The sequence below is a fragment of the Euleptes europaea genome, chromosome 7 (genome assembly GCF_029931775.1).
Source record: "Euleptes europaea isolate rEulEur1 chromosome 7, rEulEur1.hap1, whole genome shotgun sequence".
Classification (NCBI taxonomy): domain Eukaryota; kingdom Metazoa; phylum Chordata; class Lepidosauria; order Squamata; family Sphaerodactylidae; genus Euleptes; species Euleptes europaea.
Window position 1 is genome coordinate 94,455,030 of NC_079318.1, and position 72,089 is coordinate 94,527,118.

Sequence of the window (72,089 nt, forward strand, 5' to 3'; positions counted from 1 at the left end):
CCCCCTGCAGCCATGGAAAGAAAAAAGGGGGGAGCCCATATCTCGGGACCCCCTGACCCAATGTTTACAAAACTTGGGGGGTACCATAAGAAGCTTCATCTGAAGTTCCAGTGAAAGTTTTGTGTGTGCACCCCAAAAAATGCGCCCCCTGCAGCCACAGAAAGGAGCGAATGTGCACAAGCACCCCCCCCACACACACACGAGGATTTCGCTCACTCTTTCTCTCTCCCTGGCCGGGCCGCACATCCGCTGATTCCTCCAGTACTCAATCCTGACTGATTGGCCAGAAGAAGACCCAGCTTGCCCACCGATTGGCCGGGGGAGGAGAATGCTGCTTACTGACGGTTATGCTGCTTACTGACGGCCGAATTGGCCGAATTTATTCGTGAACTCCCGAACTCGCTGAATTCGGCCCCACTGGTTGCCCGCCAGTTTTGAGTTCGGATCTGTCCGAACAGAAAAGCAACGAATCAGGGGAAATGCAGTTGATTTTCAGTTCGGACGGAACCGAATTGACAGCCCTACTGCCCAGGTCACATGAAGTGATGGTGTCACTTTACTCTGCTCTGAATAGAACTCGGTTAGCTATTGTGTTCAGATTGGGGGACCACAATTTAAGAAGGATATAGACCAGATGGAACATGTCTAGAGGAAGGCAACAAAGATGGTGAAGGGACTGGAGACCAAATCCTATGAGGAAAGGTTGAAGGAGCCTGGTATGTTTAGCCTGCAGAGGAGATGATTGAGAGGGGCTATATTAACCAACCGTCTTCAAGTACTTGAAGGGCTGTCATATCGAGGATGGTGCCAAGTTGTTTTCTGTTGCCTCAGAAGGTCGGACCAGAACCAACATGTTGAAATTAAATCCAAAGAGTTTCCAGCTAAACATTAGGAAGAACTTTCTGACAGTTTGAGAAGATTCTCAGTGGAACAGGCTTCCTCAGGAGAAGGTGGGCTCTCTTTCTTTTGAGGTTTTTAAGCAGAGGCTAGATGGCCATCTGTCAGCAATGTTGATTCTGTGAACTTAGGCAGATCATGAGAGGGAGGGCAGGAAGGGTTGCATCAGCGTTTGGCTCTCGTAGCCCTTTCTTACATGCCCAGGGTTATGCCAATGACCACTTTGGGGTCAGGAGGCAATTTCACTCCAGGCCAAATTATTATTATTATTATTATCCATCATCATCATCATCATCATCATTATTGTTATTATTATTATTATTATTATCATCTTCATCATCATCTTCATCAGGTAAAGGAAAAGGTCCCTTGTGCAAGCACCGGGTCATTCCTGACCCATGAGGTGATGTCACATCCTGACGTTTCCAAGGCAGACTTTGTTTGCGTGGTGGTTTGCCAGTGCCTTCCCCAGTCATCTTCCCTTACCCCCAGCAAGCTGGTTTTTCATTATCATTATCATTATTAATAATAAACTAAAATCACAAGAGGACTGCAAGAGCAAAGGGCATATTTATGTTAATTATGGCAAGAACAAAATTAATAAGAAGGCAGTAAACCAGAAGTGTATTGGATGTTGTGGATATGAATCATATGTCTCCCCACCCCTTCAAAGCCTGTATAAAAGCACCTTCAGAAGGAGCCTGTTCATTCCGTTTCATTCATCGTCTCTTGATCGAGAACATCAAAGACTTTGGTAAGTACTGGGGAGAAATCTTCCAATGCTAGATGGAAGGAACTGACAATATTTCGGGTGGACAAGTGATGAATAAGGAGGGGACAGAAGATCACTCTTCACACATTTGGAGGAGGGATGTCTCTTGAAGTGGGTAACAGAGTGCTGGGCTTTCCAGGCAGAAGAAGGACACGAGGGCTGATGCATCAACAGCTCCCAAAGGATCCTCGGTCCCCAGTGAGGGATTCTTCTTTGCGCATCTCTGCGGTTTTCTTCGGCAAATATATGCTTATTTCAATAATGTTTCCCACTGCTTATGGTGGCAACAACCCCAGCCTGAAAAGGGCCCTAACCAACCCAGTAAAAAAAAAAAAAAAAGATAGAAAAATGGGAGAAAGCACACAGCCATGCATCTGAGCAAAGGAGAATAGCCAAACCCAAAAAAAGCTGAATAATTTGCAATTTGGATGTTATGCCTCTGTTGATGCACCCCAAGATCGCATTAGTTTTTTTTTTGGTCACTGTAGCACACTGGCTGCTCATATTTAACTTTGGTTCCACCCGTACCCCAAGATGATTCACAGAGATGTTAAAAGTGCAAAGGTCTTACTGACCGAGTTGCTGATACTGGTACCCAAACGTTCTGACTTTGTTAAGGTTCAAACATACAATCATAACAGACAGAAGCATAGAGACAGCGGCATATATGGCACCAGACATTTTGCATGGAGAAATGAGCCCTAAATCAGACATTTCCAGCTTTGGCGTTACTTGAAATAATAACAGGGCGTAAACCCATGGATGAAAACAGGCTCCTCCTCCTCCCCCTCCTCCTTTTCCACCTCTTTTTCTTCTTTCCACCTCTTTTTCTTTGACGTGCCAAACGAATACAAACAAAAAGGTTGTGAATACAAGAGCTGAAGTCAGCTTAATAGTCCAGTGCTTTCTGGGGTACAAAGGGTTAGTGGTTTTCACAAGAGGCAAAGCAAAAAGTGAGGTTGGGGAAGAAGGCCCCTGTACAGAATTAACAATGATTTGGAAGGGATTGGGATGCCCCTTTTATGTGTACTGGTGTTGCTGGACTTCAGTGAAAACTTCTATCAATGGCCCAGTTGTCTGTAGAGTCCAGGATCCATAGTAGGATTGGAAAGAAGGTTTGGAAATCAAATTTCTATAGATTAATTAGAAATGTAAGTGTCAAAAGTGTCCCACGAGGGAACTGAAGAGGCTGCAGTTGGGTGGGTTTTTGAAAAACAGGGCTGGAGGCTCTGCCAGGGTACTTGACTTAGGGGGAGTTGTGGTGCTGATTTTGTTCAGCAAGCTGGAGTTGTTAGTTATAGCCAGAAGATAGAGAGGCTTTTGAATTTAGAGTAAGGCATTCAATAATTTGCTCTGTAGAGCATGGAGACGTGGGGGTTCTCCCAGCTGGGAGTGTCCTGGGAACCTTTTTTAACGTTAGCACTGGATATTTTGTCCAAGGTCTGGACAGTTTAAAGCCAGATGTTTCTTGAGCTCCTATGTAAACCTGCCATGTCTTTAACCACTGAACTCTATATTATCTTCGTAGGGTAGAAGACCATTCAAGACGTCTGAAAAAGAACTGAGAGGAGCAGTTGAAATCCCAATAGATTCCTGAGGACGGGATCTAAAGAGGAAGTTATGGATCGTCAGGTCTGTTCCTTTTAAAAATGTATTTCAATTCCTTTATTAAGTTGTTAATTTGGAGAGCCAGCATGGTATAGTGGTTAAGAGCAGTGGTTTGGAGCTGTGGACTGTGATCTGGAGAACCAGGTTTGATTCCCCACTCCTCCATGTGAGCAGCGGACGCTACTCTCGTGAACTGGATTTGTCTCCCCACTCCTGCACATGAAGCCAGCAGAGTGACCTTGGGCTAGTCACACTCTCTCAGCCCCACCTACATCACAGGGTGTCTGTTGTGGGGAGGGGAAGGGAAGGTGATTGTAAGCCAGTTTTCCTTAAATGGTAGAGAAAGCTGGCATATACTTTTTTTCTTCTTCCTCCTTGGAGTTATGCATGAGTTTTCCTTCCGTTAGAGATGACCTCGCTCCCAGCCCTTGCCAATCTAGGTCTTCCCATTGCAGTTTTAACCCAATTCTTCGATCTCTCGTAAGATCAGCCTGGTTGAAATCTCCATGCACAATCCAAAGCACAGGACACGGAAGCTTGTGGGGGATGTTTTTCTCCCAGTAAGCACCACAAGCAGTTACAAAGCAGTGTTTTAAGGGGTGGGGACTCAAATGCTTTTTGCTTTCTCAGAGTTCTTTCTGAGCAGACTCACACAAAAAGGGATTTTAAAATGATGCTTGGGTTTTTTCCCCATTTCTTTTTAGAGAGCTCCAATTTTCTTTTTTTCAGAAATGCTTTTTAACATGGCACTTGGCTTTCCATGGAGGAGGGAGGGAAACTGACGTTTCTATCACTGTTACCACTACAGCCAATTACAAAGCAGTGTTTCAAGCGGCGGCGACTCAAATGTTTCTTGATTTGAGCTTGGTTATTGCTGGTGCATCACAATTTTTGGATTCGCAACTGACAAGTGTGGGTTGAGCGAGCATGGAACCCCAAGTAAAACTCTCATGCATAAACAATGTCTCTGTCCGGTTCATAACTTTGTAATTCTTTGTCATGTAATCCATTAGTCATCTCTTTAAAAAAAAAAAAAAAAAAAGTTCTCCCCAACTCTTCACCTTTCATACACTCGTAGAATTATAGAGTTGGAAGAGACAACCATGGTCATGTAGCCCAACCCCCTGCACAATGCAGGAAATTCACAACTGCCATCCCCTACCCCCCAGTGACCCCTACTCCATGCCCAGAAAATGGTCAAGATACCCTCCCTCTCATCATCTACCGAAGGTCATAGAATCAGCATTGCTGACAGATGGCCATCTAGCCTCTGCTTAAAAACCTCCAGGGAAGGAGAGCTCACCACCTCCCGAGGAAGTCTTTTCCACTGAGGAAGTGCTCTAACTGTTAGAAATTTCTTCCTAAAATTCGTCCTAGAAGGAAACTCCTCTGATTTAATTTCAACCCATTGGTTTTGGTCCAAACTTCTGGGGCAACAGAAAACAACTCGGCACCCTCCTCTATACGATATTAGTTGTCAATAGCATTTCTTCTGAATGGAGAGGCGTCTAGTGGGATCCCACAGGGTTTGGTTCTGAGCTGGTACTTTTCAATATATTTATGATCTCTTTTTTCCCTTTCCCTAGATTTAACAGCCACTGGCAATCCATCAACCACTTCACACTTTTCAAAGGAGAGAGGAAATTTATTTTTTCCTTGACTCTATATAGAGAAACGTTGCCACATGTCTTATGCAATTGACCTATCTATTTGACAGTAGATAATGCAGTATCCACTTCACATAACGTGTCTTTAGCTGTTTTATATATTTATTTATTTTGTGCAATATATTTATTTTGTGCAATATTTCTTTGTGGATGTGCTAAAACAATGTTGTCTAGGGAGTCTATTTGATCCAGGCAAAATGGGCCTTTTCAAATGTTGCTACCCTCCTGGTAGTAGGGTTGGCAACCTCCAGGTGGCAGGTGGAGATCTTCCGCTATTACAATTGATCTCCAGGCAACAAAAATTAGTTCCCCTGGAGAAAACTGCAACTTTGGCAATTGGACTCTGTAACACTAAGTCCCCTCCCCTCTCCAAACCCTGCCCTCCTCAGGCTCCATCCCCAAAATCTCCAGGCATTTTCCAACCTGGAGCTGGCAACCCTACCTGGTAAAGATCTTGTAATATGTAAGATTTAAAAACAACAACAACAACAAAACCCTGCAAAGGCTAAAGTAACAAAAGGGTCCTTAGAGGTCGGACCAGAGCCAACGGGTTGAAATTAAATCAAAAGTGTTTCCATCTAGACATTAGGAAGATTTTTCTAACAGAGCGGTTCCTCAGTGGAACAGGCTTCCTCGGGAGATGGTGAGCTCTCCTTCCCTGGAGGTTTTTAAGCAGAGGCTAGATGGCCATCTGTCAGCAATGCTGATTCTGTGACCTTAGGCAGTTCATGAGAGGGAGGGCATCTTGGCCACCTTCTGGGCATGGAGTGGGGGTCATTGGGGGTGTGGGGGGGCAGGTGGTTGTGAATTTCCTGCATTGTGAGCTAGATGACCCTGGTGGTCCCAACTCTATGATCCTGTGAGGTGTTATAAAAAGTATGAAGCGAAACAGTTCTGAAAGAGAATAAGAAGAATCGATGTCTGTGTCTAAAGAAGTGAATTTTGGAAAAAAAGAAATTCTCCTTCCCATAATAATGCCAGGAGAAGCTTCAGCCTTTAAGGCTGTGGATGACTGAGGTGAAGGAAACCTGGAAACCTGCAATCCTGCCATGCAGGCACAGAGGACAGGTGTTGCTTGCAGATGCCTGCATTGCCTGCTGCTGACCAATATGCTGGAAGAAGGGAATAATGCTGGTTTCTATGATTTTTACCAGAGAGATTTGGGAAATTCCTAGAGCTTCATGGAGGGAGATGGGTTGTGACGTCCCTTCTGGGTTTTGACCAAGGAGTAACATCAACAGTGCCATTTTGCAGACATCACAGGACATCTGAGCCAGGCTTGGAAGGATCCTCTGCATCAGAATAACTAGTGCTGCTGGCTGCAGGGTTTTTTTTCTGTGTGGAAAATTGGCAGGGGATCTAATAAACTTGGGGCTACCATCAGTATAACCATCCTTTAATGTTCACTTTTCAACCACAGGTGAAATATAATGCCGTCTCTTTGGACATCTTATTAGGATACGACCCGGAGGGAGAAAACACAGTCGACCAAGTTGTACTTAATATCCTACGTATACTTGAACAAAACTGAAAACCCATGCATATATCTGTATATATATGATTGTAAACAGAAAAGTGTATGCATTAGAATGAATTCAAGGTCTTCATGTATATTAGAAAGCTAAGCAATCAGGCAAATCCAGGGTTGGTAAAGCTAAGCAATTAGAGAGGAAGGAGGGAAAATAGAGCTGTTGTATTGGTCCTTAGCCTAGTAAGAGAATCAGACAGCTAGGAGAACATAGTAATCTTATTGGCCCCTTTAGTAATCGGTGATAGCAACCCATCAAAAGTTAGATAAGAACATAAGAAAGGCCATCAGACCAAGGTCAATCAAGTCCAGCAGTCTGTTCACACACTGGCCAACCAGGGGCCTCTAGGAAGCCCCCAAACAAGACGACTGCAGCAGCATTTATCCTGCCTGTGTTCCAAAGCACCAAAGATAACAGGCATGCTCCTCTGATGCTGGAGAGAAGAGTAATGCATCATGACTAGTATACATTTTGACTAGTAGCCATGAATACCCCTTTCTTCCATGAACATGTCCACTCCCCTCTTAAAGCCTTCCAAATTGGCAGCCATCACCACATCCTGGGGCAGTGAGTTCCACAATTTTCAATCAGGGTTGAATGGCTGTGGATAGAGCTAGGCGACAGCAGCCTGACTACAGCCAGTCTCAAGGCAATCCATGAGAGGAGATTTCCCTTCCCTTGAGGAAGCTGGTGGAAAAGGCGTCAGGAGATGGTACGGGGGAATTAATATAGAATAAGAACAAAGACAATTCTCCTGTATCCAGTTCTGCATGTTTCTATTGTTGCTGTTAAGTATTAAAGAATATAGTTTGCTCGGATCTGAAAAGAGAAATGAGTCGTTCTTTTACTTAGGAAGCAAGCACCTAAGGCCTAACTATGTTAACCAACCATACGTATCCTGACACTATTTGAATAGCTAGGGTTGCCAACCTCCAGGTAGTACCTGGAAATCTCCTGCTATTATGACTGATCTCAAGCCGATAGAGATCAGATCACCAGGAGAAAATGGACACTTTGGCCATTGGACTTTGTGGCATTGAAGTCCCTCCCCTCCCCAAACCTCGAGTTGCCAAGTATGGGTTGAGAAATGCCTGGCGATTTTGGGGGTGGAGTCTGAGGAGGGTGGGGTTTGGGGTGGGTGGCAGGGACTTCAATGCCATGGAGTCCAATGGCCAAATTGGTCATTTTCTCCAGGAGAACTGATCTCTATCGGCTGGAGATCAGTTGGAATAGCGGGAGATCTCCAGCTACGACCTGGAGGTTACAATCTAAATTACAGCACTGTGGCCATCAAGCAATAATACCTACAGTCCTGAATGCCAAATCTTTAATATTAAAATACAATTTGCTATTGAGGTATCCACCTAATCAACATCTACAAAAATTCGAACAATTAATGTGAGACATAATACAAAAGACTGGAAGGTAACAGCATAGGCAATCCCAAGATAATGTGCATATAAACAGTATCTATACAAGTCCTGAGAAAAGCTGCAAGTAGCGACTCCCTTGGCACCGGCGCTGCTGAGAGTGATTTAAAGGGGCCGTGCCTTCCGTTAAGAAAAGTTATCTGCGGACAGAAGAGAGTGAAGGGGAAGTCAATTATATTTTGTTATCTTTTTTAGATTAGAATTTATAGAGTTGAATTTATATTGTTAAGTATTTAAGGAAAATGTTTTATGATGTATAAAATGAGAAAACAATAAAAACTTTATTTTAAAAAAAGTTAGATAAGAACGTAAGAAAGGCCATGCTGGATCAGACCAAGGTCCATCAAGTCCAGCAGTCTGTTCACACACTGGCCAACCTGGGGCCTCTAGGAAGCCCACAAGCAAGACGACTGCAGCAGCACCATCCTGCCTGTTGTTCCACGGCACCCAAAATAATAGGCATGCTCCTCTGATACTAGAGAGAATAGGGATGCATCATGACTAGTATCCATTTTGACTAGTAGCCATGAATTGCCCTCTCCTCCATGAACATGTCCACTCCCCTCTTAAAGCCTTCCAAATTGGCAGCCATCACCACATCCTGGGGCAGGGAGTTCCACAATTTTCAATCAGAAACCTATAAGCAGAACAAGCTGAATCAGCCAGGGAGACAGAGGAAGAGCTCTGACAGACTTCAGAAAACAGGGGAAGAGCTGAAATCTGGAAACCTGCAGCAGAGAATTCCCACAGGAGGCCAGAAGGTGCCTGAGAGCCAAGAGAGCTGTTACCAGGGAGGGTTGAATGGCTGTGGATAGAGCTAGGCGACAGCAGCCTGACTACAGCCAGTCTCAAGGCAATCCATGAATGGAAATTTCCCTTCCCTTGAGAAAGGTGGTGGAAAAGGCATCAGAAAATCGTACGGTGGAATTAATATAGAATAAGAACAAAGACAATTCTCCTGTATCCAGTTCTGCATGTTTCTATTGTTGCTGTTAAGTATTAAAGAATATAGTTTGCTCGGATCTGAAAAGAGAAATGAGTCGTTCTTTTACTTAGGAAGCAAGCACCTAAGGCCTAACTATGGGCAAAAACGCACGGTCACTTACTGCAGTTTCTGCGCAGTTTCCTCCCTGTTTATTCCCAGTTTCACCCAGGATCAAATCCTCGCAAACAAACGGCGCTTGATTTGCTGCTGGCTGAGCGATATGTCGACTCAAAACGAACCCGGTTTTGCAATCAAGGAGCCAAACCTTTATCCCTGGCTCATCTTAATTGCTTAATTTCCTTGAGGTAGAGGATCTGGAGATAGAATGGCTCTCATTGGCTGAGCTGCCCAGATCTTGAAAAGGCAGGGCAGATAGACCTATCCAGTGATGGCAGTAGAGTCTGAATCGACCAATCACCAGGGGGAGGGGGCGTTGCTGATCTTGAAAAGGCAGGGCAGATAGACCTATCCAGTGATGGCAGTAGAGTCTGAATCGACCAATCACCAGGGGGAGGGGGCGTTGCTGATCTTGAAAAGGCAGGGCAGATAGACCTATCCAGTGATGGCAGTAGAGTCTGAATCGACCAATCACCAGGGGGAGGGGGCGTTGCTGATCTTGAAAAGGCAGGGCATATAGACCTATCCAGTGACGGCAGTAGAGTCTGAATCAACCAATCACCAGGGGGAGGGGGCGTTGCTGATCTTGAAAAGGCAGGGCATATAGACCTATCCAGTGACGGCAGTAGAGTCTGAATCAACCAATCACCAGGGGGAGGGGGCGTTGCTGATCTTGAAAAGGCAGGGCAGATAGACCTATCCAGTGATGGCAGTAGAGTCTGAATCGACCAATCACCAGGGGGAGGGGGCGTTGCTGATCTTGAAAAGGCAGGGCATATAGACCTATCCAGTGACGGCAGTAGAGTCTGAATCAACCAATCACCAGGGGGAGGGGGCGTTGCTGAACGACCAGGAAGCATGTCTCTCTCACATTTTCTGTTTTCACGGAGGGATCAGCACATAGTTTAAGCACAGATCAACAAAGGTAATGTGTACAGATTCTCCCCCAGCCCGGGTTCATTTAATCCTGGCTGGAACGGGGAGGAAACTGGGCAGAAACTGGAGTACATGGCCGTGCGTTTTTGACCTATGTTAACCAACCATGCAAACCCTGACACTACTTGAATAGCTGATCTCAAGCCGATAGAGATCAGATCACCAGGAGAAAATGGACACTTTGGCCATTGGACTTTGTGGCATTGAAGTCCTTCCCCTCCCCAAACCTCGAGTTGCCAAGTATGGGTTGAGAAATGCCTGGAGATTTTGGGGGTGGAGTCTGAGGAGGGTGGGGTTTGGGGTGGGTGGCAGGGACTTCAACGCCATGGAGTCCAATGGCTTAATTGGCCATTTTCTCCAGGAGAACTGATCTCTATCGGCTGGAGATCAGTTGGAATAGCAGGAGATCTAGTACCTGGAGGTTGGCAACCCTAGTTGTAATAGCAGATCTCCAGCTACGACCTGGAGGTTATAATCTAAATTACAGCACTGTGGCCATCAAGGAATAATAACTACAGTCCTGAATGCCAAATCTTTAATATTAAAATACAATAACTATAGCTACTAAGGTATCCACCTAATCAACATCTACAAAAATTCGAAAAATTAATGTGAGACATAATACAAAAGATAGGAATGTAACAGCATAGGCAATATCAAGGTTGCTATCTCGGTTGTCAGGTTGCTATCTCGGTTTCGTTATTGCCTCTGTCTCTGTGCTGTACTGTCTGGCCGTCAAGGTCACATACCTAGGCCTGGGAACTCAGCTCCTGGGAAACTGCTTTGTAATCTCCCGCCTTTCCTTGCTTTATATTATCTCCCAGCTAGTGAGGCTCTCATAGCTGTCATTCTATTCGTTTGCACTGTATGCCTATTTTGACCAGTAAAAGCCATCTGTTTGGACTCTATATGACTTTGTGGTGATTTCTGGTTCTGTGGGCCAAGGGCTGACATTATGACAGCTATCTCTTCACCATTCTACTAGCCAGGCTGGAGCCCAGGAGGGTTCGCCTGCCACTTGGATGGGAGCTGTGCAGCTCTCCAGGTGATCTACTACCCTGGAGCCCTTCTCTGAGGAACCCACTCTGTCACAGGACATAATCGCTGAACTTTTTCGGACTACCCTAGAGGTTTGCCGCTTGCGGGGACTGGTGCAGACCCAGTGGCAGTCTCTAAAGGGGGTTCTCTGGATGTTAACTTCGGAGGGTACTAATACTCGTTTAGACCTTCAGGATTTTGATCAATTACTGGATGATGCCCGGTTGGCAACCGAGGATTTACAAGTACTGACCGAACTTTTGGACAATCTCATCTCTCGGGAGTCTCTCCCATCCAGGAGAGCTACGATGGCAGGAGCCGCGCCGGCAGGTTTTTCCCTGGTACCTAATGCAGCCGATTGTCAGGCTGAAGCCAAGCGACTTGCCGTTCACACAGCTCTCCTCCTTGTGGACTGTACAAAGGACACCCCGGTGGCCACCTTGGCCCAACTTTTGACCTCAACATTCGAGGCAGACGCGCCCGCAATTGCAGTTCGGCTACAGCCACTACTGGGCGGGGGACCCGATCCCATACTTGCACTCCTGGAAACGGAGTTGTTACCACGTGCTACTACAGCTATAGCCCAGAGACTTGAGGACGCCAAGGCCCTTGCGGATAAGGAAGCTGCTGAAGCAGCTAAGGCGGCCGAGGCTCAGGCTGCCAGGGCTAAGGAGCGGGCACCAATGGACACCCGTCCCAAAGACAGAACAGGGGGCCCGTTAGGTCTCTCTTTTCCCCCAATTTTTGCTCCGTCGCGCACAACCCAACGCGCACGCCGCCTTGCTGACCGACGTCAGGATCCAGAGGAGTCTGAGGAAGAGAACCTTTATGAAGACACCTCTCAATGGGCCGCGAGTTTTCGGACAAGTAAACCTCAGCGCACTGGCGGCCCAGGTGAGGACGTTTACCTCTTACATGCCCAGAATCGGGAGCTCTCTGACCGTGTCGATCAGCTCCAAGAACTAATGAAGCGTATTCTTCAGGACAATAGACAGTTACAACAAGCTCTCTTAGCCCAGGCGCAGCCCGTTCCACTCCCGGGGCCAGGAGTTCCCGGCCAGCCACCCGCTAATGTGCCTGTTCTGCCTCCACCTCCCGGAGCTCCCGTTGTACCGCCACCTGGACCACCTGTTCAACCGGTTCAGCCTGCACCCGGACCTTGGAAGCAACTCAAATTGAGAACTACTTACGACGGGTCCCTCGAGACTCTACCTTGTTTTTTGCATCAAGTGGACAGCTATATGCGGGAACAAGGACAATTATTCCCCACAGAGGATAGCAGGGTGCGCTACGTGGCTTCCCTTCTAACGGGTAAAGCAGCAGAATGGATGGTCCTCCAATTCGACACCCGTTCCCGCTCTATCCGCACCCTCAACAACTTTATGACTGCTTTGCGAAGGAGGTTTGAGGACCCCTTCCTGGGGGAACGAGCCAAAGCGGAACTGTTACAACTCAGGCAAGGCTCCACTCCGGTTCGAGAGTTTGCCGATGAGTTTCAGAGACTGGCGAGTAAAATTGTGGGTTGGCCCGAGGCCACCCTAATTCACCATTTCAGGGAATCCCTACACCCTGACATTCTGAACTGGTCATACATGCGAGGGGATCCTGATACTCTTGAGGGATGGATCCTGTTAGCCGAGGAAGTAGAAAGCCGCCGACGCTTTATTTCCCTTGTCCGCCAAAAGCACAGGGAAAAAGGCACTCAGAAGCCTCAGCCCAAGGCGCCACCGCCCACTCCACGGAATCCCGCACGCCCGCCCCAGGAACGGGAAGACCGATTTCAGAGGGGAGCCTGTCTTACTTGCGGAGGAATGGGTCACTTTGCAGCGGTCTGCCCGTACCGCCCGGAAGCATCTCGCCCCAGCACGACAACCCGAGCCAGAGGTCGTCCACCACGCAGAGGCACCGCGGTCACCCGCAGCGCAGCGCCGGGAAGACCCACACCCTCTGCACTTCACGTTGGAGACCCGACCTCCCTGCCTGCTACTGATGACCCTGCCGGGTCTCGGATTACAAATGCCCCATTGGGGGACAACCCTTCCTCGGATGAAGGAGACCCATGGAATTCTCCAGCCTTGAACCTAGAATCCCCCCTCGACTTGTCAAAAAACGGCTTCGGTCTGTGGTGAATGGAGCGTCTCCACAGACCTCTGCAGATTCCCCTGCTAAACCGAATGCTCCCACTAAAATCAAGGAAGTGGACACCACTGTCTACGTGGATGCAGTTCTACAACACCATAAAGGTGGCCCCCAATTGCCAGTCAAAGCACTCATTGACTCCGGTTGCTGTCGCACTCTCATAAGCGAGGCCACTTTTGCTGCTCTCAAAGCAGAATCTGAGGCTTTGCCAAACCCTGTCCAATTTGCCCAAATGGACGGGAGCGATTTCCAGGGGGGTCCAGTTGATCACCGGACCGTAGGGGTAGCGATGGGAATTGGTTCCCACTGGGAACAAATAGACTTCACCATAGCCCCTATCCGATTCGAAGTGGTCTTGGGAATTAACTGGATTAAAGGACATAGTCCCAGTATTGATTGGGAAACGAACACTATCTCCTTCGCTAGTCCCACCTGCAACCAGCATCGGCAAAACTTTGCTCTGTTATATCCGCCCGTTCCGGCATTAACCTCCACTGCCCCAGCACCACCGGTCCTACCTGCCGTTTACCGGGACTTTACAGATGTCTTCGACCTTAAAGAATGTGATGCCTTACCCCCCCACCGGGCCTCAGACTGTGCAATTGAAGTGGTGAAGGACTGCACATTAACCAAGAGTAAGATTTACCCTATGAGCGCTTCCGAGCGCACTGTCCTCCGGGACTTTTTGGACAAAAACCTCGCCAGAGGGTTCATTCGCCCATCGAATGCCCCAAACTCGGCCCCCGCGTTTTTTGTCCGGAAAAAAGAGGGCGACCTTCGCCTGTGCATTGACTTTAGAAAGCTCAATGCAGTCACCCAGACCAACGCCTATCCTATCCCATTAATATCGGATATTTTGGGACAATTACAGGAAGGTCGTGTGTTCTCTAAGTTAGACTTGGTGGAAGCCTACTACCGGGTCCGTATCCGCGAAGGGGATGAGCACCTCACTGCCTTCTCTAGCTGTTTCGGAATGTATGAATTCCTCGTGATGCCGTTCGGATTAAAAGGGGCCCCGGGGGTCTTCATGCAACTCATCAACGAAATTCTATGTGACCTACTATATCGTGGGGTGGTGGTCTATTTAGATGACATTCTCATTTATTCGAAAACTATGAACGAGCATGTGGCTCTGGTCCGGGAAGTCCTGCAACGCCTACGTGACCACCAACTTTTCGCAAAACTAGCTAAATGCGAATTTCATCAAAGCAAACTCACGTTTTTGGGATACATCATCTCCCACCAAGGTCTTCGCATGGACCCCGCCAAGGTTCAGGCTGTCCTCGATTGGACTCCCCCCACCAACCGTAAACAAGTGCAGCAATTTCTGGGATTTGCAAACTTCTATCGGGGATTCATCCCTAACTTCGCCCAGGTGGCTCTACCCATTACGGACCTGCTTAAAACTAAGGGAAAAGTGAGCTCGGCTGCCTTGCCCTCCGCGAAAATCCTGTGGACTGAGCAATGCCAAGCCGCTTTTCTGGCCCTCAAACGCCTCTTCACTTCGGAGCCGGTGCTACGGCACCCAGACCCAAATCAAATGTTCATTGTGCAAGTCGATGCTTCCGATGTAGCTATGGGAGGGGCTCTCCTCCAGCAAGGACCGGATGGTCTTCTTCACCCTTGCGCCTACTTTTCAAAAAAATTTGCGCACGCTCAATTAAACTGGCCCATCTGGGAGAAAGAGGCCTCAGCAGTTCATCATGCACTAACTCTATGGCGACAATTCTTGGAAGGGTCTAAAGTCCCCTTTGAGGTTTGGACCGATCACAAAAATCTAGCTGCCCTCACGGGGTCCCATAAACTGTCGGCGAAACAACAACGGTGGGCGGAGTTCTTTGCTCAGTTCCGTTTCACCCTGAAACACGTCCCTGGGAAACAGAACGTTCTCGCGGATGCCCTCTCCCGTTTGCCACAATACCCGGTAAAACTCGAGAGACCAACCAACTCTCTGTTCACCCCTACGCAACGCGGGGCCCTACCTGTGTTGGCTGTGGAAACTCGATCCCAACGTCAGCACGCCGTACCCAACTTACAAGCTCCGCCAGCCCAACCGGCTGCCCAGCCACCACCGCAACGGACCGGCGTTCCCGCCCCTCCTACCCCTCCGGCCGCCCAGCCGCCTGCAATCTGCGCGCCGCCGCACGTAAGCACTAGCCCCATACCTTGTTCTAAGACTGCCACGACCGAAGGGGGGGCCCCCTCCAAAATCCCCATCTCCGAGTCCTTTTTAAATGTCCTTCGGGATCAGTGCCTTTTAGAACGCTCCACTCATATCCTACCTCCTGGTGTTTTGGAACAGGGGGGGTCCTGGTACAAGGATTCGAAATTGTATGTGCCCAAAGCTCTCCGGAAGGACGTTTTGCATTTAGCTCATGGAGCCAAAACAGCTGGGCACTTCGGGTTTCTGAAAACCCTTCACTTATTGCGCAGACAGTTCTGGTGGGGGGGAATGCGTTCCGACATTGACTCTTTCATCCGCAGCTGTCCTGTTTGTGCCGCTGTGAAACGATCACAGGGCAAACCCTCAGGACTGCTACAACCTCTTGAAACGCCCAGCAAACCTTGGGAAGTGATTGCTATGGACTTTATGACTGATCTCCCTCTCAGTGGGGGAAAAACTGTGTTGTGGGTTGTTACTGATTTGTTTTCTAAACAAATACATTTGATTCCATGCGCAGGGATCCCCTCTGCTCAGAAGCTAGCCCGCCTCTTCGTGACGCATATCTTTCGTTTACATTCGTTTCCGCGTAAGATAATTTGTGACCGCGGAAGTGGTTTCGTTTCTAAGTTTTGGAAAGCTTTCCTCAAGTTGGTGGGAGTGGAACAAGGGTTGTCTAGTGCATACCATCCCCAAACTGATGGTCAAACTGAACGTGTCAATGCTGTACTTGAATGTTATTTGCGCTGTTATGTCAACTACCACCAGGATGACTGGGTGGAACTGTTGCCTTTGGCAGAATATGCTTACAATAATGCCATGCATCAATCCACAGGTTTTAGCCCATTTTTTGCTGTGTATGGACAAGATTTCGCTCCTATTGCTCCTGCAGATGATGTGGAGGGGGAGGGGAATCCCGACATTGCCTCCTGGGCACATGCCCTCCGTACCACTTGGCCCTGGCTCGTTAGCAACCTCGACCGGGCCAAGCGTAAATACAAAGCGCAAGCTGACAAACATCGCTCCCCCGGGGGTGATCTGCAAGTGGGTGCTTTGGTTTACCTTTCCACCAAAAATCTCCGTTCCACCCGTCCGTGCCCTAAGCTCAGTGCTAAATTCATTGGCCCTTTCCCCATCACCCGGGTCATAAACCCTGTCACGGTGGAACTGGCTCTCCCTAAATCCCTAAGACGTGTGCATCCCGTTTTCCACATTAGCCTCCTCAAACCCCATGTTGCTTCTCCGCAGTGGCATCCGGATCCGCCTCCTGCGCAGCCCATCATGGTGGGGGGGGAGGAACACTTCGAAGTCTCCAAAATCCTTGACTCTCGTATTCACCATGGCAACCTACAATATTTAGTCCGCTGGAGACATTTCCCCCCTGCCTATGACGAATGGGTACGCGCTCGGGATGTCTCCGCCCCCGACCTCGTCAACGCCTTCCACATTGCTTACCCAGATAAGCCAGCCCCCTTGCGAGCTGGGAGGGGGCCTTGAGGGGAGCAGAATGTCAGGTTGCTATCTCGGTTTCGTTATTGCCTCTGTCTCTGTGCTGTACTGTCTGGCCGTCAAGGTCACATACCTAGGCCTGGGAACTCAGCTCCTGGGAAACTGCTTTGTAATCTCCCGCCTTTCCTTGCTTTATATTATCTCCCAGCTAGTGAGGCTCTCATAGCTGTCATTCTATTCGTTTGCACTGTATGCCTATTTTGACCAGTAAAAGCCATCTGTTTGGACTCTATATGACTTTGTGGTGATTTCTGGTTCTGTGGGCCAAGGGCTGACAGTAATGTGCATATACACAGTATCTATACAAGTCCCGAGAAAAGCTGCAAGTAGCGACTCCCTTGGCACCAGGATAAAGGATAAAGCGACCATGCGTTTTTGCTCTAAGTTGGTTATTTTGGCCATAATTGCTTCTTCAGGCAGCTTCTCCTTCCACTCTTCTAAATCCGGAAGTGATAGCACCTTACGCCTTGCATTTCCTTGTTAATCCTGTGTGTGTATTGGTGGTGGTGGTGGTGGTGGTGGTGGGGAGTGAGTGCCATGAAGCAACCTGCCTTGGTTGCTTGTCTGCTGCTGCCTCCTCACCAGAAACAAGGAGGAAAGGGTGTGGCTGAGAGCCCCCCCCCCAACCACCTTCTGTAGGTGCTTTAGAACTCTGAGTGCTTTAGCACTTAGCCCCCCAAAAAACTAGTGTTTTCTTTTTTTGGGGGGTGTTCAGTCCTAAAGCATCCCATTGCGCTGCGAAGCTTCCTAGGGTAGACTTGGATGTGATGCAATCATGTCACACACAGCCACGCATGCATGATCTCTGCTCTGAGCCGGCTGATCAATTTGTGGGCAATAACCCGCCAGTCTAAGCGACCTGGCAACCCTAACCCTCTCCCTCCCAATAAAACACTCAGGCACACACAATTGAGAATTGGGGAAAAGAAATGGGGGGGGGGGGGAGAAAGGCAAGGATAGGGAAGGAAAGTGGGTAATGCTACCTGATCCAAGAAGGGTGAGAAGCTGAGAATTACAGGGAGTCCATAAGACAGAAGTCCACTAGAGACGAGCCTGCAAAGCAGTTCCAGGGGTGTTCAGATAATGGAAGAAACCTGGCACACTTTTCATTGACCTAGGATGATTGTTTTTATGGGGAAAGGTCCAACAAATAAAGTTTGACGTTGATTGGGCAGTTTGCCGCTCACTGCCCCCAAATTCAGTGGGAAGAGAGGGAAATGATGCCTGACTTTCCAAGGTGAAGTCATTGAAGTCGGCCTTATTCATGTATTGATAAAGAATTGGAGGATTGAAATGAGGGTCGATTGTCCTCTTGATGGGCCATCCTGGGTGGACTGGATTGAACGGTAGCTGGATTGGAGGTGATACTTTCCCCATCAACTGGATACTTTCCCCATTTTGATGACACATCCCTTGAAGCAGGGTATAGGATCTTAATATGCCTGCTATGGAGCTGGGGGGCATGCAAATCCCTCATCCTGCCTCTGTACGGGAATGTGCTCTGGACACAGCAGGCAAGATGCGCTCTCTGAAAACTGATGCCAAGAAATCCCCATTGCACTATAGCTTTTGAAGGGGGTGCCCTTCGAAACAACGAAGAGGAGACTGAGGATCAAATAGGGGTGCCTCAACTGAGAGAGGACAGGGGTCTTACAAACTCCCCACTGCTGCTGCTGCTGTTAAGACACAATAGGATCCCTACCCCATGTACTACTCCATGTATTTAACACTACTTCTACAAATTATAGCAACATAATATATACCTGTTTTAAGACGACATAATAAAGATAATGATAGCGATAATGATAATAATAACAATAATAGTAATAATAATAATTACTGCTGGATGGAAAAAGCCACACACACACACACACACCCCTTCCCCAGCACAAAATGATTGACATAAATCCGGTCTGGTTGTTTGTGACATTATTTTATCATCAAAGGACACAAAGAAATCCTCATTGCACTTTACGTTTTCAAGGGGTGCCTTTCGAAATAACTAAGAGGAGATTGGGGATCAAACAGGGGTGCTTTGACTGACGTAAGGGTCTCTTAGTTTGGCATGGGCTGGCCTTTCCCAGACTCAGGATTAGTCCAAGAAATAAAGTTTGAATTTGGTTGGGCAGTTTGCAGGTCATTGCCCCCCAAATTCAGCAGGAAGAGTAGGACATGACACCTGACTTTCCCAGGTGAGGTCCCTGATTGGTATTTTTTGCATATTGACAAAGAACGGGAGGATTGAAATGAAGGTAGATTGTCCTCTTGATGGTCCATCCTGGGTGGATCAAATTGAATGATAGCTGGATTGGAGGTGATACGTTCCCCATGTTGATGAAACATCCGTGGAAACAGGGTATATGATCGTGTTATGCCTGCCATGGACCTGGGGGATTTGTAAATCCCTCATCCTGCCTCCATACTGGAATGTGCTGTGGACATGGCAGGCAAGATGCGCTCTCTGAAAACAGATGCCAAGAAATCCCCATTGCACTTAAGGTTTTCAAAAGGATGCCCTTCATTTCAACTAAGAGGAGACTGGGGATCAAATAGAGGTGCCTCAATTGAGGAGAAGACAGGGCTCTTACAAACTTATCACTGCTTTAGCTGCAAGCAAGACACAATAGGATTCCTCCTCCTCCATGTACTGACTTATTTTACAGCATTTACATCAACATAATGTATACCTGCTGTAAGTGTTTCAAAGCAATGTACAAAATGAAGATGACATAATAAAGATAATGATAGTGATAACAATATTAATAACAATAATAATAATACTGCTGGATGGAAAAAGCCAGACACCCCCCGCTTCCCCAGCACAAAATGATTGACATAAATCAGGTGTGGATACTGGTCCTTCATGACATTATTTTATCATGAAAGGACACAAAGAAATCCTCATTGCACTTTAGGTTCTCAAGGAGGTGCCCTTCATAGCAATTAAGATAAGATTGGGGATCAAACAGGGGTGCCTCAACTGAGGAGAGGAAAGGGGCCTTACAAACTCCCCACTGCTTTAGCTGCAGACAAGACACAGTGGGATTCCTCCTCCTCCATGTACTGACCTATTTTACAGCACTTTTATGAATTACATACAACATAATGTATACCAGCTTTAAGTGTTTTGAAGCGAAGATGACAATGACAATGACAATGATGTTAGTAATAATAATAATAATAATAATAATAATAATATAGCAATTAAATAATAGGAGCCTTGTGGCGCAGAGTGGTAAAGCTGCAGTACTGTAGTCAAAAGCTCTGCTCACGACCTGAGTTCGATGCCAACGGAAGTCGGTTTCAGGTAGCCGGCTCAAGGTTGACTCAGCCTTCCATCCTTCCGAGGTCGGTCAAATGAGTACCCAGCTTGCTGGGGGTAAAGGGAAGATGACTGGGGAAGGCACTGGCAAACCACCCCGTAAACAAAGTCTGCCTAGAAATGTTGGGATGTGATGTCGCCCCATGGGTTAGGAATGACCCGGTGCTTGCACAGGGGACCTTTACCTAACAACAACAACAACAACAACAACAACAACAATAATAATAATAATATAGCAATTACTGCTGGATGGAAAAAACCAGACCACACCCCACAGCTCAAAATGATTGGCTTAATTCAGGATACTGGTTGTTCATGACATTATTTTATCATCACAGAAAGGAACATTTTGGCCATCTCACATAGATGTATGTAATGTTGGGCATGTTTGTAATGTTCTATTGTGACAAAGCTATGAAGGGAATTCCTCCTTATGCTTTTATGAGGTATTGCAAATAATTAATGTTTGTTAATTTGGAGTTGACAAACAGGAATCCACAGGAACTTGTGGGGGGAACCTTTTTCCCCTTCCCCCCACTATTTCCTGGAAGTCCTCATACTCTCTACCCTTTTCCTGCCTTTTTTTCTCCTTTCTGTCCACCAGCCAACCTGTATTTATGTGTCCCTCATCTTCATTTTTCCCTCCTATCCTACCCCTGGCAGGGTCCACATTTTCTTGGACAGGAGTGACAGGTAGAGTGCCTCAGGGATCTGTTCTGGGCCCTGTGTTGTGCAACATTGTTATAAACGATTTGGATGAAGGAATAGAGGGGATGCTTATTAAATTTGCAAATGATATTAAATTGGGAGGGGTAGCAAATGCAGTAGAAGACAGAGCCAAGATACAGGATGACAGGCTGGAAAACTGGAATAAAACAAATAAAATGAATTTCAATGGTGGTAAATGTAAAATTCTGCATTTTGGTCGGAAAGGTCAAAGGCATAATTATAGGTTGGGGGAGACTTGTCTTGGCAGTAGTACATATGAATAATATCTAGGGGTCTTAGTAGACCGTACACTGAACTTGAGTCAGCAGTGTGATGTGGTAGCTATAAAGGCAAATGCAATTTTGGGCTGTATAAGCAGAAGTATACTGCCCAGGTCACATGAAGTGATGGTGTCACTTTACTCTGCTCTGAATAGAACTCGGATAGACTATTGGGTTCAGATTGGGGGACCACAATTTAAGAAGGATACAGACAAGATGGAACATGTCTAGAGGAAGGCAACAAAGATGCTGAAGGGTCTGGAGACCAAGTCCTATGAGGAAAGGTTGAAGCCTGAAGGAGCCTAGTATGTTTAGCCTGCAGAGGAGATGATTGAGAGGGGCTATATTAACCAACCGTCTTCAAGTACTTGAAGGGCTGTCATATCGAGGATGGTGCCAAGGTGTTTTGTGTTGCCTCAGGAGGTCGGACCAGAACCAACATGTTGAAATTAAATCCAAAGAGTTTCCAGCTAAACATTAGGAAGAACTTTCTGACAGTTTGAGAAGATTCTCAGTGGAACAGGCTTCCTCAGGAGAAGGTGGGCTCTCTTTCTTTTGAGGTTTTTAAGCAGAGGCTAGATGGCCATCTGTAAGCAATGTTTATTCTGTGAACTTAGGCAGATCATGAGAGGGAGGGCAGGAAGGGTTGCGTCAGCGTTTGGCTCTCGTAGCCCTTTCTTACATGCCCAGGGTTATGCCAATGACCACTTTGGGGTCAGGAGGCAATTTCACTCCAGGCCAAATTATTATTATTATTATTATTATTATTATTATTATTATTATTATTATTATTATTATCATCATCATCATCATTGTTATTGTTATTATTATTATTATTATCATCTTCATCATCATCTTCATCAGGTAAAGGAAAAGGTCCCTTGTACAAGCACCGGGTCATTCCTGACCCATGAGGTGATGTCACATCCTGACGTTTCCAAGGCAGACTTTGTTTGCGGGGTGGTTTGCCAGTGCCTTCCCCAGTCATCTTCCCTTACCCCCAGCAAGCTGGGTTTTCATTATCATTATCATTATTAATAATAATATAAAATCACAAGAGGACTTCAAGAGCAAAGGGCATATTTATGTTAATTATGGCAAGAACAAAATTAATAAGAAGGCAGTAAACCAGAAGTCTATTGGATGTTGTGGATATGAATCATATGTCTCCCCACCCCTTCAAAGCCTGTATAAAAGCACCTTCAGAAAGAGCCTGTTCATTCCGTTTCATTCATCGTCTCTTGATCGAGAACATCAAAGACTTTGGTAAGTACTGGGGAGAAATCTTCCAATGCTAGATGGAAGGAAGTGACAATATTTCGGGTGGACAAGTGATGAATAAGGAGTGGACAGAAGATCACTCTTCACACATGTGGAGGAGGGATGTCTCTTGAAGTGGGTAACAGAGTGCTGGGTTGTCCAGGCAGAAGAAGGACACGAGGGCTGATGCATGAGCAGCTCCCAAAGGATCCTCGGTCCCCAGTGAGGGATTCTTCTTTGCGCATCTCTGCGGTTTTCTTCGGCAAATATATACTTATTTCAATAATGTTTCCCACTGCTTATGGTGGCAACAATCCTGGCCTGAAAAGGGCCGTAATCAACCCAGTCAAAAAAAAAAAAAAGATAGAAAAATGAGAGAAAGCACACAGCTGTGCATCTGAGCAAAGGAGAATAGCCAAACCCCAAAAAAGCTGAATAATTTGCAATTTGGATGTTATCCCTCTGTTGATGCACCCCAAGATCGCAATAGTTTTTTTTTGGTCACTGTAGCACACTGGCTCCTCATATTTAACTTTGGTTCCACCCGTACCCCAAGATGAATCAGAGAGATGTTAAAAGTGCAAAGGTCTTACTGACCGAGGAGCTGATACTGGTACCCAAACGTTCTGACTTTGTTAAGGTTCACACACACAATCATAACAGACAGAACCATAGAGACAGCGGCATATATGGCACCAGACGTTTTGCATGGAGAAATGAGCCCTAAATCAGACATTTCCAGCTTTGGCGTTACTTGAAATAATAACAGGGCGTAAACCCATGGATGAAAACAGGCTCCTCCTCCTCCCCCTCCTCCTTTTCCACCTCTTTTTCTTCTTTCCACCTCTTTTTCTTTGACGTGCCAAACCAAAACAAACATAAAGGTTGTGAATACAAGAGCTGAAGTCAGCTTAATAGTCCAGTGCTTTCTGGGGTACAAAGGGTTAGTGGTTTTCACAAGAGGCAAAGCAAAAAGTGAGGTTGGGGAAGAAGGCCCCTGTACAGAATTAACAATGATTTGGAAGGGATTGGGATGCCCCTTTTATGTGTACTGGTGTTGCTGGACTTCAGTGAAAACTTCTATCAATGGCCCAGTTGTCTGTAGAGTCCAGGATCCATAGTAGGATTGGAAAGAAGGTTTGGAAATCAAATTTCTATAGATTAATTAGAAATGTAAGTGTCAAAAGTGTCCCACGAGGGAACTGAAGAGGCTGCAGTTGGGTGGGTTTTGGAAAAACAGGGCTGGAGGCTCTGCCAGGGTACTTGACTTAGGGAGAGTTGTGATCCTGATTTTGTTCAGCAAGCTGGAGTTGTTAGTTATAGCCAGAAGATAGAGAGGCTTTTGAATTTAGAGTAAGGCATTCAATAATTTGCTCTGTAGAGCATGGAGACGTGGGGGTTCTCCCAGCTGGGAGTGTCCTGGGAACCTTTTTTAACGTTAGCACTGGATATTTTGTCCAAGGTCTGGACAGTTTAAAGCCAGATGTTTCTTGAGCTCCTATGTAAACCTGCCATGTCTTTAACCACTGAACTCTATATTATCTTCGTAGGGTAGAAGACCATTCAAGACGTCTGAAAAAGAACTGAGAGGAGCAGTTGAAATCCCAATAGATTCCTGAGGACGGGATCTAAAGAGGAAGTTATGGATCGTCAGGTCTGTTCCTTTTAAAAATGTATTTCAATTCCTTTATTAAGTTGTTAATTTGGAGAGCCAGCATGGTATAGTGGTTAAGAGCAGTGGTTTGGAGCTGTGGACTGTGATCTGGAGAACCAGGTTTGATTCCCCACTCCTCCATGTGAGCAGCGGACGCTACTCTCGTGAACTGGATTTGTCTCCCCACTCCTGCACATGAAGCCAGCAGAGTGACCTTGGGCTAGTCACACTCTCTCAGCCCCACCTACATCACAGGGTGTCTGTTGTGGGGAGGGGAAGGGAAGGTGATTGTAAGCCAGTTTTCCTTAAATGGTAGAGAAAGCTGGCATATACTTTTTTTCTTCTTCCTCCTTGGAGTTATGCATGAGTTTTCCTTCCGTTAGAGATGACCTCGCTCCCAGCCCTTGCCAATCTAGGTCTTCCCATTGCAGTTTTAACCCAATTCTTCGATCTCTCGTAAGATCAGCCTGGTTGAAATCTCCATGCACAATCCAAAGCACAGGACACGGAAGCTTGTGGGGGATGTTTTTCTCCCAGTAAGCACCACAAGCAGTTACAAAGCAGTGTTTTAAGGGGTGGGGACTCAAATGCTTTTTGCTTTCTCAGAGTTCTTTTTGAGCAGACTCACACAAAAAGGGATTTTAAAATGATGCTTGGGTTTTTTCCCCATTTCTTTTTAGAGAGCTCCAATTTTCTTTTTTTCAGAAATGCTTTTTAACATGGCACTTGGGTTTCCATGGAGGAGGGAGGGAAACTGACGTTTCTATCACTGTTACCACTACAGCCAATTACAAAGCAGTGTTTCAAGCGGCGGCGACTCAAATGTTTCTTGATTTGAGCTTGGTTATTGCTGGTGCATAACAATTTTTGGATTCGCAACTGACAAGTGTGGGTTGAGCGAGCATGGAACCCCAAGTAAAACTCTCATGCATAAACAATGTCTCTGTCCGGTTCATAACTTTGTAATTCTTTGTCATGTAATCCATTAGTCATCTCTTTAAAAAAAAAAAAAAAAAAGTTCTCCCCAACTCTTCAGCCTTTCATACACTCGTAGAATTATAGAGTTGGAAGAGACAACCATGGTCATGTAGCCCAACCCCCTGCACAATGCAGGAAATTCACAACTGCCATCCCCTACCCCCCAGTGACCCCTACTCCATGCCCAGAAAATGGTCAAGATACCCTCCCTCTCATCATCTACCGAAGGTCATAGAATCAGCATTGCTGACAGATGGCCATCTAGCCTCTGCTTAAAAACCTCCAGGGAAGGAGAGCTCACCACCTCCCGAGGAAGTCTTTTCCACTGAGGAAGTGCTCTAACTGTTAGAAATTTCTTCCTAAAATTCGTCCTAGAAGGAAACTCCTCTGATTTAATTTCAACCCATTGGTTTTGGTCCAAACTTCTGGGGCAACAGAAAACAACTCGGCACCCTCCTCTATACGATATTAGTTGTCAATAGCATTTCTTCTGAATGGAGAGGCGTCTAGTGGGATCCCACAGGGTTTGGTTCTGAGCTGGTACTTTTCAATATATTTATGATCTCTTTTTTCCCTTTCCCTAGATTTAACAGCCACTGGCAATCCATCAACCACTTCACACTTTTCAAAGGAGAGAGGAAATTTATTTTTTCCTTGACTCTATAAAGAGAAACGTTGCCACATGTCTTATGCAATTGACCTATCTATTTGACAGTAGATAATGCAGTATCCACTTCACATAACGTGTCTTTAGCTGTTTTATATCTTTATTTATTTTGTGCAATATATTTATTTTGTGCAATATTTCTTTGTGGATGTGCTAAAACAATGTTGTCTAGGGAGTCTATTTGATCCAGGCAAAATGGGCCTTTTCAAATGTTGCTACCCTCCTGGTAGTAGGGTTGGCAACCTCCAGGTGGCAGGTGGAGATCTTCCGCTATTACAATTGATCTCCAGGCAACAAAAATTAGTTCCCCTGGAGAAAACTGCAACTTTGGCAATTGGACTCTGTAACACTAAGTCCCCTCCCCTCTCCAAACCCTGCCCTCCTCAGGCTCCATCCCCAAAATCTCCAGGCATTTTCCAACCTGGAGCTGGCAACCCTACCTGGTAAAGATCTTGTAATATGTAAGATTTAAAAACAACAACAACAACAAAACCCTGCAAAGGCTAAAGTAACAAAAGGGTCCTTAGAGGTCGGACCAGAGCCAACGGGTTGAAATTAAATCAAAAGTGTTTCCATCTAGACATTAGGAAGATTTTTCTAACAGAGCGGTTCCTCAGTGGAACAGGCTTCCTCGGGAGATGGTGAGCTCTCCTTCCCTGGAGGTTTTTAAGCAGAGGCTAGATGGCCATCTGTCAGCAATGCTGATTCTGTGACCTTAGGCAGTTCATGAGAGGGAGGGCATCTTGGCCACCTTCTGGGCATGGAGTGGGGGTCATTGGGGGTGTGGGGGGGCAGGTGGTTGTGAATTTCCTGCATTGTGGGCTAGATGACCCTGGTGGTCCCAACTCTATGATCCTGTGAGGTGTTATAAAAAGTATGAAGCGAAACAGTTCTGAAAGAGAATAAGAAGAATCGATCTCTGTGTCTAAAGAAGTGAATTTTGGAAAAAAAGAAATTCTCCTTCCCATAATAATGCCAGGAGAAGCTTCAGCCTTTAAGGCTGTGGATGACTGAGGTGAAGGAAACCTGGAAACCTGCAATCCTGCCATGCAGGCACAGAGGACAGGTGTTGCTTGCAGATGCCTGCATTGCCTGCTGCTGACCAATATGCTGGAAGAAGGGAATAATGCTGGTTTCTATGATTTTTACCAGAGAGATGTGGGAAATTCCTAGAGCTTCATGGAGGGAGATGGGTTGTGACGTCCCTTCTGGGTTTTGACCAAGGAGTAACATCAACAGTGCCATTTTGCAGACATCACAGGACATCTGAGCCAGGCTTGGAAGGATCCTCTGCATCAGAATAACTAGTGCTGCTGGCTGCAGGGTTTTTTTTCTGTGTGGAAAATTGGCAGGGGATCTAATAAACTTGGGGCTACCATCAGTATAACCATCCTTTAATGTTCACTTTTCAACCACAGGTGAAATATAATGCCGTCTCTTTGGACATCTTATTAGGATACGACCCGGAGGGAGAAAACACAGTCGACCAAGTTGTACTTAATATCCTACGTATACTTGAACAAAACTGAAAACCCATGCATATATCTGTATATATATGATTGTAAACAGAAAAGTGTATGCATTAGAATGAATTCAAGGTCTTCATGTATATTAGAAAGCTAAGCAATCAGGCAAATCCAGGGTTTTTAAAGATAAGCAATTAGAGAGGAAGGAGGGAAAACAGAGCTGTTGTATTGGTCCTTAGCCTAGTAAGAGAATCAGACAGCTAGGAGAACATAGTAATCTTATTGGCCCCTTTAGTAATCGGTGATAGCAACCCATCAAAAGTTAGATAAGAACATAAGAAAGGCCATCAGACCAAGGTCAATCAAGTCCAGCAGTCTGTTCACACACTGGCTCTAGGAAGCCCACAAGCAAGACGACTGCAGCAGCACCATCCTGCCTGCGTTCCACAGCACCTAAGATAACAGGCATGCTCCTCTGATGCTGGAGAGAAGAGTAATGCATCATGACTAGTATCCATTTTGACTAGTAGCCATGAATACCCCTTTCTTTCATGAACATGTCCACTCCCCTCTTAAAGCCTACCAAATTGGCAGCCATTACCACATCCTGGGGCAGGGAGTTCCACAATTTTCAATCAGAAACCTATAAGCAGAACAAGCTGAGTCAGCCAGGGAGACAGAGGAAGAGTCTGAGTCTGACAGGCTTCAGAAAACAGGGGCAGAGCTGAAATCTGGAAACCTGCAGCAGAGAATTCCCACAGGAGGCCAGAAGGTGCCTGAGAGCCAAGAGAGCTGTTACCAGGGAGGGTTGAATGGCTGTGGATAGAGCTAGGCGACTGCAGCCTGACTACAGCCAGTCTCAAGGCAATCCATGAGTGGAGATTTCCCTTCCCTTGAGAAAGCTGGTGGAAAAGGCCTCAGAAGATGGTACGGTGGAATTAATATAGAATAAGAACAAAGACAATTCTCCTGTATCCAGTTCTGCATGTTTCTATTGTTGCTGTTAAGTATTAAAGAATATAGTTTGCTCGGATCTGAAAAGAGAAATGAGTCGTTCTTTTACTTAGGAAGCAAGCACCTAAGGCCTAACTATGTTAACCAACCATGCATACCCTGACACTACTTGAATAGCTGATCTCAAGCCGATAGAGATCAGATCACCAGGAGAAAAAGGACACTTTGGCCATTGGACTTTGTGGCATTGAAGTCCCTCCCCTCCCCAAACCTCGAGTTGCCAAGTATGGGTTGAGAAATGCCTGGAGATTTTGGGAGTGGAGTCTGAGGAGGGTGGGGTTTGGGGTGGGTGGCAGGGACTTCAACGCCATGGATTCCAATGGCCAAATTGGCCGTTTTCTCTAGGAGAACTGATCTCTATCGGCTGGAGATCAGTTGGAATAGCAGGAGATCTAGTACCTGGAGGTTGGCAACCCTAGTTGTAATAGCAGATCTCCAGCTACGACCTGGAGGTTATAATCTAAATTACAGCACTGTGGCCATCAAGGAATAATAACTACAGTCCTGAATGCCAAATCTTTAATATTAAAATACAATAACTATAGCTACTAAGGTATCCACCTAATCAACATCTACAAAAATTCGAAAAATTAATGTGAGACATAATACAAAAGATAGGAATGTAACAGCATAGGCAATATCAAGGTAATGTGAATATACACAGTTATCTATACAAGTCCCGAGAAAAGCTGCAAGTAGCGACTCCCTTGGCACCAGGATAAAGGATAAAGCGACCATGCGTTTTTGCTCTAAGTTGGTTATTTTGGCCATAATTGCTTCTTCAGGCAGCTTCTCCTTCCACTCTTCTAAATCCGGAAGTGATAGCGCCTTCCATTTCCTTGTTAATACTGTATGTGTATTGGTGGTGGTGGTGGTGGTGGGGAGTGAGTGCCATGAAGCAACCTGCCTTGGTTGCTTGTCTGCTGCTGCCTCCTCACCAGAAACAAGGAGGAAAGGGTGTGGCTGAGAGCCCCCCCCCCAACCACCTTCTGTAGGTGCTTTAGCACTCTGAGTGCTTTAATACTTAGCCCCCCAAAAAACTAGTGTTTTCTTTTTTGGGGGGGTGTTCAGTCCTAAAGCATCCCATTGCGCTGTGAAGCTTCCTAGGGTAGACTTGGATGTGATGCAATCATGTCACACACAGCCACACATGCATGATCTCTGCTCTGTGCCGGCTGATCAATTTGTGGGCAATAACCCGCCAGTCTAAGCGACCTGGCAACCCTAACCCTCTCCCTCCCAATAAAACACTCAGGCACACACAATTGAGAATTGGGGAAAAGAAATGGGGGGGGGGGAGAAAGGCAAGGATAGGGAAGGAAAGTGGGTAATGCTACCTGATCCAAGAAGGGTGAGAAGCTGAGAATTACAGGGAGTCCATAAGACAGAAGTCCACGAGAGACGAGCCTGCAAAGCAGTTCCAGGGGTGTTCAGATAATGGAAGAAACCTGGCACACTTTTCATTGACCTAGGATGATTGTTTTTATGGGGAAAGGTCCAACAAATAAAGTTTGACGTTGATTGGGCAGTTTGCTGCTCACTGCCCCCAAATTCAGTGGGAAGAGAGGGAAATGATGCCTGACTTTCCAAGGTGAAGTCATTGAAGTCGGCCTTATTCATGTATTGATAAAGAATTGGAATATTGAAATGAGGGTCGATTGTCCTCTTGATGGGCCATCCTGGGTGGACTGGATTGAACGGTAGCTGGATTGGAGGTGATACTTTCCCCATCAACTGGAAATGCCCCCATTTTGATGACACATCCCTTGAAGCAGGGTATAGGATCTTATTATGCCTGCTATGGAGCTGGGGGGCATGCAAATCCCTCATCCTGCCTCTGTACTGGAATGTGCTCTGGAAACAGCAGGCAAGATGCGCTCTCTGAAAACTGATGCCAAGAAATCCCCATTGCACTATAGCTTTTGAAGGGGGTGCCCTTCGAAACAACGAAGAGGAGACTGAGGATCAAATAGGGGTGCCTCAACTGAGAGAGGACAGGGGTCTTACAAACTCCCCACTGCTGCTGCTGCTGCTAAGACACAATAGGATCCCTACCCCATGTACTACTCCATGTATTTTACAGTACTTCTACAAATTATAGCAACATAATATATACTTGTTTTAAGACGACATAATAAAGATAATGATAGCGATAATGATAATAATAACAATAATAGTAATAATAATAATTACTGCTGGATGGAAAAAGCCACACACACACACACACACACCCCTTCCCCAGCACAAAATGATTGACATAAATCCGGTCTGGTTGTTTGTGACATTATTTTATCATCAAAGGACACAAAGAAATCCTCATTGCACTTTACGTTTTCAAGGGGTGCCTTTCGAAATAACTAAGAGGAGATTGGGGATCAAACAGGGGTGCCTTGACTGACGGAAGGGTCTCTTAGTTTGGCATGGGCTGGCCTTTCCCAGACTCAGGATTAGTCCAAGAAATAAAGTTTGAATTTGGTTGGGCAGTTTGCAGGTCATTGCCCCCCAAATTCAGCAGGAAGAGTAGGACATGACACCTGACTTTCCAAGGTGAGGTCCCTGATTGGTATTTTTTGCATATTGACAAAGAACGGGAGGATTGAAATGAAGGTAGATTGTCCTCTTGATGGTCCATCCTGGGTGGATCAAATTGAATGATAGCTGGATTGGAGGTGATACGTTCCCCATGTTGATGAAACATCCCTGGAAATAGGGTATATGATCGTGTTATGCCTGCCATGGACCTGAGGGATTTGTAAATCCCTCCTCCTGCCTCCATACTGGAATGCCCTTTGGACATGGCAGGCAAGATGCGCTCTCTGAAAACAGATGCCAAGAAATCCCCATTGCACTTAAGGTTTTCAAAAGGATGCCCTTCAGTTCAACTAAGAGGAGACTGGGGATCAAATAGAGGTGCCTCAATTGAGGAGAAGACAGGGATCTTACAAACTTATCATTGCTTTAGCTGCAAGCAAGACACAATAGGATTCCTCCTCCTCCATGTACTGACTTATTTTACAGCATTTACATCAACACAATGTATACCTGCTGTAAGTGTTTCAAAGCAATGTACAAAATGAAGATGACATAATAAAGATAATGATAGTGATAACAATATTAATAACAATAATGATAATACTGCTGGATGGAAAAAGCCAGACACCCCCCGCTTCCCCAGCACAAAATGATTGACATAAATCAGGTGTGGATACTGGTCGTTCATGACATGATTTTATCATGAAAGGACACAAAGAAATCCTCATTGCACTTTAGGTTCTCAAGGAGGTGCCCTTCATACCAATTAAGAGAAGATTGGGGATCAAACAGGGATGCCTCAACTGAGGAGAGGAAAGGGGCCTTACAAACTCCCCACTGCTTTAGCTGCAGACAAGACACAGTGGGATTCCTCCTCCTCCATGTACTGACCTATTTTACAGCACTTTTATGAATTACATACAACATAATGTATACCAGCTTTAAGTATTTCGAAGCGAAGATGACAATGACAATGACAATGATGTTAGTAATAATAATAATAATAATAATAATAATAATAATATAGCAATTAAATAATAGGAGCCTTGTGGCGCAGAGTGGTAAAGCTGCAGTACTGTAGTCAAAAGCTCTGCTCACGACCTGAGTTCGATGCCAACGGAAGTCGGTTTCAGGTAGCCGGCTCAAGGTTGACTCAGTCTTCCATCCTTCCGAGGTCGGTCAAATGAGTACCCAGCTTGCTGGGAGTAAAGGGAAGATGACTGGGGAAGGCACTGGCAAACCACCCCCGTAAACAAAGTCTGCCTAGAAACGTTGGAATGTGATGTCGCCCCATGGGCCAGGAATGACCCGGTGCTTGCACAGGGGACCTTTACCTAATAATAATAATAATAATAATAATAATAATAATAATAATATAGCAATTACTGCTGGATGGAAAAAACCAGACCACCCCCCCCAGCTCAAAATGATTGTCTTAATTCAGGTCGGGATACTGGTTGTTCATGACATTATTTTATCATCACACAAAGGAACATTTTGGCCATCTCACATAGATGTATGTAATGTTAGGCATGTTTGTAATGTTCTACTGTGACAAAGCTATGAAGGGAATTCCTCCTTATGCTTTTATGAGGTATTGCAAATAATTAATGTTTGTTAATTTGGAGTTGACAAACAGGAATCCACAGGAACTTGTGGGGGGAACCTTTTTCCCCTTCCCCCCACTATTTCCTGGAAGTCCTCATACTCTCTACCCTTTTCCTGCCTTTTTTTCTCCTTTCTGTCCACCAGCCAACCTGTATTTATGTGTCCCTCATCTTCATTTTTCCCTCCTATCCTACCCCTGGCAGGGTCCACATTTTCTTGGAGAGGAGTGACAAGTAGAGTGCCTCAGGGATCTGTTCTGGGCCCTGTGTTGTGCAACATTGTTATAAACGATTTGGATGAAGGAATAGAGGGAATGCTTATTAAATTTGCAAATGATATTAAATTGGGTGGGGTAGCAAATGCAGTAGAAGACAGAGCCAAGATACAGGATGACAGGCTGGAAAACTGGAATAAAACAAATAAAATGAATTTCAATGGAGGTAAATGTAAAATTCTGCATTTTGGTCGGAAAGGTCAAAGGCATAATTATAGGTTGGGGGAGACTTGTCTTGGCAGTAGTACATATGAATAGTATCTAGGGGTCTTAGTAGACCGTACACTGAACTTGAGTCAGCAGTGTGATGTGGTAGCTATAAAGGCAAATGCAATTTTGGGCTGTATAAGCAGAAGTATACTGCCCAGGTCACATGAAGTGATGGTGTCACTTTACTCTGCTCTGAATAGAATTCGGCTAGACTATTGTGTTCAGATTGGGGGACCACAATTTAAGAAGGATATAGACAAGATGGAACATGTCTAGAGGAAGGCAACAAAGATGGTGAAGGGTCTGGAGACCAAATCCTATGAGGAAAGGTTGAAGGAGCCTGGTATGTTTAGCCTGCAGAGGAGATGATTGAGAGGGGCTATATTAACCAACCGTCTTCAAGTACTTGAAGGGCTGTCATATCGAGGATGGTGCCAAGTTGTTTTGTGTTGCCTCAGAAGGTCGGACCAGAACCAACATGTTGAAATTAAATCCAAAGAGTTTCCAACTAAACATTAGGAAGAACTTTCTGACAGTTCGAGAAGATTCTCAGTGGAACAGGCTTCCTCAGGAGGAGGTGGACTCTCTTTCTTTTGAGGTTTTTAAGCAGAGGGTAGATAGACATCTGTCAGCAATGTTGATTTTGTGAACTTAGACAGATCTTGCACCTTCCATTTCCTTGTTAATCCTGTGTGTGTATTGGTGGTGGTGGTGGTGGTGGTGGTGGTGGGGAGTGAGTGCCATGAAGCAACCTGCCTTGGTTGCTTGTCTGCTGCTGCCTCCTCACTAGAGACAAGGAGGAAAGGGTGTGGCTGAGAGCCCCCCCCCAACCACCTTCTGTAGGTGCTTTAGCACGCTGAGTGCTTTAGCACTTAGCCCCCCAAAAGGCTAGTGTTTTCTTTTTGGGGGGGGGGGTTCAGTGCTACAGCATCTCATTGCGCTGCGGAGCTTCCTAGGGTAGACTCGGATGTGATGCAATCATGTCACACACAGCCACGCATGCATGATCTCTGCTCTGAGCCGGCTGATCAATTTGTGGGCAATAACCCGCCAGTCTAAGCGACCTGGCAACACTAAACCTCTCCCTCCCAATAAAACACTCAGGCACACACAATTGAGGATGGGGCGAAAGAAATGAGGGGGGGAGGAAGGCAAGGATAGGGAAGGAAAGTGGGTGATACTACCTGATCCAAGGTGGGTGAGAAGCTGAGAATTACAGGGAGTCCATCAGACAGAAGTCCACTAGAGACGAGCCTGCAAAGCAGTTCCAGGGGTGTTCAGATAATGGAAGAAACCTGGCACACTTTTCATTGACCTAGGATGATTGTTTTTATGGGGAAGGGTCCAACAAATATAGTTTGTCGTTGATTGGGCAGTTTGCCGCTCACTGCCCCCAAATTCAGTGGGAAGAGTAGGAAATGACTTTCCAAGGTGAAGTCATTGAAGTCAGTCTTATTCATGTATTGATAAAGAATTGGAGGATTGAAATGAAGGTCGATTGTGTTGGGTATTAGAGAGCGAGCTTTGTTACATGTCAGACAGTTAAGGGGTTAATATTGTAACTGACCAAATGGTCAGTTTTGGTGGCCATTGCGGTCGTGCCTAAGGGTCACGTATACAATGATTTACATGTGTGACTGCTTTCGATTTCTTTGTTAGAAGAGAAAGCAGTTACCTAGTCTTTCTCTGGATGCCAGCATGGAAGGATGAGAGGCTCTCTTGCTCTCAAGAATGCCTACTCATGAGAAAGCTTAGCGCCTGCCAGTGACTTCTCTGGCAAGTCTAGGGAACATAGAATGTAGATAGGGTTCTTTGTTTTTACTCCCAGTGATATTTTACCCTTTACCCTGAGTTAGAGTAAAGATTGTTTTTACTTCAAAGACAAACGTTTTGTGTCTTTTGTGCGTGTGTGCGATCCTTATTCTCTATAGTTCAAGAGGAACGATCCATTCCCTCTGAATTGGTAGCAGAAAGTTAAGTACTGGAGATTCCTTCACAGGAATTGAGCCCCGAATCTAACAAAGTGGTAGCCTCGCACGGTTGGTTTTATTTTGGCTATTGAGATAAGATCACACCAGACACTTTTTTTTGGTTTTGGGATTTTTCACTGGAGACGAAAGGATTTACAAACGCCCTGAAGGAATCTTCTGTGCGGGAGCCAGCAGCCTGTCTGCGAAGGACGACAGAGGAATTTCCCCAGCGCCTGTATCCTGAGAGGACAGCAGCCCCACGCCGCTGGAATGAGCACCGACAAGGGAAGTATGAATTCAAAAGGGGCCCAATCCGTATCTGTCCCACATATCACCCAAGCCTCCTTCCCAGTATGGAAGAGAATGGTGGAAAATGCTTTAACTGCAATTGGGGTGAATCACGTTCTGGATGAGGACCCGCCAGCTGACACAAATAGGGAAGCCCTTAAGAAATTTAGAATGGCGGACGCGCAAGCCATGAGCCTGATAGCGAATGCAATAAATCCAGATGAGACTGCTATCATTCTAAATAATGATACAGCCAAGAAAATGTTGGGTGCACTCAATGAGAAATTTGGAACTGTGTCCAAAAGCCAGAAAATGATTTTAAAAACCAGACTGTATGCAAATAGAATGTCTAAAGATATGACCCTCTTGCAACACCTTAAGAAAATGCAAGATATGGAATCAGAATTGAAAGCTGTAGGAGGGGAAATCGGCGAAGAGGAGTTCCTCACGCTATTTCTGGGAAGTTTGCATCCGAAATTTAATGCTGAAAAATGCAATCTCTTGGGGAGAGAGGACTTAACCCTCACTAAGCTTGTGACTGCGCTTAAACAATTTGAAGCAGACAGGAACCAAGAGAGTGAGCTATCTCGTGGGATGTCTGTATTGCGTGTAAATGAGAAATCCAAAATCAGATGCTTCTCATGTGGGGATCATGGCCACAAGGCATTTCAATGTGAGAAGCGTGTTACAAAGGGAGAAATTCCCCCCCTCTCGCCGGGAAGAAAAGCCCATGAAATCCACACAAAGGGAGAGGGATGGAAATGGAAGGCAACAGCGCCAATCATCCACAAGAGGGAGCCCAAGCGCCAGCCAAGGGAAGCCCAGATGGCCACATCAGTCAAAGGCTTACTTAGTCTCGAATATGCCTTCAACCAAAGATTATTTAAAGCGTGTGCATACATTTGTTCTTGACAGCAGTGCAGATGTACATGTGTCTGGCTTGAGATCAGCTTTTGACTTTCTAGAGCCTTGTGATGAGACATTAGTAATGGCGTGTGGAGGAAAATATGTATGCACTGAGAAGGGTGAAGTTTCTATTAGCATTCAAAGCTTTTGTGGAAATGTAATGCATTTAACCTTACAAGACGTGTTCCTAATGCCTAATTCAGAAGAGAATTTACTTTCTGTGAACAAACTAGTGGATGTTGATTTCGAAGTGTCTATAAAGAAAGACAAATGCCATTTGTTTGATTCTAAAGGGAGAGAATATCCAGTGCTATCAGTTGGTTTGCACTATTGCTTGGAGAATGTTGCAGGTCAGATAGAGGAATGTACTTGTAACGATTCTGAAAACAATATTGATTCCGATAAAAGTGATTTTGATGGAGATGCAGATAATGCTGAGGAGGAATCAGACTGCTTAGTTGCTTTTACTGGAAGATTGACAGAGCAGAAGGCTGCATATTGCAACCATAGGGACTGCTTATCCCACTGGCACGTGAAACTAGCTCATAAAAACTTTAAGTCTGTGAAGCAATTGCTGATTGATTGTGGACTGCCAATTAAGGAATGCTTTAAGGACAAAGAACCAGCTCCCGGGGCGCCTATACTGCCAGGGCACCCCATACAGCCGGGACAACCCGTGCCCGGTCCATGGAAGCAACCTCGGTTGAAAACGACCTATGATGGCTCGCTCGAGACTTTACCCTGTTTCCTACATCAAGTAGACAGTTATATGCGGGAACAGGGACAATTCTTTCCCACAGAGGATAGCCGGGTCCGTTTCGTAGCTTCTCTATTAACGGGGAAAGCCGCTGACTGGATGGTTCTGCAATTTGATACTCGGTCTCGTTCTATCCGCTCCCTCAACAATTTTATGACTGCCTTACGAAGGCGCTTTGAGGATCCCTTTATGGGAGAACGGGCCAAGGCAGAACTTTTACAACTCAGGCAGGGCTCGTCTCCGGTCCGGGAATTTGCAGATGAGTTCCAGAGACTTGCCAGTAGAATAGTGGACTGGCCGGAAGCCACCTTAATCCACTATTTCAGGGAAGCCTTACACCCTGACATTTTGAACTGGTCATATATGCGAGGCGATCCTAACACCCTCGAGGAATGGATCTTATTGGCTGAAGAGGTGGAAAGCCGCCGGCGTTTCATTTCCCTGGTCCGGCAACGACACAAGGATAAAAGCACCCAGAAACCCCCGGCAAAAGCACCGCTCCCCAGTCCGCGGAAACCCATGCGACCGCTTCAGGATCGCGAAACGAGGTTCCAGAGGGGGGCTTGCCTCATATGCGGAGAAGTGGGCCACTTTGCAGCAACGTGTCCTCACCACCCGGAGATCACACGCCCCAGCATACCTCGGGCTCGAGGGAGACCTCCACGCAGAGGCACCACGGGTACCCGTAGCACAGCGCCGGGACGCCCCACACCCTCTGCACTTCACGTCGAGGATTCTGCTAACCTCTCTACTCCAAGTGACCCCGCAGGGTCCCGGATTACAAGTGTCCCATTGGGGGACGACTCTCCTTCTTCGGACGAGGGTCACCCATGGAATGCTCCAGCTTTAAACCTGGAATCCCCTCTTGATCTGTCAAAAAACGGATACGGTCTGTGGTGAGTGGAGCATCCCCACAGACCCCTGCAGAATCATCTGCTAAACCCAAAGCTCCCGTCAAGGTGAGTGAAGTAGAAACCACCGTCTATGTAGACGCAGTGTTACAACACCATAAGGGGGGTCCCCAACTGCCTGTCAAGGCGCTAATTGACTCTGGCTGCGGCCGCACCTTAATCAGTGAAGCCACGTTCGCAGCCCTCAAAGTCAAGTCCGAGGCTTTACCAGCTCCCATCCAATTTGCCCAAATGGATGGGAGCCACTTCAAGGGGGGACCGGTCGATCATCGCACACAGGGAGTGGCGATGGGTATTGGTTCTCATTGGGAACAAATAGACTTTACCATAGCCCCCATCCGATTCGAAGTGGTTCTGGGGATTAATTGGCTTAAAGGACATAGCCCCTGCATAGACTGGGAAACTGACACTATTACCTTTGCCAACCCCAAGTGCGAACTGCACCGACAAGAAATCGCAGTGGTGTCCCCACCAGTTTCAGCCTTAAATTCTGCTACCACACCACCTCCGTCTTTGCCCGAGGCATACAAAGACTTCTCAGATGTCTTTAATATTAAAGAATGTGATGCCTTACCACTCCATCGTACCACTGATTGTGCGATTGAAGTAGTGAAAGATTGCACACTGACTAAGAGCAAGATTTATCCCATGAGCGTTTCCGAACGCGCTGTATTACGTGACTTTTTAGACAAGAATCTTGCTCGAGGATTTATTCGGCCATCGAATGCTCCCAACTCAGCCCCAGCATTCTTTGTCCGGAAAAAGGAGGGGGATCTCCGTCTCTGCATCGACTTTCGAAAGCTCAATGCAGTCACCCAGGCCAACGCTTACCCCATACCATTGATTTCAGATATCATGGGACAATTGCAAGAGGGTCGCATTTTCTCCAAATTGGACTTAGTGGAAGCTTATTACCGCGTTCGAATCCGCGAGGGGGACGAACCCCTCACCGCCTTCTCCAGCTGCTTTGGAATGTATGAATTTCTTGTGATGCCTTTCGGGTTAAAAGGGGCCCCAGGGGTCTTCATGCAACTCATTAATGAAATCCTCCATGATTTTCTGTACCGCGGCGTGGTAGTTTATTTGGATGATATTCTTATTTATTCAAAAACCATGGAGGAACATGTGGCTCTGGTCAGAGAAGTTTTACAATGACTGCGTAACCACCAGCTCTATGCAAAGCTGTCCAAATGCGAATTTCACCAGAAACAGATAACTTTCTTGGGATACATAATCTCCCATCGTGGTCTTAGCATGGACCCCGCTAAAGTCCAATCGGTACTTGACTGGACTCCACCCTCCACCCGCAAGCAAGTACAGCAATTTCTGGGCTTTGCTAACTTCTACCGCGGTTTCATTCCCAATTTTGCTCAAGTGGCGCTGCCAATCACTGAGCTCCTGAAAACGAAAGGTAAAGGGGTTTCTGCAACGTTGCCCTCGGCCAAGATACTGTGGACTGATCAATGCCAATCTGCCTTTGTAGCCCTCAAACGGCTTTTCACTTCTGAACCGGTCCTGCAGCACTCAGATCCGAACCAAATGTTTATTGTGCAGGTCGATGCGTCTGACGTAGCCATGGGGGGGGGGCTACTCCAGAGAGGACCGGACGGTCTCCTGCACCCCTGTGCCTACTTCTCCAAGAAGTTTGCACATTCCCAATTAAACTGGCCCATTTTGGAAAAGGAAGCATCAGCCGTCCACCATGCCCTTACGCTGTGGAGACAATTTCTGGAAGGGTCCGGAATCCCCTTTGAAGTTTGGACCGATCACAAAAATCTAGCTGCCCTCACGGGGACCCATAAATTGTCCGCAAAACAACAGCGTTGGGCGGACTTCTTTGCTCAATTCCGTTTTGTTCTCAAACATGTGCCCGGGAAACAGAACGTGCTTGCAGATGCTCTATCCCGGTTGCCACAATACCCAATAAAACGTGATCGGCCGATAGACTCATTGTTTACCCCGGTGCATAGGGAAGCCCTGCCTCTACTGGTCGTCCAAACCCGGGCCCAAACCCGGCTCCAGCAGGGGACCCATACCGTGGCTGGGAAGGTATCCAGCCCCAAACGGCAGGCTCCCTCGCCTGTCCTCCTTGCGCCACCTGTATCCAGCGCTCCGCAGCAACCAGCCTCTCCTCCCCCTCCACCACCACCAGCTCCTGCGTCGCCCTCTCCCACAAACAGAGAGAGGGTGCTCATCTCCAATACCTTCCTGGACTCCCTTCGGGCTCAGTGCCTAGCCGAACGCACTGCCCAAACCTTGCCCCAAGGTGTACTCGAGCAAGGTGGTTGTTGGTACAAAGACTCAAAACTATACGTGCCAAAAGTACTTCGAAGAGAAGTTCTACAGTTAACCCATGGAGCTAAAACAGCGGGACACTTTGGGTTCCTGAAAACCCTTCATCTGTTGCGCAGACAGTTTTGGTGGGGGGGAATGCGTTCTGATGTGGACTCCTTCATTCGCAGCTGCCCTATCTGTGCCACAGTCAAACGTTCTCAAGGCAAACCTCCAGGACTACTGCAGCCGCTGGAAATCCCCAGTAAACCCTGGGAAGTGATTGCCATGGATTTCATGACGGATCTCCCCCTTAGCGGGGGCAAAACTGTACTATGGGTTGTTTCTGACTTATTTTCCAAACAGGTACATTTGGTTCCCTTTGCGGGTATTCCCTCCGCCCCCAAGTTGGCCCGCCTCTTCCTATCACATGTCTTCCGGCTGCATTCGTTTCCGCGCAAGATAATCTGTGACTGCGGGAGTAGTTTTGTTGCTAAATTTTGGAAAGCTTTTCTCAAATTAGTGGGGGTGGAGCAAGGGTTGTCTAGTGCTTACCATCCTCAAATGGATGGGCAAACTGAATGTGTCAATGCTGTACTGGAATGCTATTTACGTTGTTATGTCAATTATCACCAAGATGACTGGGTAGAGCTGTTGCCTTTTGCAGAATATTCTTACAATAATGCTGTGCATCAGTCTACTGGCTTCAGCCCTTTCTATGCTGTGTATGGTCAGGACTTCGGTCCTATTGCCCCTGTGGAAGGGTCTGAGGGGGAGGGGGATCCTGATGTCGCCTCATGGGCGCATGCCCTCCGTACTACTTGGCCCTGGCTGATTAGCAACCTGGACCGAGCCAAACGCAAGTATAAAGCCCAAGCTGATAAGCATCGCTCCCCCAGTAAGGACTTTCAAGTTGGGGACTTAGTATATCTTTCCACCAGAAATCTGCGCTCCACTCGTCCTTGTCACAAACTCAGTGCCAAGTACATTGGCCCATTTCCTATCGCCCAGATCATTAACCCTGTCGCTGTGGAATTGACTCTCCCCAAAACCTTGAGGCGTATCCACCCCGTCTTCCATGTCAGTCTTCTGAAACCCCATGTCGCCTCCTCGGACTGGCATCCAGATCTGCCACCCGAACAACCAATGATGGTGGGAGGGGAGGAACATTTCGAGGTGTCCAAGATCCTGGATTCACGTATACACCATGGTTCTCTGCAATACCTAATTCGCTGGAAACACTTCCCCCCTGCCTATGACAAATGGGTGCGTGCACAAGATGTCTCCGCCCCCCGCTTAGTAAACGCCTTTCACACCACCTACCCGGACAAGCCGTCCCCCTTGAAAGGGGGAGGGGGCCTTAAGGGGAGCAGGATGTCAGGCCTGTATCTCAGTTACTGTGTTTTGCTTTCGTTTCTATCGCTGCCCCGACCACAGACTAAGCTCAAGGATAACTCTGCATACCAAAGCCTGTTTGAAGCTCTGAGAACTCTCCCCAAAAGAGTCCTGGGAACAGTCCTGGGAACAGCAACTATGTTTGTGTTCTGTAATCACTTGCAAATATCCATGCCTTTATACTGCTGAGTGTTAGACAGCGAGCTCATTGCTGTCACCTTCCCTGTATGCACTGTTAACCTATTTTGACCAAGTAAACCAGCTTCTTTAGACTTGACTGTCTCTGATGTGGTCTTTGGTTCAGGTAGGGCAAGAGCTGACAGTTGTGAAGTGTGTCTCAGAGGAAAGGGAACAGCACCTAGGCACGTGCAGAGGCCAAGCAGTGTTAAGGCAGAGATTTTGGAAGAAGTGCATTCAGATTTGATTGGCCCACTCAAGGCATCAGCAGGAGGGGCAAAATATGTTCTGCATTTCATAGACAGCGCTTCAAGATTTGCATATGTGTATTTGTTGAAATCAAAGACTGAAGTAGCTGAAAGATTTAAAGCTTATGTTGCTCTGATGAGGAATAAGCATGACAGAGGAATACAATTATTATTTTCTGATAATGGAAGTGAGTACCTTAATAAAGAAATGAAAGAAATTCTTGAGTCTGAAGGAATAGAACATGCAACCTCAGTTGCATCTACCCCAAGGAACAATGGGTTGTCAGAGAGGTTCAACAGAACTCTGATGGAGAGTGCAAGATGTTTAATGCTACAGGCAGGCTTGCCTTACCCCTGCTGGGGAGAGTGTGTAAACACAGCAGCTTACCTTTACAACAGGACAATTTCAAGTGCTATCAACATGACTCCATATGAAAGATGGAATGGCAGGAAGCCTAGTCTGAAACACTTGAAAGCATTTGGATCTCATGTGTTTGCATATGTCCCAAAGGAGAAAAGGGGAAAAATGGATCCTACTACAGAACTTGGAATTCTTGTGGGATACCATCCTTTCTCAAAAGGGTACAGGATAATGGACATTAAGACTTACAATGTACAAATATTGAATGCAGTATACATAGATGAAAGAAGTATTATTAATAATCAACAAATTAATAACTTTGATGATCCAGAGGTTTGTGAAGAGGAAACCAGAGAGATTCCATTTACAGCATGGGATTGCAATCCACCTGCTCCTGCGGAACAGCAAGAGACTGAAGATTCAAAAGGGGTTGATCCCGGTGCTGATGGAACAGCCGAATCCTCTCAGACCTTAAGGAGATCTACAAGGACTACAAAAGGAATACCAGCAGAGAAACTGAGTCTTTTCACTAGAATTGACAGCCACGTGGAACCCTCAAGTTGGGACGAACTGCAAAAGTTGCCCGATGGGGAGCGGTCAAGATGGCTGAAGGCAATCCAAGAAGAATTAGACTCACTGCAAGAAAATAATACCTGGAAACTAACCAAACTCCCACCAAACAAGAAGACTGTGGGATGTAAATGGGTGTTCAAGGTTAAGAAGAATTCTGATGGAACTGTTGACAAATACAAAGCAAGACTAGTTGCAAAGGGATTTACCCAGAAGTATGGAACTGACTACACAGAAACCTACGCACCTGTGATTAGTCACATGGCTATAAGGACTTTGCTGAGTATAGCCGCCTCCAGGAATAAAGTGGTACTGCAACTGGACGTCAAAACAGCTTTCCTGAATGGCGAATTATCAGAAGAAATATACATGGAGCTTCCACCAGGATTAAAGGACTGTGATGCTAAAAATCAAGTTTGCAAACTTGAAAAGACTTTGTATGGGCTTAAACAATCAGCAAGAGCTTGGAACCACAAACTAACCTCATTATTGAAAGCTCAAGGCTTTGAACAAGGAAATATAGAAAAATGTTTATTCAGAAGGAAGAAGGATGATGGATGGGACTTTGTTTTAACTTTTGTAGACGATCTTCTGATATGTTCTGACACTGAAGAAGCTGCAAAAGAAATTGCAAACAAACTGAATGAGTCAGTAGAAGTAAAACTTCTTGGACAAGTAAAGAACTATCTTGGAATGGAGATTGAAAGAAACCAAGACAATGGATTTTCAATCAATCAAAGGAACAAGATACTGGAATTTCTGCAATTCATGAACATGAAGGAGTGCAAGACCAAGAACACTCCACTTGACCCTTCATATGTGGATCTAGACGGAGGTGAACTATTGCCTAACAATCACAAATACAGAGAAGCTATTGGAAAACTTCTATACTTGAGCAACGTTAGTAGACCGGATATAAGTGCAGCAGTTGGAATCCTAAGTAGAAGGACCAGCACACCTGCAGAACATGATTGGAATGCAATTAAACACCTCACACAATACTTAAAGAAAACTATCAACTTGAAGTTGAAGATAACTCCAAATACTGAGCTGAAACTGAAAGGATACATGGATGCTAGTCTAGGTAGTACTAGAACAGACAGCAAATCTACAAGTGGATATCTGTTCTACTTTGGAGAAAACCTGATCTCCTGGACCAGCCAGAAACAGCAAGTTGTGGCAACATCTTCAACTGAAGCAGAATGCATAGCAGCCAAGTGCGCATGTATAGAACTGGAAGAGATAATTGAACTGCTACGTTACTTTGAATTAGATGAACTGACACCTGCTACAATGTTTGAGGACAATCAATCGTGTATAGCACTACTGAATGGCGAGAACTCTAAGAAAGGGAAGAAACTTCTTCGAATCAAAATGGACTCAGTAAAGGACAAACAAGAAAGAGGTCTTGTAGAAGTGAAGTACTGTGAAAGTAAAGAGATGGTGGCCGACATCCTGACGAAGCCACTGCCTAGACAACAGTTTGAATACTTACGTGATGCATTGTGTTTATATGTCTGAATGTAACTAAACTTCGAAAAGGGGATTGTTGGGTATTAGAGAGCGAGCTTTGTTACATGTCAGACAGTTAAGGGGTTAATATTGTAACTGACCAAATGGCCAGTTTTGGTGGCCATTGTGGTCATGCCTAAGGGTCACGTATACAATGATTTACATGTGTGACTGCTTTCGATTTCTTTGTTAGAAGAGAAAGCAGTTACCTAGTCTTTCTCTGGATGCCAGCATGGAAGGATGAGAGGCTCTCTTGCTCTCAAGAATGCCTACTCATGAGAAAGCTTAGCGCCTGCCAGAGACTTCTCTGGCAAGTCTAGGGAACATAGAATGTAGACAGGATTCTTTGTTTTTACTCCCAGTGATATTTTACCCTTTACCCTGAGTTAGAGTACAGACTGTTTTTACTTCAAAGACAAACGTTTTGTGTCTTTTGTGCGTGTGTGCGATCCTTATTCTCTATAGTTCAAGAGGAACGATCCATTCCCTCTGAATTGGTAGCAGAAAGTTAAGTACTGGGGATTCCTTCACAGGAATTGAGCCCCGAATCTAACAGATTGTCCTCTTGATGGGCCATCCTGGGTGGATTGGATTGAACGATAGCTAGATTGGAGGTGATACTTTCCCCATCAACTGAAAAGGCCCCCATTTTGATGACACATGTCTTGAAGCAGGGTATATGATTTTATTATGCCTGCCATGGTGCTGGGCGGCATGCAAATCTCTCATCCTGCCTCTGTACTGGAATGTGCTCTGGACACAGCAGGCAGGATGCGCTCTCTGAAAACTGATGCCAAGAAATCCCCATTGCACTATAGGTTTTGAAGGGGGTGCCCTTCGAAACAACTAAGAGGAGACTGAGGATCAAATAGGGGTGCCTCAACTGAGAGAGGACAGGGGTCTTACAAACTCCCCACTGCTGCTGCTGCTGCTAAGACACAATAGGATCCCTACTCCATGTACTACTCCATATATTTTACAGTACTTCTACAAATTATAGCAACATAATATATACCTGTTTTAAGACGACATAATAAAGATAATGATAATGATAGCGATAATGATAATAATAACAATAATAGTAATAATAATAATTACTGCTGGATGGAAAAAGCCACACACACACACACACATACACACCCCTTCCCCAGCACAAAATGATTGACATAAATCCGGTCTGGTTATTTGTGACATTATTTTATCATCAAAGGACACAAAGAACTCCTCATTGCACTTTACGTTTTCAAGGGGTGCCTTTCGAAATAACTAAGAGGAGATTGGGGATCAAACAGGGGTGCCTTGACTGAGGTAAGGATCTCTTAGTTTGGCATGGGGCTGGACTTTCCCAGACTCAGGATTAGTCCAAGAAATAAAGTTTGAATTTGGTTGGGCAGTTTGCAGGTCATTGCCCCCCAAATTCAGCAGGAAGAGTAGGACATGACACCTGACTTTCCAAGGTGAGGTCCCTGTCCCTGATTGGTATTTTTTGCATATTGACAAAGAACGGGAGGATTGAAATGAAGGTAGATTGTCCTCTTGATGGTCCATCCTGGGTGGATCAAATTGAATGATAGCTGGATTGGAAGTGATACGTTCCCCATGTTGATGAAACATCCCTGGAAACAGCGTATATGATCGTGTTATGCCTGCCATGGAGCTGGGGGATTTGTAAATCCCTCATCCTGCCTCCATACTGGAAAGCACTGTGGACATGGCAGGCAAGATGCGCTCTCTGAAAACAGATGCCAAGAAATCCCATTGCACTTAAGGTTTTCAAAAGGATGCCTTTCAGTTCAACTAAGAGGAGACTGGGGATCAAATAGGGGTGCCTCAATTGAGGAGAAGGCAGGGCTCTTACAAACTTCTCACTGCTTTAGCTGCAGACAAGACACAATAGGCTTCCTCCTCCTCCATGTACTGACTTATTTTACAGCATTTACATCAACATAATGTATACCTGCTGTAAGTGTTTCAAAGCAATGTACAAAATGAAGATGACATAATAAAGATAATGATAGTGATAACAATATTAATAACAATAATAATAATACTGCTGGATGCAAAAAGCCAGACACCCCCCGCTTCCCCAGCACAAAATGATTGACATAAATCAGGTCTGGATACTGGTCGTTCATGACATGATTTTATCATGAAAGGACACAAAGAAATCCTCATTGCACTTTAGGTTTTCAAGGGGGTGCCCTTCATAGCAATTAAGAGAAGATTGGGGATCAAACAGGGGTGCTTCAACTGAGGAGAGGAAAGGGGCCTTACAAACTCCCCAATGCTTTAGCTGCAGACAAGACACAGTGGGATCCCTCCTCCTCCATGTACTGACCTATTTTACAGCACTTTTATGAATTACATACAACCTAATGTATACCAGCTTTAAGTATTTCGAAGCGAAGATGACAATGACAATGATAATGATGTTAGTAATAATAATAATAATATAGCAATTAAATAATAGGAGCCCCGTGGGGCAGAGTGGTAAAGCTGCAGTACTGCAGTCAAAAGCTCTGCTCACGACCTGAGTTCGATGCCAACGGAAGTCGGTTTCAGGTAGCCGGCTCCAGGTTGACTCAGCCTTCCATCCTTCCGAGGTCGGTAAAATGAGTACCCAGCTTGCTGGGGGTAAAGGGAAGATGACGGGGGAAGGCACTGGCAAACCACCCCGCAAACTAAGTCTGCCTTGGAAACGTCGGGATGTAATATCACCTCATGGGTCAGGAATGTCCCGGTGCTTGCACACGGGACCTCTTCCTTTAACTGCTGAAGATGATGATGAAGATGATGATAATAATAATAGCAATAACAATAATAACAATAACAATGACGATATGATGATGATGATGATGATATTAATATTAACAACAACAACAACAACAACAACAACAATAATAATAATAATATAGCAATTGCTGCTGGATGGAAAAAGCCAGACCACCCCCCCAGCTCAAAATGATTGGCTTAATTCAGGTCAGGATACTGGTTGTTCATGACATTATTTTATCATCACACAAAGGAACATTTTGGCCATCTCACATAGATTTATGTAATGTTGGGCATGTTTGTAATGTTCTACTGTGACAAAGCTATGAAGGGAATTCCTCCTTATGCTTTTATGAGGTATTGCAAATAATTTATGTTTGTTAATTTGGAGTTGACAAACAGGAATCCACAGGAACTTGTGGGGGGAACCTTTTTCCCCTTCCCCCCACTATTTCCTGGAAGTCCTCATACTCTCTACCCTTTTCCTACCTTTTTTCTCCTTTCTGTCCACCAGCCAACTTGTATTTATGTGTCCCTCATCTTCAGTTTTCCCTCCTATCCTACCCCTGGCAGGGTCCACATTTTCTTGGAGAGGAGTGACAAGTAGAGTGCCTCGGGGATCTATTCTGGGCCCTGTGTTGTGCAACATTGTTATAAACGACTTGGATGAAGGAATAGAGGGAATGCTTATTAAATTTGCAAATGATATTAAATTGGGAGGGGTAGCAAATGCAGTAGAAGACAGAGCCAGGATACAGGATGACAGGCTGGAAAACTGGAATAAAACAAATACAATGAATTTCAATGGAGGTAAATGTAAAATTCTGCATTTTGGAAGGAAAAGTCAAAGGCATAATTATAGGCTGGGGGAGACTTGTCTTGGCAGTAGTACATATGAATAGTATCTAGGGGTCTTAGTAGACCATACACTGAACTTGAGTCAGTATTGTGATGTGGTAGCTAAAAAGGCAAATGAAATTTTGGGCTGTATAAGCAGAAGTATACTGTCCAGATCACATGAAGTGATGGTGTCACTTTACTCTGCTCTGAATAGAACTCAGCTAGACTATTGTGTTCAGATTGGGGGACCACAATTTAAGAAGGATACAGACAAGATGGAACATGTCTACAGGAAGGCAACAAAGATGGTGAAGGGTCTGGAGACCAAGTCCTATGAGGAAAGGTTGAAGGAGCCTGGTATGTTTAGCCTGCAGAGGAGATGACTGAGAGGGGATATAATAACCAACCATCTTCAAGTACTTGAAGGGCTGTCAAATAGAGGATGGTGCCAAGTTATTTTCTGTTGCCTCAGAAGGTCGGACCAGAACCAACATGTTGAAATTAAATCCAAAGAGTTTACAGCTGAACATTAGGAAGAACTTTCTGTCAATGTGAGAAGATTCTCAGTGGAACAGGGTTCCTCAGGAGGAGGTGGGCTCTCTTTCTTGAGGTTTTTAAGCAGAGGCTAGATGGCCATCTGTCAGCAATGTTGATTCTGTGAACTTAGGCAGATCATGAGAGGGAGGGCAGGAAGGGTTGTGTCAGTGTTTGGCTCTCGTGGCCCTTTCTTACATGCCCAGGGTTATGCCAATGGCCACTTTGGGGTCAGGAGGCAATTTCACTCCAGGCCATATTATTATTATCATCATCATCATCATCATCATCATCATCATCATCATCATCATCTTCTTCTTCTTCTTCTTCTTCTTCTTCTTCTTCTTCTTCTTCTTCTTCTTCTTCTTCTTCTTCTTCTTCTTCTTCTTCTTCTTGTAAAGGAAAAGGTCCCCTGTGCAAGCACCGGGTCATTCCTGATCCATGAGGTGATGTCACATCCCGACGTTTCCAAGGCAGACTTTGTTTGCGGGGTGGTTTGCCAGTGCCTTCCCCAGTCATCTTCCCTTTACCCCCAGCAAGCTGGGTTTTCATTATCATTATCATTATTAATAATAATCTAAAATCACAAGAGGACTGCATGAGCAAAGGGCATATTTATGTTAATTATGGCAAGAAGAAAATTAATAAGAAGGCAGTAGACAAGAAGTGTATTGGATGTTGTGGATATGAATCATATGTCTCCCCACCCCTTCAAAGCCTGTATAAAAGCACCTTCAGAAAGAGCCTGTTCATTCCGTTTGATTCATCGTCTCTTGATCGAGAACATCAAAGACTTTGGTAAGTACTGGGGAGAAATCTTCCAATGCTAGATGGAAGGAACTGACAATATTTCGGGTGGACAAGAGATTAACTCTTCACACATGTGGAGGAGGGATGTCTCTTGAAGTGGGTAACAGAGCACTGGGCTGTCCAGGCAGAAGAAGGACACGAGGGCTGATGCATGAACAGCTCCCAAAGGATCCTCGGTCCCCAGTGAGGGATTCTTCTTTGCGCACCTCTGCGGTTTTGTTCTGCAAATATATGCTCATTTCAATAATGTTTCCCACTGCCTATGGTGGCAACAACCCCGGCCTGAAAAGGGCCCTAACCTACCCAGTAAAAAAAAAAAAAAGATAGAAAAATGGGATAAAGCACACAACCATGCATCTGAGCAAAGGAGAATAGCCGAACCCGAAAAAAGCCGAATAATTTGTGATTGGGATGTTAATCCTCTGTTGATGCACCCCAAGATAGCATTAGCTTTTTTTTTTTTTGGTCACTGTATCACACTGGCTGCTCATATTTAACTTTTGGTCCACCCGTACCCCAAGATCATTCACAGAGATGTTAAAAGTGCAAAGGTCTTACTGACCGAGGAGCTGATACTGGTACCCAAACTTTCTGACTTTGGTAAAGTTCACACATACAATCATAACAGACAGAAGCATAGGGACATCGGCATATATGGCACCAGACGTTTTGCATGGAGAAATGAGCCCTAAATCAGACATTTCCAGCTTTGGTGTTACTTGAAATAATAACAGGGCTTAAACCCATGGATGAAAACGGGCTCCTCCTCCTCGTCCTCCTCCTCTTTTTCTTCTTCTTCTGACGTGCCAAACCAAAACAAAAAAAAAGGTTGAGAATACAAGAGCTGAAGTCAGCTTGACAGTCTAGTGCTTTCTGGGGGTACAAAGGGTTAGTGGTTTTCACAAGAGGCAAAGCAAAAAGTGAGGATGGGCAAGAAGGCCCCTGTACAGAATTACAAATGATTTGGAGGGGATTGTACCCTTTTATGAGTACTGGAGGGGATTGTACGCTTTTATGATTGTACCCTTTTATGAGTATTCTTTTATGAGTACTGGCGTTGCTAGACTTCAGTGAAAAGTTTTATCAATGGTCCAGTTGTCTGTAGAGTCCAGGATCCATAGTAGGATTGGAAAGAAGGTTTGGAAATCAAATTTCTATAGATTAATTAGAAATGTAAGTGTCAAAAGTGTCCCACGAGGGAACTGAAGAGGCTGCAGTTGGGTGGGTTCTGGAATACTCTGTCGTTCTGTTTGGGCAGGACAGGGCTGGAGGCTCTGCCAGGGTACTTGATTTAGGGGGAGATGTGGTGCTGAAACAGCACATCTTGGATTTTGTTCAGCAAGCTGGAGTTGTTAATTATAGCCAGAAGACAGAGAGGCTCTTGAAGTTAGAGTAAGGCATTCAATAATTTGCTGTGTAGAGCATTGAGACATGTGGGGTTCTCCCTGCTGGGAGTGCCCTGGGAACCTTTTTTAACATTAGCACTGGATATTTTGTCCAAGGTCTGGACAGTTAAAGCCAGATGTTTCTTGAGCTCCTATGTAAACCTGCCATGTCTTTAACCACTGAACTCTATATTATCTTCATAGGGTAGAAGACCATTCAAGATGTCTGAAAAAGAACTGAGAGGAGCAGTTGAAATCCCAATAGGTTCCAATGTGCTTCCTGAGGGCGGGAAACATCTGATAGCTAATGAGGAAATTATGGATCTCCAGGTAGTTTCCTTTTAAAAATGTATTTCAATTCCTTTATTAAGTTGTTAATTTAGAGATCCAGCATGGTATAGTGGTTAAGAGCAGTGGTTTAGAGCGGTGGACTCTGCTCTGGAGAACCAGGTTTGATTCCCCACTCCTCCATGTGAGCAGCGGACACTACTCTCGTGAACTGGATTTGTCTCCCCACTCCTGCACATGAAGCCAGCAGAGTGACCTTGGGCTAGTCACACTCTCTCAGCCCCACCTACCTCACAGGGTGTCTGTTGTGGGAAGGGGAAGGGAAGGTGATTGTAAGCCAGTTTGAGTCTTCCTTAAATGGTAGAGAAAGCTGGGTCTTCTTTGGAGTTATGCATGAGTTTTCCATCCATTAGAGATGACCTCGTGCCCAGCCCTTGCTAATCCAGGTCTTCCCACTGCAGTTTTAACCCAATTCTTTGATCTCTCCTGAGATCAGCCTAGTTGAAATCTCCATGCACAATCCAAAGCACAGGACACGGAGGCTTGTGGGGCATGTTTTTCTCCCGGTAAGCACCACAAGCAGTTACAAAGCAGTGTTTCAAGGGGTGGGGACCAAAATGCTTTTTGCTTTCTCTGAGTTCTTTCTGAGCAGACTCAAAGAAGAAGGGATTTTAAAATGATGCTTGGGTTTCTCCCCCCATTTCTTTTTAGAGAGCTCCAATTTTCTTTTTTTTCAGAAATGCTTTTTAACATGGCACTTGGGTTTCCATGGAGGAGAGAGGGAAACTGGATGTTTCTATCACTGTTACCACTACAGCCAATTACAAAGCAGTGTTTCAAGGGGCGGGGACTCAAATGTTTCTTGATTTGAGCTTGGTTATTGCTGGTGCATAACAATTTTTGGATTCGTAACTGACAAGTGTGGGTTGAGCGAGCATGGAAGCCCAAGTAAAGCTCCCATGCATAAACAACGTCTCTGTCCGGTTCATAACTTTGTAATTCTCTGTCATGTAACCCATTAGTCATCTCTTTTCTAAAAACGTTCTCCCCAGCTCTTCAGCCTTTCATAGACTCATAGAATTATAGAGTTGGAAGAGACCACCAGGGTCATGTAGCCCAACCCCCTGCACAATGCAGGAAATTCACAACTGCCTCCCCCCACCTCCCAGTGAGCCCTACTCCATGCCCAGAAAATGGTCAAGATACCCTCCCTCTTATCATCTACCTAAGGTCATAGAATCAGCATTGCTGACAGATGGCCATCTAGCCTCTGCTTAAAAACCTCCAGGGAAGGAGAGCTCACAACCTCCCGAGGAAGTCTTTTCCACTGAGGAACTGCTCTAACTGTTAAAAAATTCTTCCTAATGTCTAGATGGAAACAGTTTCCCCCCTCCTCCGTGGAAACCCAAGTGCCTTGTTAAAAAGCATTTTTGAAAAAAACAACATTGGAGCTCTCTAAAAGGAATGGGGGGAGAAACCCAAGCATCATTTTAAAATCCTTCCTTGTGTGAGTCTGCTCAGAATGAACTCCGAGAAAGCAAGAAGCATTTGATTCTCCACTCCTTGAAACACTGCTTTGTAACTGCTTGTGGTGCTTACTGGGAGAAAAACACCCCCCACAAGCTTCCATGTTTTCTGCTTTGGATTGTGCATGGAGATTTCAACCAGGCTGATCTCAGGAGACATCGACGAATTGGGTTAAAACTGCAACAGGAAGACCTGGATTTGCAAGGGCTGGGTGCAAGGTCATCTCTAACGGACGGAAAACTCATGCATAACTCCAAGGAAGAAGAAGAAGAGTATATGCCAACTTTCTCTACCATTTAAGGAAGACTCAAACTGGCTTACAATCACCTTCCTCTCCCCACAACAGACTCCTTGTGAGGTCGGTGGGGCTGAGAGAGTGTGACTAGCCCAAGGTCACTAAGCTGGCTTCATGTGCAGGAGTGGGCAGACAAATCCAGTTCATGAGATTAGTGTCCGCTGCTCACATGGAGGAGTGGGGAATCAAACCTGGTTCTCCAGATCAGAGTCCACCGCTCCAAACCATCACTCTTAACCACTATACCAAGCTGACTCTCCAACTTAACAACTCAATAAATTCTTCCTAAAATTCTTCCTAGACGGAAACTCCTTTGATTTAATTTCAACCCATTGGTTTTGGTCGAAACTTCTGGGGCAACAGAAAACAACTCGGCACCCTCCTCTATATGATAGTAGTTGTCAATAGTATTTCTTTTGAATGGAGAGGCGTCCAGTGGGATCCCACAGAGTTTAGTTCTGGGCCGGTACTTTTCAATATTTTTATGATCCTTTTTTCCCCTTTCCCTAGATTTAACAGTCACTGGCAATCCATCAACCACTTCACACTTTTCAAAGGAGAGAGGAAATTTAATTTTTCCTTGACTCTATAAAGAGAAAAGTTGACACATGTGTTATGCAATTGACCTATCTATTTGACAGCAGATAATGAAGTATCCACTTCACATAATGTGTTTTTAGCTGTTTTATCCAGGGAGTGATATAGTTATTTTGTGCAATATTATTTTGTGGATGTGCTAAAACAAAGTGGTCTAGGGAGTCTATTTGATCCAGGCAAAATGGGCCTTCTCAAATGTTGCTACCCTCCTGGTAGTAGGGTTGCCAACCTCCAGGTGGCAGGTGGAGATTACAAGACTTCCGCTATTACAATTGATCTCCAGGCAACAGAAATTAGTTCCCCTGGAGAAAACGGCCACTTTGCAATTGGACTCTGTAACACTAAGTCCCCTCCCCTCTCCAAACCCTGCCCTCCTCAGGCTCCATCCCCAAAATCTCCAGGTATTTTCCAACCTGGAGCTGGCAACCCTACCTGGTAAAGATCTTGTAATATGTAAGATTTAAAAACAACAACAACAACAAAACCCTGCAAAGACAGAAGTAACAAAAGGGTCCTTAGAGGTCGGACCAGAACCAACGGGTTGAAATTAAATCAAAAGTGTTTCCATCTAGACATTAGGAAGAATTTTCTAACAGAGCGGTTCCTCAGTGGAACAGGCTTCCTCGGGAGGTGGTGAGCTCGCCTTCCCTGGAGGTTTTTAAGCAGAGGCTAGATGGCCATCTGTCAGCAATGCTGATTCTGTGACCTTAGGCAGATCATGAGAGGGAGGGCATCTTGGCCACCTTCTGGGCATGGAGTGGGGGTCACTGGGGGTGTGGGGGGTGGAGGTGGTTGTGAATTTCCTGCATTGTGGACTAGATGACCCTGGTGGTCCCAACTCTATGATCCTGTGAGTTGCTATAAAAAGTATGAAGCGAAACAGTTCTGAAAGAGAATAAGAAGAATCGATGTCTGTGTCTAAAGAAGTGAATTTTGGAAAAAAAGGAAATTCTCTTTCCCATAATAATGCCAGGAGAAGCTGCAGCCTTTAAGGCTGTGGATGACTGAGGTGAAGGAAACCTGGAAACCTGCAATCCTGCCATGCAGGCACAGAGGACAGGTGTTGCTTGCAGACGCCTGCATTGCCTGCTGCTGACCAATATGCTGGAAGAAGGGAATTCCACTGGTTTCTGTGATTTTTACCAGAGAGATTTGTGAAATTCCTAGAGCTTCATGGAGGGAGATGGGTTGTGACATCCCTTCTGGGTTTTGACCAAGGAGTAACATCATCAATGCCATTTTGCAGACATCACAGGACATCTGAGCCAGGCTTGGAAGGATCCTCTGCATCAGAATAACTAGTGCTGCTGGCTGCAGGGTTTTTTTTCTGTGTGGAAAATTGGCAGGGGATCTAATGAACTTGGGGCTACCATCAGTATAACCATCCTTTAATGTTCACTTTTCAACCACAGGTGGAAAATAATGCCATTGCTTTGTACATCTCATTAGTAGCCGACGAGGATGGAGGAGTCTCATTAGAAGAATTTAAACTTATTATCCATCGTATAGGGTGAAGAAATCTGAAAACCCATGCATATATCTATATATATATGATTGTAAACAGAAAAGTGTATGCATTAGAATGAATTCAAGGTTTACATGTATATTAGAAAGCTAAGCAATCAGGCAAATCCAGGGTTGGTAAAGCTAAGCAATTAGAGAGGAAGGAGGCAAAATAGAGCTGTTGTATTGGTCCTTAGCCTGGTAAGAGAATGAGACAGCTAGGAAAACATAGTAATCTTCTTGGCCCCTTTAGTAATCGGTGATAGCAACCCATCAAAAGTTAGATAAGAACAATACTATTTTAACTCACAGAACTTTCTTGATATATGCCACCATAGCTGCACGCTTGATATATGCAGCAAAATGGAAGACTGATGAGATACCGGAGAAAAAGGACTGGATACTTAAGATGATGGAAATGATGGAGATGGCGAAACTTACTGCTTATATTAATCAGACTGATAATGCACAATTTCTGGGGGAGTGGGAGGTGTGGAAAAGTTATTGTGAAAAATATTTTTCAATGGGTCAATTTAAAGGATACTCTTTGATTTAATCCCCCACCATTTATTTGGTATTGTGGAGATACTAGGATGATTACAGGCATATTAATTAGATAAATTAAGATATTTACAAAGTAATTGAGTAGGGGGACTATAATATTAGCAAAAGTATATACAATTTAATTATGGACAGAAGAGAGTGAAGGGGAAGTCAATTATATTTTGTTATCTTTTTTAGATTAGAATTTATAGAGTTGAATTTATATTGTTAAGTATATAAGGAAAATGTTTATGATGTATAAAATGAAAAAACAATAAAAAATTTATTAAAAAAAAGTTAGATCAGAACATAAGAAAGGCCATGCTACATCAGACCAAGGTCCATCAAGTCCTGCAGTCTGTTCACACACTGGCCAACCTGGGGCCTCTAGGAAGCCCCCAAACAAGACGACTGCAGCAGCATTTATCCTGCCTGTGTTCCAAAGCACCTAAGATAACAGGCATGCTCCTCTGATGCTGGAGAGAAGAGTAATGCATCATGACTAGTATCCATTTTGACTAGTAGCCATGAATTGCCCTCTCCTCCATGAACACGTCCACTCCCCTCTTAAAGCCTTCCAAATTGGCAGCCATCACCACATTCTGGGGCAGGGAGTTCCACAATTTTCAATCAGATGTTCCAATCCCCCTTCCAACTTTAAGCTGAACAAGCTGAGTCAGCCAGGGAGACCGAGGAAGAGCTCTGACGGACTTCAGAAAACAGGGGCAGTGCTGAAATCTGGAAACCTGCTGCAGAGAATTCCCACAGGAGGCCAGAAGGTGCCTGAGAGCCAAGAGAGCTGTTACCAGGGAGGGTTGAATGGCTGTGGATAGAGCTAGGCGACAGCAGCCTGACTACAGCCAGTCTCAAGGCAACCCATGAGTGGAGATTTCCCTTCCCTTGAGGAAGCTGGTGGAAACGGCCTCAGGAGATGGTACGGTGGAATTAATATAGAATAAGAACAAAGACAATTCTTCTGTATCCAGTTCTGCATGTTTCTATTGTTGCTGTTAAGTATTAAAGAATATAGTTTGCTCGGATCTGAAAAGAGAAATGAGTCGTTCTTTTACTTAGGAAGCAAGCACCTAAGGCCTAACTATGTTAACCAACCATCCGTATCCTGACACTATTTGAATAGCTAGGGTTGCCAACCTCCAGGTAGTACCTGGAAATCTCCTGCTATTATGACTGATCTCAAGCCGATAGAGATCAGATCACCAGGAGAAAATGGACACTTTGGCCTTTGGACTCTATGGCATTGAAGTCCCTCCCCTCCTCAAACCTCGAGTTGCCAAGTGTGGGTTGAGAAATGCCTGGAGATTTTGGGGGTGGAGTCTGACGAGGGTGGGGTTTGGGGTGGGTGGCAGGGACTTCAATGCCATAGAGTCCAATGGCCAAATTGGCCATTTTCTCCAGGAGAACTGATCTTTGTCACCTGTAGATCTGTTGTAATTAGGATTGCCAGGTCCCTCTTTGCAACTGGCAGGAGTTTTATGGGGCTGAGCCTAAGGAGGGGGGTGTTGGGGAGGGGAGGTCTTCAATGCCATAGAGTCCAATGGCCAAAGCAGCCGTTTTCTCCAGGAGAACTGATCTCTATCGGCTGGAGATCAGTTGGAATAGCAGGAGAGCAAGTATCTGGAGGTTGGCAACCCTAGTTGTAATAGCAGATCTCCAGCTATTACAATCTAAATTACAGCACTGTGGCCATCAAGCAATAATACCTACAGTCCTGAATGCCAAATCTTTAATATTAAAATACAGTAACTATAGCTTCTAAGGTATCCATCTAATCAACATCTGCAAAAATTCGTACAATTAATGTGAGACATAATACAAAAGACTGGAACGTAACAGCATAGGCAATGCCAAGGTAATGTGCATGTAAACAGTATCTATACAAGTCCTGAGAAAAGCTGCAAGTAGCGACTCCCTTGGCACCGGCACTGCTGAATGTGATTTAAAGGGGTAGTGCCTTCCGTTAAGAAAAGTTACCTGCGGCTTGAAGTGCCTATGGAAAGTCGTACACTTTCAAACACAGTACATGAAGCAAAATAGGGACGGATCCAATGAGCCCATTTCAATGGAAAACTTCTTGTGAAAGCAGTTCTGAGCTTCTAATGCTTGCACTCTTCTATCGTTATGAATTGATAATAAAGTTTCCATGTTTTTTTTTTTTAAAAAAACAGCTCATAGTATTTGTTCACTAAGTTGGTCATTTTGGCCATAATTGCTTCTTCAGGCAGCTTCTCCTTCCACTCTTCTAAATCCAGAAGTGATATCGCCTTCCATTTCCTAGTTAATACTGTGTGTGTATTGGTGATGGTGGTGGTGGTGGGGAGTGAGTGCCATGAAGAAACCTGCCTCGGTTGCTTGTCTGCTTCTGCCTCCGCACCAGAAACAAGGAGGAAAGGGTGCTTTAGCACTCTGCGTGCTTTAGCACTTAGCCCCCCCAAAAGGCTAGTGTTTTCTTTTTTGGGTTTCCCCCCCCCCCCCAGTGCTAAAGCATCCCATTGCGCTGCGGAGCTTCCTAGGGTAGACTCGGATGTGATGCAATCATGTCACACATAGCCATGCATGCATGATGTCGGCTCTGAGCCGGCTGATCAATTTGTGGGCAATAACCCGCCAGTCTAAGCGACCTGGCAACCCTAACCCTCTCCCTCCGAATAAAACACTCAGACAGACACAATTGAGAATGGGGGGAAAGAAATGGGGGGGAGGAAGGCAAGGATAGGGAAGGAAAGTGGGTAATACTACCTGATCCAAGGTGAATGAGAAGCTGAGAATTACAGGGAGTCCATAAGACAGAAGTCCACGAGAGACGAGCCTGCAAAGCAGTTCCAGGGGTGTTCAGATAATGGAAGAAACCTGGTACACTTTTCATTGACCTAGGATGATTGTTTTTATGGGGAAGGGTCCAACAAATAAATTTTGATGTTGATTGGGCAGTTTGCCACTCACCGCCCCCAAATTCAGTGGGAAGAGTAGGAAATGATGCCTGACTTTCCAAGGTGAAGTCATTGAAGTCAGTCTCATTCATGTATTGATAAAGAATTGGAGGATTGAAATGAAGGTCGATTGTCCTCTTGATGGGCCATCCTGGGTGGATTGGATTGAACGATAGCTGGATTGGAGGTGATTCTTTCCCATCAACTGGAAATGGCCCCATTTTGATGACACATCTTTTGAAGCAGGGTATAGGATCTTATTATGCCTGCCATGGTGCTGGGGGGCATGCAAATCCCTCATCCTGCCTCTGTATGGGAATGTGCTCTGGACACAGCAGGCAAGATGCGCCCTCTGAAAACTGATGCCAAGAAATCCCCATTGCACTATAGGTTTTGAAGGGTTGCCCTTTGAAACAGCGAAGAGGAGACTGAGGATCAAATAGGGGTGCCTCAACGGAGGAGAGGACAGGGGTCTTACAAACTCCCCACTGCTTCTGCTGCTGCTAAGACACAATAGGATCCCTACTCCATGTATTTTACAGTACTTCTACAAATTATATCAACATAATGTATACCTGTTTTAAGACGACATAATAAAGATCATAATAATGATAGCGATAATGATAACAATAACAATAACAGTAATAACAGCAATTACTGCTGGATGGAAAAAGCCACAAACACACACACACCCCTTCCCCAGCACAAAATGATTGCCATAGATCCGGTCTGGTTGTTCGTGACATTATTTTATCATCAAAGGACACAAAGAAATCCTCATTGCACTTTACGTTTTCAAGGGGGTGCCTTTCGTAATAACTAAGAGGAGATTGGGGATCAAACAGGGGTGCCTTGACTGAGGTAAGGGTCTCTTAGTTTGGCATGGGGCTGGACTTTCCCAGACTCAGGATTAGTCCAAGAAATAAAGTTTGAATTTGGTTGGGCAGTTTGCAGGTCATTGCCTCCAAAATTCAGCGGGAAGAGTAGGACATGACACCTGACTTTCCAAGGTGAGGTCCCTGATTGGTATTTTTTGCATATTGACAAAGAACGGGAGGATTGAAATGAAGGTCGATTGTCCTCTTGATGGTCCATCCTGGGTGGATCAAACTGAATGATAGCTGGATTGGAGGTGATACGTTCCCCATGTTGATGAAACATCCCTGGAAACAGGGTATATGATCGTGTTATGCCTGCCATGGACCTGGGGGATTTGTAAATCCCTCATCCTGCCTCCATACTGGCATGCGCTCTGGACATGGCAGGCAAGATGCGCTCTATGGAAACAGATGCCAAGAAATCCCATTGCACTTAAGGTTTTCAAAAGGATGCCCTTCAGTTCAACTAAGAGGAGACTGGGGATCAAATAGTGGTGCCTCAATTGAGGAGAAGACAGGGCTCTTACAAACGTCTCACTGCTTTAGCTGCAGTCAAGACACAATAGGATTCCTCTTCGTCCATGAACTGACTTATTTTACAGCATTTACATCAACATAATGTATACCTGCTGTAAGTGTTTCAAAGCAATGTACAAAATGAAGATGACATAATAAACATAATGATAGGGATAACAATATTAATAACAATAATAATAATAATACTGCTGGATGGAAAAAGCCAGACACCCCCCGCTTCCCCAGCACAAAATGATTGACATAAATCAGGTGTGGATACTGGTCGTTCATGACATGATTTTATCATGAAAGGACACAAAGAAATCCTCATTGCACTTTAGGTTTTCAAGGGGGTGCCCTTCGTAGCAACTAAGAGAAGATTGGGGATCAAAGAGGGGTGCCTCAACTGAGGAGAGGAAAGGGGCCCTACAAGCTCCCCACTGCTTTAGCTGCAGACAAGACACAGTGGGATTCCTCCTCCTCCATGTACTGACCTATATTACAGCACTTTTATGAATTACATACAACATAATGTATACCAGCTTTAAGTATTTCGAAGCGATTATGACAATGACAATGACAATGATGTTAGTAATAATAATAATAATAATATAGCAATTAAATAATAGGAGCCCCGTGGCGCAGAGTGGTAAAGCTGCAGTACTGCAGGGAAAAGCTCTGCTCACGACCTGAGTTCGATGCCAACGGAAGTTGGGTAGCTGGCTTAAGGTTGACTCAGCCTTCCATCCTTCTGAGGTCGGTAAAATGAGTACCCAGCTTGCTGGGGGTAAAGGGAAGATGACTGGGGAAGGCACTGGCAAACCACCCCGTAAACAAAGACTGCCTAGAAACGTTGGGATGTGATGTCGCCCCATGGGTCAGGAATGACCCGGTGCTTGCACAGGGGCCCTTTACCTAATAATAATAATAATAATAATAATAATAATAATAATAATAATATAGCAATTACTGCTGGATGGAAAAAACCAGACCACCCCCCCAGCTCAAAATGATTGGCTTAATTCAGGTCGGGATACTGTTGTTCATGACATTATTTTATCATCACACAAAGGAACATTTTGGCCATCTCACATAGATGTATGTAATGTTGGGCCATGTTTATAATGTTCTACTGTGACAAAGCTATGAAGGGAATTCCCCCTTATGCTTTTATGAGGTATTGCAAATAATTTATGTTTGTTAATTTGGAGTTGACAAACAGGAATCCATAGGCACTTGTGGGGGGAACCTTTTTCCCATTCCCCCCACAATTTCCTGGAAGTTCTCATACTCTCTACCCTTTTCTTGTCTTTTTTCTCCTTTCTGTCCACCAATCAATTTGTATTTATGTGTCCCTCATCTTCAGTTTTCCCTCCTGTCCTACCCCTGGCAGGGTCCACATTTTCTTGGAGAGGAATGACAAGTAGAGTGCCTCAGGAATCTGTTCTGGGCCCTGTGTTGTGCAACATTGTTATAAATGATTTGGATGAAGGAATAGAGGGAATACTTATTAAATTTGCAAATGATATTAAATTGGGAGGGGTAGCAAATGCAGTAGAAGACAGAGCCAAGATACAGGATGACAGGCTGGAAAACTGGAATAAAACAAATAAAATGAATTTCAATGGAGGTAAATATTAAATTCTTCATTTTGGAAGGAAAAGTCAAAGGCATAATTATAGGCTGGGGGAGACTTGTCTTGGCAGTAGTACATATGAATAGTATCTAGGGATCTTAGTAGACCGTACACTGAACTTGAGTCAGCAGTGTGATGTGGTAGCTAAAAAGGCAAATGAAATTTTGGGCTGTATAAGCAGAAGTATACTGCCCAGATTACATGAAGTGATGGTGTCACTTTACTCTGCTCTGAATAGAAGTCGGCTAGACTATTGTGTTCAGATAGGGGGACCACAATTTAAGAAGGATATAGACGAGATGAAACATGTCTAGAGAAAGGCAACAAAGATGGTGAAGGGTCTGGAGACCAAGTCCTATGAGAAAAGGTTGAAGGAGCCTGGTATGTTTAGCCTGCAGAGGAGATGACTGAGAGGGGCTATATTAACCAACCGTCTTCAAGTACTTGAAGGGCTGTCATATCGAGGATGGTGCCAAGTTGTTTTGTGTTGCCTCAGAAGGTCGGACCAGAACCAACATGTTGAAATTAAATCCAAAGAGTTTCCAGCTAAACATTAGGAAGAACTTTCTGACAGTTCGAGAAGATTCTCAGTGGAACAGGCTTCCTCAGGAGGAGGTGGGCTCTCTTTCTTTTGAGGTTTTTAAGCAGAGGCTAGATGGCCATCTGTCAGCAATGCTGATTCTGTGAACTTAGGCAGATCATGAGAGGGAGGGCACGAAGGGTTGTGTCAGTGTTTGGCTCTCGTGGCCCTTTCTTACATGCCCAGGGTTATGCCAATGGCAACTTTGGGGTCAGGAGGCAATTTCACTCCAGGCCAAATTATTATTATTATCATTATCATTATCATCATCATCATCATCATCATCATCATCATCATCATCATCATCATCATCATTATTATCGTTATTATTGTTTTATTATTATTATTATTATTATCATCATCATCTTCATCATCATCTTCATCAGGTAAAGGAAAAGGTCCTGTGTGCAAGCACCGGGTCATTCCTGACCCATGAGGTGATATTACATCCCGACGTTTACAAGGCAGACTTTGTTTGCGGGGTGGTTTGCCAGTGCCTTCCCCAGTCATCTTCCCTTTACCCCCAGCAAGCTGGGTTTGCATTATCATTATTATTATTCATAATAATCTAAAATCACAAGAGGACTATAAGAGCAAAGTGCATATTTATGTTAATTATGGCAAGAACAAAATTAATAAGAAGGCAGTAAACCAGAAGTGTATTGGATGTTGTGGATATGAATCATATGTCTCCCCACCCCTTCAAAGCCTGTATAAAAGCACCTTCAGAAGGAGCCTGTTCATTCCGTTTCATTCATCGTCTCTTGATCGAGAACATCAAAGTCTTTGGTAAGTACTGGGGAGAAATCTTCCAATGCTAGATGGAAGGAACTGACAATATTTCGGGTGGACAAGTGATGAATAAGGAGGGGACAGGAGAGCACTCTTCACACATGTGGAGGAGGGATGTCTCTTGAAGTGGGTAACAGAGCGCTGGGCTGTCCAGGCAGAAGAAGGACACGAGGGCTGATGCATGAACAGCTCCCAAAGGATCCTCGGTCCCCAGTGAGGGATTCATCTTTCCGCACCTCTGCGGTTTTCTTCGGCAAATATATGCTTATTACAATAATGTTTCCCACTGCTTATGGTGGCAACAACCCCGGTCTGAAAAGGGCGCTAACCAACCCAGTCAAAAAAAAAAGATAGAAAAATGAGAGAAAGCACACAACCATGCTTCTGAGCAAAGGAGAATAGCCGAATATGAAAAAAGCTGAATAATTTGCAATTTGGATGTTATGGCTCTGTTGATGCACCCCAAGATTGCATTAGCTTTTTTTTGGTCACTGTATCACACTGGCTGCTCATATTTAACTTTGGTTCCACCCGTACCCCAAGATGATTCACAGAGATGTTAAAAGTGCAAAGGTCTTACTGACCGAGGAGCTGATACTGGTACCCAAACTTCCTGACTTTGTTAAGGTTCACACACACAATCATAACAGACAGAAGCATAGAGACAGCGGCATATATGGCACCAGACGTTTTGCATGGAGAAATGAGCCCTAAATCAGACATTTCCAGCTTTGGCGTTACTTGAAATAATAACAGGGCTTAAACCCATGGATGAAAACAGGCTCCTCCTCCTCCCCCTCCTCCTTTTCCACCTCTTTTTCTTCTTTCCACCTCTTTTTCTTTGACGTGCCAAACCAAAACAAACAAAAAGGTTGTGAATACAAGAGCTGAAGTCAGCTTGATAGTCCAGTGCTTTCTGGGGTACAAAGGGTTAGTGGCTTTCACAAGAGGCAAAGCAAAAAGTGAGGTTGGGGAAGAAGGCCCCTGTACAGAATTAACAATGATTTGGAAGGGATTGGGATGCCCCTTTTATGGGTACTGGTGTTGCTGGTCTCCAGTGAAAACTTCTATCAATGCCCCAGTTGTCTGTAGAGTCCAGGATCCATAGTAGTGGATAACTGAATGGATAGAACATCCTAAAAGTCGGCATGTTATGTTAGAGCGGGCGGACTTGGGACAAGGTTTTCATAAAGTTCTGTGGGACTCCAAATCAAAAATTCAAAAAGACAAAGTACCTGAAGATTGCGATGTTAAAACAGTGTTACTGAAAGTGTGGAAAAGATACAAAAAGAGAATAAGTCCTTCTCCGCCACCCATAATGTCACCAACTGAAGCTTATCACGATAATATTAAACTGAAACCGGGTGTTCATTTCACCTACAATGACATGATAGAGCCCACGGGAGAAATTAAGACTATGACTAAACTTCAAGAAAAATTTCAAAAGTTGAATTGGTTAACTTATTTACAATTGAGGTCCAATTTGCAAAAAGACTGTTTATACCCACAACTATTTTGTGAACTTACAGAATTTGAGCAGTTAATATCTAAAAATGACTCACACGTCTTAGGAAAAATATACAAGCTTCTCCTGAAATACGATACAGAAGAAGAACAAGTGAAAACAAATATGATAAAGTGGATGCAAAACTTTGGAGAAATGATTAATATGGACCTATGGGAAAAAATTTGTTCTTCCGAACTGAAATACGCTGTCTGTCAAGAAGTGAAAGAAAACTGGTACAAAACTTTCTACAGATGGTATTTGACTCCTAATATGCTTTCCCAGATGACAATTCCAGGGAAAAAAGGTGCATGTTGGAAATGTCAAGAGTCAGACGGCTCTTACTTTCATGTTTGGTGGACGTGTTCAAAACTACAACTATACTGGAAAAGAATTCATCGAGAACTACAGATGATGTTAGATATGAAGTTTACATTTGATCCAAAATTTTATCTACTCAGTATAGTACCGTCAAGTTTACCTTTGAAATCGCATGACGTCTTCAAATACGCTACAACAGCTGCCAGAACAATTTTAGCAAGAACCTGGAAACAAACCTACATACCTGAAATTGATGATTGGAAAGAAAAACTTCTGGAATATGCAACCATGGCTAAAATGACTTTTGAACTAAATCCAAAACCTAGTGAATCCACTGAGCAATTCGAGGAGAAGTGGGCGTCTTTCTATATTTACATGAAATGCAACTAACACAAACGAAGTATGCTTAAATATCATAATAAACTCTGTATTATATTTTTTTTATCTCAATTAACTGCTAAGTAGAATATGAATTTTTAAAATATAAGAGATCAGCCTGATGCAAGTACAACAAACCAAAGATATTATGTAATTATATTTTATTTAGAAATCATTTTACAACACTGTATTGTTTTTATAATGTTAACGTTTACCCCTTCCCCTTTTTCTCTTCCTGTACCCTTCAACTATATAAATAAAATAATAAAAAGTTAAAAAAAAAAGGATCCATAGTAGGATTGGAAAGAAGGTTTGGAAATCAAATTTCTATAGATTAATTAGAAATGTAAGTGTCAAAAGTGTCCCACGAGGGAACTGAAGAGGCTGCAGTTGGGTGGGTTTTGGAAAAACAGGGCTGGAGGCTCTGCCAGGGTACTTGACTTAGGGGGAGTTGTGGTGCTGATTTTGTTCAGCAAGCTGGAGTTTTTTATTATAGCCAGAAGATAGAGAGGCTTTTGAATTTAGAGTAAGGCATTCAATAATTTGCTCTGTAGAGCATGGAGACATGGGGGTTCTCCCAGCTGGGAGTGCCCTGGGAACCTTTTTTAACATTAGCACTGGATATTTTGTCTAAGGTCTGGACAGTTTAAAGCCAGATGTTTCTTGAGCTCCTATGTAAACCTCCCATGTCTTTAACCACTGAACTCTATATTATCTTCGTAGGGTAGAAGACCATTCAAGACGTCTGAAAAAGAACTGAGAGGAGCAGTTGAAATCCCAATAGATTCCTGAGGACGGGATCTAAAGAGGAAGTTATGGATCTTCAGGTCGGTTCCTTTTAAAAATGTATTTCAATTCCTTTATTAAGTTGTTAATTTGGAGAGCCAGCATGGTATAGTGGTTAAGAGCAGTGGTTTGGAGCTGTGGACTGTGATCTGGAGAACCAGGTTTGATTCCCCACTCCTAGAAGTGAGCAGCGGACGCTACTCTCGTGAACTGGATTTGTCTCCCCACTCCTGCACATGAAGCCAGCAGAGTGACCTTGGGCTAGTCACACTCTCTCAGCCCCACCTACCTGACAGGGTGTCTGTTGTGGGGAGGGGAAGGGAAGCTGATTGTAAGCCAGTTTTCCTTAAATGGTAGAGAAAGCTGGCATATACTCTTTTTCTTCTTCCTCCTTGGAGTTATGCATGAGTTTTCCTTGCGTTAGAGATGACCTCGCTCCCAGCCCTTGCCAATCTAGGTCTTCCCATTGCAGTTTTAACCCAATTCTTCGATCTCTCGTAAGATCAGCCTGGTTGAAATCTCCATGCACAATCCAAAGCACAGGACACAGAAGCTTGTGGGGGATGTTTTTCTCCCAGTAAGCACCACAAGCAGTTACAAAGCAGTGTTTCAAGGGGTGGGGACTCAAATGCTTTTTGCTTTCTCAGAGTTCTTTCTGAGCAGACTCACACAAAAAGGGATTTTAAAATGATTCTTGGGTTTTCTCCCCATTTCTTTTTAGAGAGCTCCAATTTTCTTTTTTTCAGAAATGCTTTTTAGCATGGCACTTGGGTTTCCATGGAGGAGGGAGGGAAACTGACGTTTCTATCACTGTTACCACTACAGCCAATTACAAAGCAGTGTTTCAAGCGGCGGCGACTCAAATGTTTCTTGATTTGAGCTTGGTTATTGCTGGTGCATAACAATTTTTGGATTCGCAACTGACAAGTGTGGGTTGAGCGAGCATGGAACCCCAAGTAAAACTCTCATGCATAAACAATGTCTCTGTCCAGTTCATAACTTTGTAATTCTTTGTCATGTAATCCATTAGTCATCTCTTTAAAAAAAAAAAAAAAAAAAAAGTTCTCCCCAACTCTTCAGCCTTTCATACACTCGTAGAATTATAGAGTTGGAAGAGACCACCATGGTCATGTAGCCCAACCCCCTGCACAATGCAGGAAATTCACAACTGCCTTCCCCCACCCCCCAGTGACCCCTACTCCATGCGCAGAAAATGGTCAAGATACCCTCCCTCTCATCATCTACCGAAGGTAATAGAATCAGCATTGCTGACAGATGGCCATCTAGCCTCTGCTTAAAAACCTCCAGGGAAGGAGAGCTCACCACCTCCCGAGGAAGTCTTTTCCTCTGAGGAACTGCTCTAACTGTTAGAAATTTCTTCCTAAAATTCGTCCTAGAAGGAAACTCCTCTGATTTAATTTCAACCCATTGGTTTTGGTCCAAACTTCTGGGGCAACAGAAAACAACTCGGCACCCTCCTCTATACGATATTAGTTGTCAATAGCATTTCTTCTGAATGGAGAGGCTTCCAGTTGGATCCCACAGGGTTTGGTTCTGAGCCGGTACTTTTCAATATATTTATGATCTCTTTTTTCCCTTTCCCTAGATTTAACAGCCACTGGCAATCCATCAACCACTTCACACTTTTCAAAGGAGAGAGGAAATTTATTTTTTCCTTGACTCTATATAGAGAAACGTTGCCACATGTCTTATGCAATTGACCTATCTATTTGACAGTAGATAATGCAGTATCCACTTCACATAACGTGTCTTTAGCTGTTTTATATATTTATTTATTTTGTGCATTATATTTATTTTGTGCAACATTTCTTTGTGGATGTGCTAAAACAATGTTTTCTAGGGAGTCTATTTGATCCAGGCAAAATGGGCCTTTTCAAATGTTGCTACCCTCCTGGTAGTAGGGTTGGCAACCTCCAGGTGGCAGGTGGAGATCTTCCGCTATTACAATTGATCTCCAGGCAACAAAAATTAGTTCCCCTGGAGAAAACTGCAACTTTGGCAATTGGACTCTGTAACACTAAGTCCCCTCCCCTCTCCAAACCCTGCCCTCCTCAGGCTCCATCCCCAAAATCTCCAGGCATTTTCCAACCTGGAGCTGGAAACCCTATCTTGCAAAGATCTTGTAATATGTAAGATTTAAAAACAACAACAACAACAAAACCCTGCAAAGACTAAAGTAACAAAAGGGTCCTTAGAGGTCGGACCAGAGTCAACGAGTTGAAATTGGCAGCCATCACCTCATCCTGGGGCAGGGAGTTCCACAATTTTCAATCAGAAACCTATAAGCAGAACAAGCTGAGTCAGCCAGGGAGACAGAGGAAGAGCTCTGACGGACTTCAGAAAACAGGGGAAGAGCTGAAATCTGGAAACCTGCAGCAGAGAATTCCCACAGGAGGCCAGGAGGTGCCTGAGAGCCAAGAGAGCTGTTACCAGGGAGGGTTGAATGGCTGTGGATAGAGCTAGGCGACAGCAGCCTGACTACAGCCAGTCTCAAGGCAATCCATGAATGGAAATTTCCCTTCCCTTGAGGAAGCTGGTGGAAAAGGCCTCAGAAGATGGTACAGGGGAATTAATATAGAATAAGAACAAAGACAATTCTCCTGTATCCAGTTCTGCATGTTTCTATTGTTGCTGTTAAGTATTAAAGAATATAGTTTGCTCGGATCTGAAAAGAGAAATGAGTCGTTCTTTTACTTAGGAAGCAAGCACCTAAGGCCTAACTATGTTAGCCAACCATGCGTATCCTGACACTACTTGAATAGCTAGGGTTGCCAACCTCCAGGTAGTACCTGGAAATCTCCTGCTATTATGACTGATCTCAAGCCGGTAGAGATCAGATCACCAGGAGAAAATGGACACTTTGGCCATTGGACTCTATGGCATTGAAGTCCCTCCCCTCCCCAAACCTCGAGTTGCCAAGTATGGGTTGAGAAACGCCTGGAGATTTTGGGGGTGGAGTCTGAGGAGGGTGGGGTTTGGGGTGGGTTGGCAACCCTAGTTGTAATAGCAGATCTCCACCTACGACCTGGAGGTTACAATCTAAATTACAGCACTGTGGCCATCAAGCAATAATACCTACAGTCCTGAATGCCAAATCTTTAATATTAAAATACAATAACTATAGCTACTACGGTATCCACCTAATCAACATCTATGAAAATTCGAACAATTAATGTGAGACATAGTACAAAAGACTGGAACGTAACAGCATAGGCAATGCCAAGGTAATGTGCATATAAACAGTATCTATTCAAGTCCTGAGAAAAGCTGCAAGTAGCGACTCCCTTGGCACCGGCGCTGCTGAGTGTGATTTAAAGGGGCAGTGCCTTCCGTTAAGAAAAGTTACCTGCGGCTTGACGCGCCTATGGAAAGTCATCCGCTTTCAAACACAGTACATGAAGCAAAATAGGAACGGATCCAATCCAATGTTAACAGCATATATCAAATTATATGAAAAGCATTACATTAATATATGGCATACAGACCTGGTATCTGAACGGAGGTAAGTTTGATACACCTTCTGAGGTGGCTAAATAGCTATCTCTCTGCTGCGTACATGGAAAGTGGTATTAAAAGGATAGTAGGGGAATTGCAAGAAGGTGTTCCTAGTGTATTGCATGATTCAATGACAAATAGCACGATACTGCCAGGTCTGCACAGGTCATTTTTCTCAAGATAAAAATTGGTTTTGTGAAAGCAGTTCTGAGCTTCTAATGCCTGCACTCTTCTATCGTTACGAATTGATAATAAAGTTTCCATGTTTAAAAAAAAAACAGCTCATAGTATTGATCTTTGTTCACTGAGGGCAAAAACGCATGGTCACTTTATTCTCTTTTAATCACTGTTTCAGCCAGGATTCAGCCTGGATAAATTGCATGCGTTTCGCCTAATGTGCGTTCGATCCTGGCTAAAACAGAGATTAAAGGAGGATAAAGCGACCATGCGTTTGTGCTCTAAGTTGGTCATTTTGGCCATAATTGCTTCTTCAGGCAGCTTCTCCTTCCACTCTTCTAAATCCGGAAGTGATAGCCCCTTGCATTTCCTTGTTAATACTGTGTGTGTATTGGTGGTGGTGGTGGTGGTGGTGGGGAGTGAGTGCGACGAACGAACCTGCCTTGGTTGCTTGTCTGCTGCTGCCTCCTCACCAGAGACAAGGAGGAAAGGGTGTGGCTGAGATCCCCCTCACAACCACCTTCTGTAGGTGCTTTAGCACTCTGAGTGCTTTAGCACTTAGCCCCCCAAAAGGCTAGTGTTTTCTTTGGGGGGTGGTTCAGTGCTACAGCATCCCATTGCGCTGCGGAGCTTCCTAGGGTAGACTCGGATGTGATGCAATCATGTCACACACAGCCACGCATGCATGATCTCTGCTCTGAGCCGGCTGATCAATTTGTGGCAATAACCCGCCAGTCTAAGCGACCTGGCAACCCTAACCCTCTCCCTCCCAATAAAACACTCAGGCACACACAATTGAGGATGGGGCGAAAGAAATGGGGGGGAGGAAGGCAAGGATAGGGAAGAAAAGTGGTAATGCTACCTGATCCAAGGTGGGTGAGAAGCTGAGAATTACAGGGAGTCCATAAGACAGAAGTCCACTAGAGACGAGCCTGCAAAGCAGTTCCAGGGGTGTTCAGATAATGGAAGAAGCCTGGCACACTTTTCATTGACCAAGATGATTGTTTTTATGGGGAAGTGTCCAACAAATAAAGTTTGACATTGATTGGGCAGTTTGCCGCTCACTGCCCCCAAATTCAGTGGGAAGAAAGGGAAATGATGCCTGACTTTCCAAGGTGAAGTCATTGAAGTCGGCCTTATTCATGTATTGATAAAGAATTGGAGGATTGAAATGAAGGTCGATTGTCCTCTTGATGGGCCATCCTGGGTGGATTGGATTTAACGGTAGCTGGATTGGAGGTGATACTTTCCCCATCAACTGGAAATGGCCCCATTTTGATGACACATCCCTTGAAGCAGGGTATAGGATCTTATTATGCCTGCCATGGAGCTGGGGGGCATGCAAATCCCTCATCCTGCCTCTGTACTGGAATGTGCTCTGGACATAGCAGGCAAGATGCGCTCTCTGAAAACTGATGCCAAGAAATCTCCATTGCACTATAGTTTTTGAAGGGGGTGCCCTTCGAAACAACGAAGAGGAGACTGAGGATCAAATAGGGGTGCCTCAACTGAAAGAGGACAGGAGTCTTACAAACTCCCCACTGCTGCTGCTGCTGCTAAGACACAATAGGATCCCTACTCCATGTACTATTCCATATATTTTACAGTACTTCTACAAATTATAGCAACATAATATATACCTGTTTCAAGAGGACATAATATAGATAATGATAATGATAGCGATAATGATAATAACAATAATAGTAATAATAATAATTACTGCTGGATGGAAAAAGCCACACACACACACACACACACACACACACACACACACACACACACACACACACCACTTCCCCAGCACAAACTGATTGACATAAATCTGGTCTGGTTGTTTGTGACATTATTTTATCATCAAAGGACACAAAGAAATCCTCATTGCACTAAGAGGAGATTGGGGATCAAACAGGGGAGCCTTGACTGAGGTAAGGGTCTCTTAGTTTGGCATGGGGCTGGACTTTCCCAGACTCAGGATTAGTCCAAGAAATAAAGTTTGAATTTGGTTGGGCAGTTTGCAGGTCATTGCCCCCCAAATTCAGCAGGAAGAGTAGGACTTTTCTCACCTGACTTTCCAAGGTGAGGTCCCTGATTGGTATTTTTTGCATATTGACAAAGAACGGGAGGATTTAAATGAAGGTAGATTGTCCTCTTGATGGTCCATCCTGGATGGATCAAATTGAATGATAGATGGATTGGAGGTGATACGTTCCCCATGTTGATGAAACATCCTTGGAAACAGCGTATATGATCTTGTTATGCCTGCCATGGAGCTGGGGGATTTGTAAATCCCTCATCCTGCCTCCTTACTGGAATGCGCTCTGGACATGGCAGGCAAGATGCACTCTCTGGAAACAGATGCCAAGAAATCCCATTGCACTTAAGGTTTTCAAAAGGATGCCTTTCGGTTCAACTAAGAGGAGACTGGGGATCAAATAGGGGTGCCTCAATTGAGGAGAAGACAGGGGTCTTACAAACTTCTCACTGCTTTAGCTGCAGGCAAGACACAACAGGATTCCTCCTCCTCCATGTACTTACCTATTTTACAGCATTTACATCAACATAATGTATACCTGCTGTAAGTGTTTCAAAGCAATGTACAAAATGAAGATGACATAATAAAGATAATGATAGTGATAACAATATTAATAACAATAATAATAATACTGCTGGATGGAAAAAGCCAGACACCCCCCGCTTCCCCAGCACAAAATGATTGACATAAATCAGGTCTGGATACTGGTCGTTCATGACATGATTTTATCATGAAAGGACACAAAGAAATCCTCATTGCACTTTAGGTTTTCAAGGGGGTGCCCTTCATAGCAATTAAGAGAA